Raw genomic sequence first — 60948 nt, 5'->3', positions numbered from 1 at the left:
GATGATGATAGTTTATTTGATGCATTCCCTTATTATGATGTTTAGCATATGATTAGATGATGTGATTTGGTTAGTTGGAGTATCTATTTGCTTATTGGATTAGCATGTTAGATTTCTTATTCTTATGATGTTGTTACACTTTAGTACTGATGTCCTTATAAGATAGCTCCGACTATCTAGATGGTAGTTTGGGATGTTCCACATGGAGGATTGCTAGGGCCTTTGAGGTCTCATGATTCTATTATGGTTGGGAGGAACCATACACTTAGTTTTTTATTTCAATACATTATGATGTTTCTTTCTATTCATTTCCTTCACTTCTATATTTAGATGGTTAGATGTAGCTTCCATCTTTCAATTATATTATTCGAATGTCTACACCTCAATTGTGGATCCGATACTCCCCAGTTTGGAGGAACTATTTTTTCTATCTTTTTATTCCTTGTTTTCTTGGTTTTCTATTATGGATCCTCGCGTGAGATTTTACTTCCTCGTGTGAGATTGTGGAAGTTTCACATGGTTCTCTAAAATTCCTCACGTGGATTATTGCACTTCCTTATGTGAACCTCAACACTAGTGCAATACTTTTTGGTTGTTGGACCCAATACTTCCTCATGTGAAAGGGCATTTCCTCACATGGCTTGTTGTACTTTCTCTTGTCAAGAGGTACTTCCTTGCGCAAGATTGTTAGTTGTAAGTTCTCTGACACAAAAAATAGGGGGCATCTTTGTTGTTTTCTAGAGAATGCAATTTGGACTTTTGAGTACCCTTTAGGAATTCTCATGGTTCCATGCTTTGACAAATAAGAGATTTTGAGTTCTGATGTCGTTCTTTAGTTTTGTTGTGTCAGGTAGGTAGTGGCATTTGGAGATCTGTTGGTTGCTAGGATTGTTGGTGAAGTCTTATGTTGCGATCTTTGTGATCCCTATATGATGTTTTCATGTACATTCATACTTGTAATTTTTTTTTTAATCTTGGCTTGTATCGAATTCTTGTTCCAAGGATCTCCGAGCGGGGCATTACAATTCCCATTCATTAGCAAAAGGGCTCAAATTTCTTACTTTAACCTATGCTGAACTTGCTGAGACTTCCTCAATTTCTACCTGGGCAATCAATCTTCCTTCTTCCTCTGTCATCTTTAAATTAGTGATAGTTATAGCTAATTCACAGTGAACTTATTTTCTCTACAACTTCAAGTACTTTGAGAACTGTGATACAACTCATGTCATAACACCCTTAAAATCTTATTTGAGTTAGACATGGCATTAATTGCATTAAATCCACATGCATGAAATCTTTCAATTTCTCTTAAAAAGCACCTTCATTCATATTTTATGGTGTTTGTATTGTTTTGTCATCATTTGCACTCCGTTAGGATACTACCAATATGTCACTATATTCTCTTTATTTTGGAATTGTGATGTTGTGCTCAACAATTTTCTTGTCCTCTCACCACTTTGTGACTTAATATTACTATTTAGGCCTTAATCATATGAAGCAATGATCATCCCATTATAAACCTCATTGCAACATTGTAATAGTTGAAAATCTAAACCCCTTTATTGTCAGGATGTTGCACCTTACTTTACTTTCATGCTTATCATAACCTCTTGCATTACATTCCTAACTATAAACTTTGACTTGCGAAGTTGTGCCATGGTCTAATTTACCCTTTTATCTCTGCATTGCAATCTCAAACATCTAGTTTGTGTTAACCATGGAGATGTTGCAAAAACCACCAACCTGTTGCATTGCAGTATCACAACTGTTATGCCCACCTCTGATCTAACCGTGGAGATGTTGCAATGTGAGAACAAAAGATTATGTGCAACATCACAAATCAAATGAGCCATTGTAACATAACCCTGAGATACTGTGATCACAGTCAGGCCAAGTCAATTGCACCATCACAAGTTCTATAAAAGGTACCTTCTAAAAGAGGCTGATGATCCTATGCCATGAAAGAGCATCACAACTTAAAATTATGTGAACCCTAGATGTCTTGCAAAGGTACAAACACATAGAATGAAGACTTAAAACAAGGGTTAGAAAAATAAAATATTAAGAAATAAAAGAAAACAAAAGAAAACCTAGGGTTTTGGCTTAGGAAAAAATATCAATTTTTTTAAAAAAAAAAATCTTTCCCTAAGAATTAAAACAGGCACAACTTGAGATATATCAAAAATTATTTAGCCTATCAAAATAGGGCTAACAAATTATAGATGATCAACACACCATGGCTTAGTTTGGGAATTCTTCACATGCTTATGAAGGGGTTTATGCTTCTAGAGGATCTTAGAGTAACAAGGTTATAACTAAGGTTATGACATGATGTAATATCCCCTTTTTCCATCTTTTATTTTTTGTGAACTTATTTTGCATATATTTCTGAATGCAAAATTGATGGCGGGGAATCATCATGCCCTATCTTGCTTCTCTTATGCAATAATAAAATAATTTGTAATGATTTATTTCTCCCTCATCGTCTATGTATTTGTATTAGCTAGACCAAGTTCAAATAAATGTATATGACCTTTCATTTAGTTGCTTAAATAGTTGTTAATCAAAATATGATAATATTATTGTTTTATAAAAAATAGATTTCTATATCTATATTAAGATGATGAATAATGAATGTGCATATATATAATATGTTTAATGATATAAATATTTAATAAAAAACTATATTCATTATTTATTATAACTTTTTAAGGGTGTATTTATTATAATAATTTCTAATTAGTATAATTGTATATTGTAACGCCCCACTTGGGAACTCAAAAGAAATAAAACTAATATGTTACAAAGTTTACTGAACTATTTTTAAAAAAAAGTTTAAACAACATCAAAATAACAATAATGTGGAAGCAATATACATGTACACATCAAGAACATATAAGCAATTACAAATAATGTTTCCATTCCTCAAGGGTTCCTTCATGTTGAGTCACATTTAAGAAGTTTATAATAATTAGTTTAAGTCTCAAGTACAAAGTCTCTTGATCATAAAGAAATAACATATACATTATCACATAAGCAAATACATAAGTACAACTAATAATATGAAAGAACATCTAATGAATAACATTAATTGCACATGTCACAAGATATGTGAAAATAGATATAAGTACATCAATATATAATACAATATCTTGTAGGATCTCAAAACACAAGATACATTGATACATCAAATGAATAGAAATCTCCATGATAAGAATAAGAATGATGATGGTATAGCTATATCAGTGAGCATCTAGTGGCTAGCAATGTAAGGGGGACTGAAATGGTAAGAAGACACTACCTCTCAACTGTGTGGTCACCTACTCAAGCTCCTATTCCCATCGTGTAGGAGAGATAATGTATGATCCACACACATATAATCAAATCATAAAATAATCCTAAACAAGGAATCCTAATAGCCAAATCTACCTCAAGGGTAACACAAACTACTCAAGAAGAAGAGATAATCAAAATTAAAAGGACACTCATTTGAATACCAACACCACATACCAAATCAACATCAGATACCAAGTATAAAACAAATACCAAAACTAAAAAGATACAACCACCTTTAAATCAATATGAAGTGTTACAAGAACAATAACCAACAGATAACAACGGTCATCAATAAGTAATCCACCAATCACTAACTCCAACAATAAAAACACCACCAATGAATAACTGATTATTCATTAATAAAAGTCAAGTGTCAACAATAAATGATATCCAATTAATGAGTAACAACTCACAATAAATACACCATCAAAAGTAATATCTAACAAGTACACTACTAGAGGCAAATATAAAAAAATATAAAGGAGACTTAGGCTACATACTATGGATTGTCATCACATGAGCCAAATCTAAGGTTACCTTAGCAGTCTCTCAGGACCCCAACCCCCTAGTGACTCTATGTGGAACTAGAATACCCTCTTGTGAAGACGAGGAGACTAGTCATACCTCTCAAAGTATTATCTCACTCTCATCCTTAGTCTATACAAGCACTCAAGGCATGGACGACGAAAAATCTCTAACTTATATTTTTAATGTATCTCAAGGAAAGGGCCAGGCAAGATATTTTAATTATTATGTTATCACTTGTTACACAACTTGCAATGAGTTACCCTGATAGCCACTTTGGGTCTTGACCCCCATTACAAGCCACTCTCATAGACATGCATCTAGACTACCTTCCCAAAAATCACAAACCCCAATTGTGTCCCATACCATAAAAATAATATTAATTAAATTTAGTTCCTTAACAACCAACCCAAAAATAACATTGGTTCTCAAAATCCAAGTTCTCATAAATGCTCAATAATATAAAGCTCATAAAACACAAATTTTAATTCAAATCATAAAATTCATCATGACATCCAGTCAAATAATCATAAAAGAAATCTCAAAAAAATGTTTTTAATTCACATCCTAACTTGGCCATATAAACAATCCACCAAGAAAAGCCATCACAAAAAATAAGCATCACAAGAATATAAATAGAATAATAGAAAACACATAATTTTCAGCCACACGATTTAATTCCATCAATTTCTCTTGTTTAGTCTGGGTCACAAGGATGTGTTTAGAAATAAAGTAAGAATATACATATTAATATAAATTATTATGCTAATATACTTATTTAAATCAATAAGTATATATATGTCAAATCTCTTTGTGCATATAAAATATCATACAACATTATCATGTTCTTAGTTTAGATAATCTTAAATCATAAATTATTTAATTAATAACATAAGTGTATATTATTAGATTAAATATTAATATCAATTTCATTTCTAAAATATTAATTTGACTTATACTAAGTCCAATATTAATATTTACTTTTCCTTTAATTCATGATGTAACTAGACATAACTCAAACTTGAAATTATAATTATAATTAAGTTATTTAAAATTTCTCTCATAATATTAAATATTCATAACAAGAAGATTATAGAGTGAACTCCACTACAACTTCCCTTAAAATATAACTAAATCATAATTATACATTTATTAATTTTTCACTTGCATTAATAAATATAAAATCATTTATATGCAACTAATAGTTTAACTAAACTTAAAGATTCTTTAATACCAACATCCACTTTATAACTAAATGAGTAGTATTAAATTAAAATTTGAAATTAATAAATAATCAATTTTTTAAATTAATTTTTAAATTTTTTTAAGAATTAATAAGTAATTCTAAAAAAAGTTCTTTTAATAATAAATATAATTTTTTTTTTGAAATTAATAAATAATCATTAAAAAAGTTTTTTAAAATATTAAAATAAATCTGAAAATTGAATTATATTATTATAAGATAAAAAATACACAATTAATCACTATTTCACATTCCTTTGATCTCTCAAATCATGCAACCATAATATGCTTAGTTTTCTATTTTTTAGTATAAATGGTTTCACATGCATGTATAAGTTTAGCTATAACATGTTTTCCTCTCAAATAATCTTTTATTTTTCTAATAATTTTGCAACTAGATTATTTTAATTATAAGAAGAATATTCATCTATATTTAGAAAATTCATGATAATTACATAGTTCTAAAGACAAATTTAAAGTTAAAATCCTAATTGTTCAATATATTATTTTCTTCCAATTTTCTATAATCGATTTTTTCTTATATTAGAAAGAGTTTTTAAAAGAATACAATCATTAATCATTTTCTACAATTTTTCTTTTTCCATAGTCAAGTTTTCTTGATTAATAAGTTTCCCTTTTCAAAATCTACAAAACAATTATCCATCCATAATTAATAGAATAATTTAATAAGTATTATGCAAGCACTTAGGAAGACATGAAGTAGACAGATCTTTCAATAAAATTTCACAATGGGTTTTCAAACCCTACCTCAAAACCACAACTAAAATTTGAAACAATCTGTGAACGCATGCAAATCCAAATCCTCTGAAACTTTTAACAATACTTTTGATCTAATTCTAAATTTTGCTCCACAAAACCTATGTGCGTAGAAATGAGCTCAAATCTCTTAATAAAGAGTTTAACTCTACCTAGGGTTTCTGATTTTTGAACATGAAAAGACCTATCTTAAAATAAACTTTTTATTATTTAATCCTTCACTTAAAGAACTTTTTAATTAAAATATTCTTTTATATTTTCTTTTCCTCCACTTTATTAATTAGTGTAAGCATTAATTAAAGCCTATTTTATTATTTAAATTATTAATAATAATAATTAAAGCTCATTATTTAAATGTAACTCTAATTTAATTATTATTAGTTAAATAATTATAATAAAACAATATTAAATTTTTAATCTTTTAATATTTTAATTCTATTTTTATCCAACTTCTTAAATTAGACTTTAAAATTAAATCTTTTAAACTGGAGTACATATTTAATTAATTTCTAATTTCTCTTTAACCAATTTTCTAAATTTAGACTTTTAAATTAGAACATTTATTTAATTAGTTTTTAATTAATTAAATATTCTCATATTCTCATATTTTCCTTTTATTCAAATAACATTTAATAGTTCTCAATATTATATGATTAACCCAAATATTAAAATTAAATTATTTACCAAATAAATCACATAGTCAAATCCACATAAAAACAACATTGCCAAAACATACCAAAACTCAAAATCAAACAACACAGACAAAGATAAACTCATGGGTTTAAAAAGGGTGAAAAGTCAAATACATGTCCTCCTTCTCAGTACAAGTAATTAGGCTATGGCTGGGATTGAACCTAAACATTATCTCCCCATTCTTACCATTGAGTTATTGTGATAACGCATGCTCATCCTAGCAATTTAGAGAAGTCGATGCCCTATACCTACATCCGACATAAAAGATGAGCATGTACATGCATAAAAAATATATCTAAACTAAATAGACAATGACAGGAAGTGGTACATCGTGTGGATCCTGACTAATAGGTGACTACGACTCCCTCCCTTAATCACATCAAATACATTAGATAGAAAAATAAAATAGACACATGCAGCATACACATACAAGCATGGGGTAAGTACCATAACAATCACAAGTCAAACATCAAATGCTCAGATAAAATAATGCATTGTTATGAATACGAAATAATCATCATTAAAGCATCATCTGACATTGCTATGAAAGAAATCACATTTATTAATTACGAATCATTAAAGCATCATTAATGCATCGATAACCATAATCATTAAACAACACATGAAATATAGTCAACTAAGTAATCATCATTGATATATCTCTAGTCCAAGTCATGAGATAATATCCTTGAAACTAAGACATCCATGAAATAGGCATAAAAGAGTTTGGTAAATATAACCAAAAAAACAAACTATGGGTGGGCATTACATATATCATATATTTGATTGATAAATTATGAGATTATCAATTTATCATCGATATTTATTTGTAATCATACTCCTCTAATCTATATTTCATATCTAATTTTTGATTATATTATTATTTATTTAATTATATATTTTAATATCACATCTAATATTACTATATAAATAATAATTATATATTTTAATTTATAATTTAATATTACTATATTTATTTATTGAATTTGACCCTTTAGATAGAGAACATCACACACATGTCTATATAATGACATGTTATATATTATCATATATAACATGTATTATAATTTATATTATAATTTTAATATTATTATAATATTTATATGAACATAAGGTGAGGACATCACAATCCTTCTCTCTTGAATTTTCTTGCCCTCAAGAAAAGATTATTCATTCGCAACCTTTCTGATAGATCTAACATAGACAACATATATTTAGTTGCAACGAGACCTAAATAATTTATGAAATATACATATTAATGCATGAAAACACAAAGTAGACACATTAATGCATGAAAATATGAAGAAAACACATGAAAACATGAAGCAGACACATGAATGCATGAAATCACAAAGAAGACACAATGTAGACACATAATACATGATTTCTTGATTAATGCCTTACTAGAGTCAAGAAGATGATTTACTTCTTCGATAAGATCCCACAACCACAAGTTATCATTAGTATGTACGTGTATATATAAGTTTCAAGAAAATGTGAATTATGATAAATTACTCCATGCCAACCTTAAAGAAGGAGTTGATGTTATCCAAAATGCCTAGATGCCAAATATACAATAGATTCCTTGAAAGTTTACAGGTCCAATCCTACATCTTGAAAGATCCCGGGTCGCTGACCCCTATCCTATCTTGGGATAATGATCCAATTGCTTGGACATAGACAAGCCTCTCCTTGGTAATTTCAATGCCTTCTCTTATTGGCCGTATAGGGAGTAACATTAATTCTTATATATTCGGTCATATTATTATTTCAAATTAGTGAAGGATAGAGTGGATGTTATTATCTGAATTTAGGATCAAAATAGATGCTATCCAAGTTGCCTAGATGCTAAATGTGCAAATGGATTCCCTCAAATTTTATAAGTCCAAGCCCATGTCTTGAAAGATCGCATATTGCTTACCCCTACCCTATCTTGGGATAAATATCCAATTGCTTGGACCTAGACAAGCCCCTCCTTGGTAACATCATAGCCTTCCAATCACAATTCAAATAGTGATGATTAAAGGTCATAAGATCAACTGTATTCTTTATAATATGAAAAGTACTTATAATAGTTTATATTAGAATAAATTCTCTTTTCAATAACTATTTGTAATAATAAACAAAGATTTATCTTGTGATATTGCTATCAGGATTTAACTGTGTGATTTTGAGTCAAACTCATTGACTCATGTTTCATGAGTAGTGATTCAACATGAATCCATCTCTCATGAGAATAAATGTAACACTTAGCACTCATTGGATCTAGGTGATGCTCACAGGGGTGAAGCACCGAGACTTCCTGGGAAGTCACTCGTCCCAGTACTACTCCAGCCTGAGAGCACTTAACTACAAAGTTTCCTCTATGGTTAAACCCAAAGCTTGCAACACCATTTTCAAAACCTTCACCAAGTGTTGTGCCTTATGAGCCATTCATTAGAAAGTCCCTTAAGCTTATCAATTGATAAGTAGGAGATAATTTCCGCAGCAAGTCAAATTGTGATATTGATATCAAGATTTAACTATGTGATTTTGAGTCAAACTCATTGACCCATGTTTCATGAGTAGTGATTCAACAGGAATCCATCTCTCATGAGAATAAATGGAACACTTAGCACTCATTAGATCTAGGTGATGCTCATAGAGGTGAAACACTGGGACTTCTCGAGAGGTTAGCCATCTCGACACTACTCCAGCTTGAGCGCACTTAACTACAGAGTTTCCTCCATGGTCAAAATCACACAGTTAAATCCTAATAGCAATATTAAAATTTGACTTGCTATGGAAATTATCTCCTACTTATCAATTGATGAGCGTAAGGGGCTTTCTAATGAATAGTTCATAAGGAACAACACTTGGTAAAGGTTTTACAAATGGGGTTGCAAGCTTTGGGTTTAACCATGAAGGAAACTCTGTAGTTAAGCATGCTCAGGTTGGAGTAGTATTGGGATGGGTGACCTCCCAGGAAGTCCTAGTGCTTCACCCTTGTGAGCATCACCTAGATCCAATGAGTGATAAGTATTCCATTTATTCTCATGAGAGATGGATTCATGTTGAATGATTAATCATGAAACATGGGTCAATGAGTTTGACTCAAAATCACATAATTAAATCCTGATAGCAATATCACAATTTAACTTGCTATGGAAATTATCTCCTACTTATTAATTGATGAGCTTAAGGGGCTTTCTAATGAATGGTTCATAAGGCACAACACTTGGTGAAGTTTTGCAAATGGGGTTGCAAGCTTTGGGTTTAAGCATGGAGGAAACTCTGTAGTTAAGCGCGCTTAGGCTGGAGTAGTATTGGGATGGGTGACCTCTCGGGAAGTCTCAGTGCTTCACCCATGTAAGCATCACCTAGATCTAATGAGTGCTAAGTGTTCCATTTAGTCTCATGAGAGATGGATTCATGTTGAATCACTACTCATGAAACATGAGTCAATGAGTTTGACTCAAAATCACACAGTTAAATCCTCATACAAATATCACAATTTGACTTGCTGTGGAAATTATCTCCTACTTATCAAGATTTATCTTATTCTTTAATATCCCCTAAACTTTATAATTATATTATATAAATAAATATGGAAATTTATATTATAAAAATTTATTCCCCATCTCAATAACAATTTATTATATTTATATATTTATTCCCTTATAAACTTCTATTGTATTTTAATAAATATCAACAATCATATAATGGTATGATTTAGATACCTTATCACTTATTTGAGGAGAGTATTACATTTCTATTTTACCTTCCATAGAGGACAATGCCACTTGGACATTTAATCCAGTATTGATTACCTTCGTTTCTTTATATTAAACGTCCCATGCTCTTTGTGGTGGTGAGTGGGACCCTCTTTGCCCACGTAGCACACACATTGACCAATAAGGTGTTCTTCCACATTTCACTCCATGGATTGCTATTTGCCTGATCTACTTGCCACGTTCTCCTATTCGATGATGTGGGATATCTTAGTTTATATTCTATATTGCCTATTTATTCCCTTAGGGTTTGTTTACTTGTTGGAATTGGACTAGAATTGGGATTGTGATAATCTAGTTTTGTTAAATTCATTGTTTGGGTCAAAAATAATAAAGTGGAAAGAGAATTGTAGAATTTTATTTTTACCCCCAAATGAGGTTACCACACTTCCACTCAAATAGGTGGATTGAGAATTCAATCCAAGGTTTAAATTCTTGAGGATCAGAATAAAATTAAAATGAAATGATTTTTGAAATCCACTACCTTTTTTTACTAAATATGCTTTAACAATCGATATGTTACCACATCGCAAACATCCTTTTTTCACCATTTTTAAGAATTACTAGTTTGGTTTGACTCTCAAGATTTTTCTAGAAGGTAATGAGGAAAATCATTTTTATTTACATTGTTTATTGGTTTCAAACAATACTCGTGTTTAATCCCATTGTATCTCCCCTTTACAGATCTTTGACATTTTTTGCTCTCGCCCTAATTTCTCCTGTCTTCATTTCTGCACATTTTTGGAAAATATTTCTTCATACTTTGCATAGATTTGTGGTGGAGATGTTTGTGGAAAATGTGGCTTATTCTTCCTTTTTAAAGATAAATATGAATTGAGATTTTTTCTTGTGAAAAACTCGTAAAGCTCCATAGTAAGCGGCTGAAACAACTCACAGTAGGTTCATTTCATTTTCACTGTGTTTTAGTCTTTCTTGTTTTGGACATTTCTCACCATTACTATGTGCATGTTTTTAATTCATGCATTTTATGAAGTAAATTAGATTAGTATTCAATAACTTGAAAAACTTACATATTTTTTTAATTTAAATATTTTTTAAAACAATTACAAAATGATATAAAATATAAATTTAATGAATAGAAAAATAAATTTTAATTGAAAAAAAAGTAATAAATTTAAAATCTTAATTTTTTTAAAAAAATTCAAAACAAAGCTAATTTCAATTCCAATTTTATGAACCAAGGGTCCGTTTGGATCGTCGATTTGAGTAGGAATTGGAATTCAAAATTTTCAAAATTTTCTAATTTATTTTTTGGGTCTACAAAATGGGAATTGAAATTTAGAGAAATGTGGATTCGGTATCCCCATTTGACCCCTAAAACAAGAATTCCATCTCCCCCCAAAATACTTGTTATTTGGAATTCCCATTTTTTGAAACATGAAGATTTCAACTAAAGTGAAATTTAATTAGGTTTGACATCCAGATGCCCATTTGTGGCACCTATTTTTGCAGAAATGTTTGAAATTTAGTTTTTTTTTTTTTTTTAAAAATAGGGGGAAAAATTTTCGTTATTGTTACACCTACTCATATGTTTGGATTAAATAAAATAACTAATACCACACATATCTAATTTCTTTTAACTTTTTTTTTTGCAATAAACATGGACATTTTCGATATCTATGGAGTTGGAAGCACCATGAACAAGTCCTTGAACAAATTGAAGATACAAATCACATTTCTTAACTTTTATATTCATTTTTTGAGCCATATATTCATATTTTGAACCATACAGGCTTGGAATAACAAATTCTAAATATCAAATATTTTTGGATTTGAACCAAACAATCCTAAAATAAATTCCAAAAACTATAATATGGATTTCAAGTCTTAGAATCCCAAATCCAAGATTTTAAATTCCAATTCCTAAATCATATTCCAAAAACCAAATGGGCAAATGCAAAAGTTTTATCTTCTCACTCATCTTCCAGGTTAACTAAACATGACAAACTATTTTCTCAAAACTAGATTTAGAAATAAAAAACCTGATTTTGACAAAACCCAATTTTGCTAATTTCACAAACCAAACAGATTGTACTAACATATGCAATATTAATATGATGGGAAAGGTGAGTGTTGATTGGTGCTCCATTATGTAGTGAGTGCATTCTTTGTTACATTTTATACCAATGAGATTTAAAAAAAAATCAAATATCAATGGGAAATTAGTTACCTCATATATAGTTGTGCCTTATTTTCTATCCTCCATGGAAATACATATATTCTTTCTATTCCTCAGCTTAGTTTTGCATACAACTCATCTTCCCTGAATGTTGTTCTCTGTGCCTTGTCACTTTAGACTACTTAATCCAAGCCGTATTATGTAGATTGAGATTACATGTTTACTATAATAGTGTGATTCCCTTCTATCGCCTCTTGTTTGTAATGCCATTCAAAGGAAAGTTATAATATTGGTTTTCCTATTCTTTTCCCATTGAGTGGGTGGCATACTATCAAGGTTCATGTGGATATGAAGGATGCATTTGCAACTTACAAGGAGATAATGAAGCTGCTCATCCTTTCTGAATATAGAGATCATTTTATTATCTTGGTTATGATGGTGTTAAATATTGTGCAACTAATCTTTAGCTTATCACTCATAGTAATGAAACAATAATTTCTTTCATGATCATATTTTGAAAGTTTGCAACACATCCATTTGGTCTCACATAAAAATTTAGGCATTGGTCTTGAGCGAGGTCTATATATATGATCTTAGGTTCCGTTTGGCTACAAGAATAGGAATATAGGAATAGGAATAAGTATTCTGGATTTGTTAACCTCAGAATAGAAAATGAGCATGCTTATTCCTATTCTCTGTTTGGTTCACAAGAATTTTGATGGGAATATGTTTATTGCATGTTTGGTTGTGTAAAACTGGAATATGAATAAGATTATTTCTTATATTTTTTTTTATTCAATATTTTTTTCCAAGTTAATTATTGGGATTTTTTTGTTAAAAAAAATTACACATAATCATGAACCATATTAAGATAGTCATTAAGCTAGTATAATTTTTTTTAATACGTTTGATTTAAATATATGTTTAACTCAAAAAAAACATTATTTTATATATTCTTATGACATTACAAAAACTTTGCCAAATATCTATATACAAAACACATAAATTTGTAGCAAGGTTCGATCTTTATTAATTGTCATATAAGGTTCCAACATACAAGGCCAATAATTATGCATAGAAGACCAATAATTACACATATAAGGCATATAAGGCAGCATAAAAAGATTATTTCAGCCACTCGTGCCTTACACATTTTGCACTCATTTCCTTCATCATGTATTTCAGCTTTGGCTGAAGCAAAGCCAACTCTAGCTACCTCTTGTGCTTTACACATTTTGCACTCATTTTTTCCATCATGTATTTCAGCTTTGGCCATTGAAGCAATATCAACTCTAGCCACATCTTGTTCCTTCCTCATCATGCACTCATTTCCTTCATCATGTGCAATTATAGAGCAGATAGAATCAATCCATTTGAAATGTCCACAGCTATGGTTCCAATAAAATATAAGATCTACATTAGTTCATACTCAAGACATTACATGTCATTAATTTGAAACATACTATATATAACATATCATTAATAACCTTATTTGTATCGAGGCAACACCAAAATCGACACCCAGGATTTTTCATCATGTGCGACACTTTTAAAAGGAATGACCCAACACCACATGGGCAATTATGAATTCACACATCTCTCAAAGCCATAAATCATGTATCAATAAATAATGCACCATGAAAACTTATTAGAATGACATGTAACAATATTATATTCATGTAACAAACTATGGCTTTAGATTAATAGCTAAAATGAGATTCACAAACACAACATTGTTGAACAACACAAATATCCAATCATATAGTAATTATGCCAACATTTGCAGACTACTCTTCCTTATTTAAAATATTAAAATATACATATTTCACAATTACATAGAATCAAGTATGGATCGGATAAATAGAGTTCTATGAAATTCACATTAAAAAGTACGAAAAAGTTAAAGTAAAACCATGACATTCAAAATCCAATTGTTTTGGAGCACCCTTCTAAACACATGCTTAAGATGAAAGACTACATGACTCATCTTTCCTCAATATGATAATTATGTGATGATTAACTCACAATATAACATGTTCCAAACTAAAATTTACATATCAAAAAATGCATGGAAACTCAAATAAATATAACTGGTCTGATAAAATTGTTCAGAAATTTTAACAAAACAATAATTTCAAATCATTTTATCACTTAAAGAAACAAATTTCCAAGTTTCTCATGATTACATCCTCACTCATTCCTTCTATATTTAGATTTGAACAAGCAACAATAGTGCAAGAAGAATAAACTCAAAACATAAATAAGACAAAGAAGCATCTAACAATATAACATGAAACTAGAAATATAATAATTCAAATAGATTGCTAAGAATAAAAACATAAAATGTAAAGATGAGAAAATCTTGCTTGAACATGAAAAAGCATTACCAAACTATGCTAGCTAAATAAAATAACAAACTACTTCGACTGCATATCTTGTCAAACTTTAGCCTCAGGTAAGAGAGAATGAACATTTAAGAAATTTTGGATGTGTGTGCAAGGTAAAACAACATATAGACAAATAGCTATGTTCAATATAGTTGTTACACTAAATTGGCATGAGCCTTGAATTAGAGACAAAAAATATACAATCTACACATAGATAACATTGAAGAAATAAAATGACTTGTGAGAGAAATATGAAAGCATGCTAAGACCTTAATCAGATATGCATATGTAGATCTAGATAGAGATTTACTTGTAGACCACGTCATTGAAAGGATATAGACAATGAATTTTCCAAATATAGGTGTGGTGAATCATTTAAGAAAATATGTTTCTAGAAACATTGAAAGTTTTTTATTCTTAGCATTGAAGTGGAGTGGTTAGCAAAAGGAAAAAAGAAAGAATATTTGATCATTGTACATATAAAGACAAGAAAAGTAGGGGAAAACTTTGTGTATTAATTCTATTTGCATAGTTAAAGCTACAAAAAATTTGTGTATTAATTCTATTTGAATAGTTACAGCTACAACAACTTTCTCAAATAGACACGTACCCTCTCAAAAAGACACATTAAATATGAAAAAGATGTGAAATATAAATAGATATAAAAACAAATTACAATATCATATATAGAACAATAGTTCAATAGAAATGTATGACACCGTACTTCAACTTGAAAGAGTTTGCTTTAGAAATGAAACTAAAATAATTGGTGGCTACAAGGTAGTGTTGCTTCTGTTTTTTTGGAATATGCCATACATATGTTCAACATCTAGATAAATTGAATAAATATCTCTGCTGCTAGTACTAGTTCTGTTAAAGAGTTTGACAAAAGGGTATTTTGAACTATTATGTTGAGAATATGAGTATTTGGCAAGTGTTGTTTCTATTAATGGTCTTTTCAAAGGTTGAATCTATGAAGCCATTTGATTTTGTAGTTTGACACAATTATTACTATATCAAAATGACATGAAACATAAATAGATTTCAAAAAGCAATTATGATATCCTATTTGGATTAGCAGTTCAATAGAAAATTATGACACTGTCCTTTAGCTTGAAACAAAAATAAACACTAACATTAAAATGTTTACTTCGAATAAATAAATATTGACATTTAAGTGGTGTTTCTATTAATGGTCTTTTCAAAGGTCAAATCTATGAAGCCATTCGATTTTGCAATTTATCACAGTAGTTTGACACAACTATTACAATATCAAAGTGACATGAAACATAAATAGATTTTAAAAAACAATTATGATATCCTATTTGGATCAACAGTTCAATAGAAAAGTATGATACCATCCTTCAACTTGAAACAAAAATAAATACTAACATTTAATTTTTTTTTCAAATAAAACCATCACAATCCTCCAAACTTATATCTAATATAATCTTCCCTCACTAAGTCATCCATCTCTAAGGACCAAATAGCTCTTGTTGGTTCCTTCATAAAATTATCAGATGCCAAAGTCATAGTCTCATGACTAAGTCTGGGGATGGCTTTCAAGGCAACAAACACATTTGCAACATCTTTCTTAGTATCCTCTTTATCAAATTTGATGGTGTGCGACTTATTGATTCCATCTTGTATCATATGGATGCTTTTAGATATTACATCCAAAGAAATGGCCATGCTTTCCTTCCTCCTCTTTGACCTCCTTGTCATTGGTGTGGAAGGATTGCTTCTAGTGGACTGATTTGACTGAAGGAAATCTTCATCTAAATCATCAACAACATTTAGAGGTGTATTAAAATCCTCATCACCATCCAAATCAATAGCCTCATCAAAAAGGTTACCATCTTCAACATCTTGCATCGTTGAAGCTGCATTTCCTTTTGCCATATCATTCCCCACAATGGTAGCTAGATCATTAAAATAGGTGAATGACTGCCTCCTATACACTTTTACAATCCTGAATTTGTTTCTCTACATGTTGGAAAAATTAAATAATTAGATATTGATTTGAAATTAGAATTGGACATGACTTTAAAGAGGACATTACCTTCAAAATTTCATCCCATACACTATCCTTAACATCCATGCATTGAGTTGTCTCGTTCTAAGCAAACCCACTTGTATTTCACAATTCTTTCATTACTATATACACCAAATTCCACATTTTCAACTTGGTTTTAAAGTTATCTCTTCCAAGATTCAACTTTAACTCTTTATTGAATCTCCTCTCTATCGTTGTCCATGCTTCTTTCTAAAAACCTCCTTCACCTTTTCATCCTATAGTAAAATCTAGAAGTTTCCACTCCATCTCTCTAGTCCATACTACTTTTGGACTTCTAGAAGAACTAGCAATGGGGGTAGCATACGAACTTCCTCATGTATGCTTGCCAATAGATTAGTGAAAGAAATTTTCACCTTTGAGATAAGCAACTGTTATATTGCTGTCAAACTTGCAATAAGTAATGAGTTGTTAGTAATAATGAGTTTTTAGAGTGTGTGGAGACCCACTGACATAATATATAGATGGACAATGAAAAATGTACAAATTGAACATTTTAATAGATGTAGAGAAGAATTATAAAATAATACATGTACAAGCCATGCATTTAGTCTACTAGGAGTTTACATTGGAAATAAAAAGTCACAATTAGTTAAAAATTGAAATCTTTCTTTAATTCAATTAATAAAATTCAACTAACAGCTTCAAGGTTGGGCTATTGTAATAATAATTATTATCATTCTCAATTTTTGTATTTTCCTTTCAGCTACTTGTTCTAAAATAGTGGGTACAAAACAACCTGGAGTTCTTACTTTACATAGGTTCGAAAGACTTCTAAAACAAAGCATAACAATAATTCTGATCTACAATTCATAAATCACAGTTTTAAATCACTCAATCAACAATTTTAAACCATAACAAAATTCTGATTTGCAATTCATAAATCACAGTTTTAAATCACCCAATCAACAATTTTAAAGTACAACAATAATTATGATTTTTAATTCATAAATCATAGTTTTAAATCACTCAATCAATAGTTTTAAAGCATAACAATAATTCTAATTTTACAATTCATAATTCATAATACAATGTTAAGGAATCAATAGTCTATATGAAGTGTCAATTTAAGTATTGTAGCTATTCAAAAGTGAGGAAAAAAGTGTAAATGTTGGTAAAAAGAACAACTAATGTTGGGATCTATAGTCCTCCCACATCCTTCATGCTATTTCATCTCAAAAATTTCCCCAATCATCTCTATCTCATTGAGTCATCCCATAAGTTTCAAGAGTTGGCACATTTATCCCATCATGATCATCATCCTCTTCAATTTCCATACAAGGTGGAACACCATCCTCTATCATAATGAAATTGTGCAGTATGTAACATGCTAACATGATCTTTATTTGAGTCATAATATTGTAGGATGTCACATGCCTCAAGAAAGGAAAATGTTGCTTCAAAATACCAAACATGTGCTCAATCACATTCCTCAGAGAGGAGTGTCGGTGGTTAAATAGCTCATGCGCACTATTGATTGGGTTTGCTCTTGAAAACTCTTTTAGGTGGTATTGCGTACATCGATAAGGGTCAAGAAATCTAGAAACATTTGGATAGCCGACATCAACTAAATAGAGTTTTTCTATACAAAGGAAAAATAATATTATAGATTGAAAATAACATAAAAACTATGGTTGACAATAATGACTATTAGAGTACATATTAGTTGATATTATTATCAGATTTTTGCTTTGAGTTTTCTTCTTTTTCATAAGATGGGAATGACTCCTTGAAAGCCTTGTCATCTGAGTTCTTATTATGTCCATCCACAACAATGTCACCATCATTAATTAAGTCTTGAACTTTGTGATGTAGGTTAATGCAATTGATAGTTTTGTGACCTTTGTTTTGATGGTATTCACAAAATGTGGTTTTGTACCACAATGGGGGTCATGGTTGTGGATCATAAGGACAAGAGTTATCCAATGGAGAAATGAACTTATTTTGTAGCAAGCTCTTATAGACTAATTTCAGTGGTTGACCATGAAGAGGTGTATATTCTCATTTTTGGTGTGTAACCCAAGATGAGTTCTTTGGCTTGTTTCTAAATGTCTTTTTCTAGAAGGAGGTTTATTAATGTTCTTAGATGCTTTGAGATTGTCTGAAAGATCAAAAGTTTTCTTAGCAAGTTTAGGAGTAATGTTGTCAACAAATCCATCATGTACCACCTCTTAGTTCTTGTTCAAATACTTAGATTTGTCCTTATTAGAGGTCAATCCTTGTTTTTTTTTTTTTCCTTTTGAAGGGTTATTTCATCCTTTTTGACCATGAATTCTTCTATTTGGATAGCTTGTGTAACCATGTCTTTAAAGGTGGGTGGACCTTGAAGTTGAACTTTATACCCAAAATTAGGTAAAATATTATTAGTGAAGATGTCAAGTTTTTCCATTTTAGGAATCTCTTATGAATATTTGGTGTAAATTTGTCTCCATCTCTAAAGGAATGTGAGGAAAGGTTTCACAACTTTATGTTTAAGGTTACACAAGTCTTGTATGTTAACTAGACGTTGTATGTTGTGGGAGTACTCTTGAGAAAACAAGTTAGCAATCTCATCGAATATTTTGATACCAATAGGCAATCATAAAAACCATTCCATGGCCTAACCACCAAGACTTCATGGGAATAGATGCATGAGATATGTCTAATTATGCATAAATTCCATGGACAAGGCATCAAATTCCCACAAATGATCTTGGGGATTAGAATTTTTGAAGTATTTATTGTACTTGAGTAACTCAACTCCTCTTAGAAAAGGAGGCATGTCTATACTCTTATTAAAAGGAAATGGAAAAAGAGTGTCTAGGGTGTATGTTATGGTAGGTTTCTCCTTATCACACATCATTTGGGCTAACTATTCTTGCATGATCTTCATTTGTTTTTGCAACTTAGACGAGTTTCCTCTTCAAATGTAATGATTGTTTTGACATTAAAGTGATGACATAGCTTAGCTCCCTCTTGAACAAGTTTAAGAAAGTATTTCTCTTTCTCTTTGTTAAGCAAGATTTCCATGACTTTCTAGAAGTGTTTATCCTTATGACATATCTTGACATGTTTGGGAAATATTTCTTTGTCTTCCTCATTCTCATTAGTAAAAGGTTCTTTACATCGTTAATTCCTTTGTTGATCTTGTTCTCCACTATGTTCTCCATTTTATGGGTCTTGATCAACCATTTTAGGAATGTGATAAGTTTTAGTGTATGTTGGTTGAAAAGGTCATTTGAATAAGAAGTCATCTGTATTGTTTGGAGATGTATGACCTTTGATAGTTTCAGGATCCTCCTGATACAAGGGATTCCTAGTTTGTTGTAAGGTTATGGAAAACATTCTCTAAACATGAGGTGATCTAATAGGTGAAGGAGATCGTGAAGACTCCTCATTAGATGTACTAGATACAAACAATTTATAAGTTGAGAAGTGGCCTCTGCCACAATTATAATCCCTAGTTCTACCTCATCTAGGTCTATGGGGACAAAATAAATTTCCACTTCTTGTTGTCATAGTCATAGACAACGACAAAAAGAAAAATCTTAGACAAGGACCACACTAGAATGTAGCCTCAAAGTGAGATAAGAGTGTTGTGCACTTAGGTACAAGTCATTTGAGTAATGGCTAGAACAACCAAGAGTTATGACTATCATGACACAAATTATGACAAACACAAAAGGACAGAATAAGGTAATTAAGTGAAGAGGCTAGTTCATACATAGATTGCAAGTTGTCAACTTAAGCAAGAAGTCCTTGTTTGCAAATAGAAGAAGTGATAAAATGTTGCAAACATAGATAAGAATTGGAGTGTAGAATAACTTTGACATAAATAGTTTGATTTTTTTAGGACAAGATCCCACACAAGGATTCATAGAGAATCATGTGAGAAAGCACAGTGAACTAGGTGAAGTTTTAGAACAAAAATTTTGAACTAGTTTTCTTGTGCGAGGACTTACATAGAGCCGCATGAGGATTTGAAAATTTGAAAAAAAGACAATTTTTTTGCATCAATATTTAGTATTTAGAAAAATCTCATGTGGAGATTCACAAAGACTCATACAAGGACTTGCATAAAGCTGCACGAGGAAGTGCTGACAGGGAGTTTTCTCAGACAAAAATTCATAGAACTAGGTGCAAGAAAAGGACTAAACCAATAGTTTTTGACTAAAGTCAAAGAGATTTTCAATGGTTTTGATAGTTCTGAATAGTAAACTAATTATGTTGACAAGTTTTAAATAGATATCAACATAATTTTCAATTTTTTGACATCATTTTGGTTTTCAAATAGATAGTTGTTCTCAAACATAGGAAGCAAGTAGTAGTCGTAAACAATCCAACTGAGGGAAAACCAACTAAGAGGGATGGAGGAGCCTTGAACTTTAGTTTGTTTGATGGATTTGGACAAGTTTAAAGACTAAAAAAATATACACTTTATCCCAAAAACCAAAAATGGTCTGGAGGAAGCAAAACCTTTTTCTCACAACATATGTGCATGCATTCACCTTACACAACTGTGTCACCCCACTAGAGGACACCTATATTTTTGGTGTATTCCAAGGACTCAATAACATATACACTAAATGAGAACCCTTGTGGTAGGGGTACATGCCTATGGTGAGTATCTATAGGAGATATTCTTCCCCCTCCTTGCACAAAGATTATGCCTCCTTTTAGAGGCGAATTGGGTAGCAACTAACTAATAGGTTTTTACTTGGCTTCCATTCATATTAACCCCTGGTGGCTTCACAAATCAAGTTGAGGCCATCAGCCCACACTAGCATCTAAAAGTGCATACACTTGACTAGTAAGACTGGGGTTGGTGTTGACCAGTGCAATAAACAGAGCCTCTTCTTGATATGAAATATGAAAATGAAGAAGAGAAAATTAGTATGGCTTTGGAGTCATTTTATCAATGAATATTATTTATTATATAGTGAGTTGGAATCTCTAGCGAAAGAAGTGTGCTCACTTGGGTCATTTTTGGAGGTTGGATCACTCTGAAAGGCCCTCAAAAGGTTGACTTTGACTGGTGGTTCAGATCTAAGGGTCTAAGTTTCTAATTTCTAGCAAGGGGAAAGAGCATACTCCTCTACCTTTTCACCTTACCCAAACCCACAAAACATATTAATCATTGAGTTAGCTTATCGATCCTAACTTGTCCTTTCTCAGGATTTTGATTTCCTAAAAGGAAGTCATCATCCCTTCATAGAGATGACTCTATAGGAGAACCACTAAATTTATTGCCTCCCTTAGGTACCATCTTTCAATGGTGTCTAGGTTTCTAATTTACTCTTGGGTATCACTTCCAAGTAGTAAAGAGCATACTCCCCTATTCCTTTTTCTAGAACCCTAAGAAGTTCACAAGCCCTATTAAACTATGTGTAAGAAAGAAGTAAAGAAAACACAACATTTTAGTGGGTTTGAATTGATTCTTTGACATGAGTGTATTTGAAAACATCCTGCAATCAAATGATCAGTATTGTTTCAAGGGTTGGTAATAAGGTTTCTTCAAAAAGTGTCCTATAAACCACTATTAAGCTACCAAAAATTAGAAATTGAAAGTGAAAATACTTTAGAAATAACCATTAGTTAAATCATGATGATAAAAAATGAATCTAAAAACTATATTTTGCAATTATTGATGTCGAATCTTATACGAAATCCTCCACAAGCCCACACAAGAAAATCATGTGTACCACGCAAAAAATTGCACAATTATACACTTCTTCGTGTGAGGAAGTACAATACAAGGAGAAAAATCTCAATTTCTTCGTGTGAGAATGAGAATTTTACTTGATTTCTTAGACCCACGGTGGGCGCCAAAAAATCTATGCAGGAATAATGGGCCTCAATCTTCACACACAATTCAACATGATCATTATCTAAGAGATCATCCTAGAATAAACATGAAATTGTTCATTCGAGATGTGTTAACCTCATAATGGTTTTTGACAATTGAGTGCCAACACACTTAATTACATTCTACATTGGAGCCAAGTACATCATGTATGCCAAGCCACAACATGAGCCGATTCAGAAAAGACATCAGGTGCCGAGCAGCTTTCAGGTGCTGAGTGAAGATCAGGTGCTGAGTGAGTACAGGTGCCGAGCATGATCCAAGTACCAAGCATCATTCAGGTGCCAAATCTTAAAGGATGCCGAGCAAGATAGGAGCATGTACAGAAGTCGAGTTATAGAAGGTGTTGAGCATCAGGAAGCAGTAAGTGCCAAGTAACACAAAATCAACATATGAGTTTGAAACTTCACAAACTCAGATGTAAAACATTTTCATAGTCGACATAAGACAAATCTTGAAGGATCTAAGTGATAAGATCAAATCATTTATATTTCCTATGCAATCTACATGCAGCCAATGAGAAAAATGGAGAAGGCATGCAACAAATAAGCGATGTGCAAGGAATAAGCAAATATCAGAGATTAAATATGGATCGTAGATCCATACCTAACCCTAAGTCTTCGAGTGTCTTTATAAGGAAGATGAAATCAGATCAAGAAAAGATAGAGAGGCGAATGAAAAAAAAAAGGTGTGAAGAAAACTATTTCACAGAAAAGAGTATCAGATCTCAAAGAGGATCAAGATCAAATAAGAGCAGATCAAGTGCCTGTTTTCAGCAATCGAAGGATTGTAAGCCATCAAGTTTATCATACCTAATACTCTTTAGCCATTGTATTAGAAAGTAAATCCTATGATGATAGGTTAGCTTAGCAGCTATTTTGTAAATCCTTTCAATAGGTGATTAAATCCTTTAACATGGTAACACTTCATGTAAAGTGTTTAAAATCCTTTAACTAGGTCACTATTGATACAGTGTAAAGCCTTTGACAAGGCAGGTCTTTAATAGGGTAGACCATCAGAAGTGGTTAAACATTATTACTGCAGTGATTTTGTGGGTATCATCCCCACCCCAGTTTTACCTTCTTATTTTTGGAGGGTTTATGAGTTACCAAATCTTAAGTGTTATGTGGTGATGCATATTTGTTTCTTATGATTGCTTAAAGTTTATATGCATGCATGCTCATTTCAAAAATATGTTATTAAGGATTTGAAACAGTTAAAAAGGCTAGTACTTCTGATTCACACACCCCCCCCCCCCCCCCCCCCTCAGAAGCATTCTTTCCAATAAGATAATCTAACAAGATGTCCAATGGTTTGATTAGTTGCCTTCTAGCTAGATTGATTATGCTATTGCTCTTAGAACGAGAAGCTAGCAACCCAACATCTAGAATGAAGGATTTAACTTATATGAGAATGCACACTAGTACAAAAACAACAATATGTGACTAAAAAAACCACTAAAAATTGTATACATTTGACTAAAATTAGTCAAATGACTAATAGTAGTTAATATCCAGTCATTTATAACACTACTAAATATATGACTAAGCGATTTTAGTCATTGATTTTGATCTGTGACTAAAATATTTAGATCAAAATCAGTGACTAAAATCACTTAGTCGTATATTTACTAGTGTTATAAATGACTGGATATTAACTACTATTAGTCACTTAACTGATTTTTAGTAGTACATTTTAGTCATAGATCAAATCAATGACTAAAATTGCTTAGTAGTATATTTAGTAGTGTTATAAATGACTGGATATTAACTACTATTAGTCACTTGACTGATTTAAGTCACCATTTTTGATCATTGATTTAATCACACCTTTAGTCATACAATTAATAGTATATTTAATCACATATTTAGTAGTAATTTGAAAGTTGATTTAGTCATATATTTAGTTTTATATGTAGTGATCTATTTGGTCACATAATTAGTATATTTAGTAGCATATTTAGTTATAATAGGGCATGATGGAATCAAACCACCATCCTCCTACTTTAAAAGCAAGTGCTCTTTCATTGAGCTAATACCCTTTGAAGAATAATCATACAATGTGTATAACATTGTATGAGTACATTTCATAGCATATTTAGTAGTATATTTAGCTATAATAGGCTATGTATAGCATTACGAGTTCCAGAGTTAGATGACTTGAAGTTATTTTCAATCCTATCTTTCATTATATCAAGTATTGCAAGGAGTACATTAGAATCGATGCCTTTCTTAGATCGTTTAGCTTGCAATATCTGTGTAGTCAAGTGCTTGCATTTAGGTACAAGCATTGCTCTTCCACTTATGATTTTAAGTATTGCCTTAAATTTTGATGTAACATCACCAAGGTCATGCATCAAACATGTAGTTGCAACTGTAGATTCTGCATCCACCCTTTGACCATACAGTTACACAAATAAATGCTTATTTTTTAAGGAAAGAATAGATGAAAAGAAATTGATTATAAAGTATTTTTCATTTCAAAATAAAATGGTGACTACTATAGCCACATGACATTGCGCACAGATAAGGCACAAAAGAGTTTATTTTCAGGAGTAATAGTAGCCAAAAGGAAGTAAGTGAAAATGTATCAAGAACACTAAAACAATAATTACTTATATAGAAAATTCAAAATTTTCCTTGAAGCCACATCAACGAGCACAAATAAGCATGCAAAGTCATGTTCCATAGGCATGAATTATATTTCTATTGTTAAAATAAATTATCTTTAAAAATTGGACAACTAATTCCATCCACATTCTTTGGAGGTGGCAACTTGTAAGATTCCATGTCAGAGAGGCTAAAGAGGTTTTATACATTATTGAAAACTTAGTTGCTCTATTTTGTTGGTTAACACAAAGGTCCAAGTAAAAATTCATATAAAAATTTTAAGTACCAAATTACTGTTATATTTTACTACTATGGTCCACACGGAACATCATATAAAAGGAAACTCATAGTTGATAATTAAGGTTGAACAAGTTACTGAGGTTGTTGTAGTTGAGGCTGATGTTGTTGTTGGGTCTGCTGAAGTTATGGTTGTTGTTGTGCATTGGACTACTGGATCTAAGGCTATTTTTGTTGTTGGGGTTGCAACATTTGAGGCTTTTTTTGTTGATGGGGTTGTTGTAGTTCTAGCCGAGGATGTTGTAGTTTCTTTTGTTGCTCAAATTTTTTCAGCATGACTACTAGTTAAAACATAACATAAATTGGAAACCATAAGAAACTATATCATATTTTTTTTTCCAAATGATAGTATTTTAACCTAAAAGAGTGGCCTCTACTGAGCAAGTTGCATAATCTAAATGTCTAACATTAATCACAAAGTTTCAAGTGAAGCTAACGAGATTAAATAAAAGAATATTGCTTAAAACCTTACTTTTTCCTATCACACTATTATAATAATACTTGTATGCCTATGGAGAAGTAAGTCCTATCTAGACACAAATCAACGGTGTAGAACTAGGGGCACTAACTGGTTCAACAATTGTAGTAGTCTTGGTTTCAGTAGACACAGAAAGTGCACTGGCAGAGCTAGTTGTTGCAATTCCTTGTGGCTGTGCTGAGAATGTCCATGGCTTTATCAAAAACATATAACAATGTTAATATTATACCACATTAATAGTCCTAAATAAATCAACAACTAAGTCATAGATGCATTACTGACTTGTTGTAGTCTAGCTTATTGTGTTGGAGCCACTGGAGAATAACCTTAAAAAATGAAAATTGTGAATAAGTATTCTTAAGATATTTCACATTCACTCAACTAGTTTGAGTCAATACATTTATTAACAATGTTTATCCTCAACTTTCTTTTGCTGAGGGTGCATCAAGAGTGGTTGCTATTGGGATTGAGTTGAGGCTTGCGCTAAAGGTGCTAGTACCAGAGGCGACTGGGTCTGCTATTGAAATGAAAGGTGTTGTTGGGGTTGAATATTGTTCTGCATAAAAGGAACCTATTGTTTTAATAGTTGACTAGAGGGCTACTGTTGTGATAGTTGTTGCACTAGCTATTGTTGTGATAGTTGTTGCACTAGTTGCTATTGTGATAGTTGTTGAGCTTGGGGATGTATGTTAGATAATGACATGTTAGGAGGAATCTGCTGAAGAGAGAAAACAACATTTGGATAGATTAGAGACTGAGAAATAGGCAACTGACTATATGTTGATGGGTTTTATGAAGTTGGTACATGGCCAAATGGGGTTTGTTGAACATGTTGTTGTGAAGATTGCAAATGTTGACTATACTATTGCAAAGATTGTTGGGCCTGCAATTGTGAATGAAATTGTGTGGGTTGTTGGGCATGTGGTTGTGAGTGTTGTTGCACTTGTTGATAATCCTTAATAAAAAACATCTTAAATATATAATGAAGGTGTATTGTAGGCATGGTATATCTTCAGTACAATTCTTTCTCAAAGGTAAGAGCTACTAGCTATGGTACATCTCCCTTGTATTGATAATTGTTGGAAGTAAAAATAGAATCTTAAATTAACAATTTTATTTTAATATATGCTAAAGTAAGTGTACTCCATCAATAAGGTATACCAAAACAATTTTCCAAGACAACTTACTGAGTTACATGTGAGAGACTTCCACAAAAAAAATCCTACACTACAGTTTTTGCTTGAGGAATTTTTGAGTGACTAAGATATTGTTCTAGTAAAGAGAGAAGTAATGTTAGAAATTCATGACTATCCTGTTGGACTCCATTATCTAGTTCCAATGTTCTTGTAAATGCAACTGATTCTACTGCAACCTTCTTGCCTGAATGCAATTGTGAAAATAGTCATGAAAGTTGGCATAAAATTGGTTGTTCTTGCAAAAGTTCACACTTGGCAGAAAAGAAACCATTTTTGAATGTTGTATTCATGTAAAGGAATTGAAGTATGCTATTAGCATAACATGTTGCAACCCAATTTGTTAGACCCGAAGGAAACTCCAAACTAGAATGTAATGAATTATGTGGGTCTACACCAAGTGCTATTATGGTGTTTGCCACTTTTTGCCATAGCCCTTGTTTTCAGTCTCCATTGGGTGGTGGCATCAATCCACAAAAGCAAGTTGGTGAATCTTTGGAGTTGACTTGGCAACCTTGGTAGATAGGTTTCCCAACATGATAAAATTGTATAATATCATATTTAGTTATTTGACCAGTTGAATTAATTTTCCTGCACACCTAACTCTATTAAGATCAACATTTAATGATATTGAATTTTTCAAAAATGACCATTGCTCAACTTTTGTAAGATAAGACTCAAAAGCTTGACAAGAAAAATTAAGTACACAAAATGTGAAATTTAAGAAAAAAGTTCAAATTTCAATGATACTACATATTACATTCAATACCCACTAGAGTTTTTACAAGAAGTTTGACATCTAGTATAACACACTTGTACTGTATCAATGCGGCAACTTGAAAAACATAATAACAAGGGCACACATCAAAGTTCACACTAAAATCCAAAAGTTACTTGAGACATTAGAAAAAAAGATGACACACCTTAATATTTGGTAGTAGGTATCCTCAACATTTCCTTGTCATTTCCTTTTGCTCTTGCCTCGTGTATTTGTCCAACTCATTTTACACCTACTAATGTTTGTATAGTAAAAAAATTCAAAGTACCTTCAATTTAAAATCATCAAAAGTTTAGAATGATTATTTCCATATATGTATAAAAGAATCAATAAAGAAATGACCAAATTTTATGTACTATAAGAAAAATCTGTCCTCTTTAGATCAAATTCAGGTATTGATAGCTCCTGAGGTAGGGTCAAAACTATACTAATATGCAAACTAAAAATAAAATTTGAAGTCAGGAAAAATTAACTTAATGCTATTTCACTTGTGCTTCACTAAATCTCAAAAAAGCATTTGAATATTACTTAAAAATCTCAGTACACTATTACTACAACTATCTTGACATAAAAATGAAATACATTTCATTTTCCTTACAGTTACACTCTAGCATTCAGACTAAGGTATCAAAATCTACTTTATAAAAATATTACCACTCTCTTCATTTCAAAAAGTGATCCTTAACTAGACGGCAAGGAGCCTTCAACATAGGCAAAAAATTAAAGAAATCTTTTGCACTTGATGACAATGAATTGGTAGGATGCATGCTAGTTATTGAATGTGGTTGGCACAAAAATCAACGAGATTCAAATTGAAGCCATGAATAGAACCCATGTAAAGATTTAATGATGGTAAAGAAACATTTCAATGTAAAGTCAATAGATATCCCATGTAACACATTCCAAGAGATGAGAACAAGATGGCATACAAAAAATTGAAAATTGAAAAAAGGCCAAGATTAAAGGATTGACTCACCTCCTCCTTTGACACTAGTATATGCTGATAAAAGGAAAATGCAAAGTAGACATCTTGTGCATCATCCCACAAAGCATCAACCTCACATTGACCTAGTAATGGTCAAATCAATAACTATTTCTTATAAATCTCAAATATTTCAAATTAACATCATTCTCTATGAAGAGTGTACTGGAGTTTCTCCATTAAATTTGCTACCCAAATAGAGAAAGAATGGATGATACTAAAGAAAATAATTTTAAGAATGTCAAAATGGAGCTAACTTGGTGAGAAAGAAAAATATCTTCCATCTATCATAATTATAAGTGTAAGTGTTTGTCGAGTGTTCAGAAGAAAGCAATGAAAAAATTATTCACGCTTCAAACCTTAAATGTGCATCCTCCTCAGTAAAGAGAACTTGTAAATAAGTTGGATGAATAATGAGAGGACTCCATTTCTTCTAAGACATGGTAAATAATCTTAACTTTTGGCTGAAAAAATGAGAAAAAAGAGAACAAAGGTGTTTCTATCACTCTCCCTGCAAGGGCAATGATAATATTAAAGTAACAATATGACTCTATGAACTTTAGAAGGAAATGATGTAGATTAGCATATGCTAAGGAAAACATCACCGAAAACACTGCAAAAATTGGCTTGTTGACTATGATTTCCTTCAAATAAACTAGAAGAAAAAGGTGTTCATTAGAGACCAATGATATTTTAGATACTTCAAAAAAATCCAATGAGACTAGATTTGTATCCAAGTACTTGACAACATATATGTACTCAAATATACTGAAAACTCAATTGAAAAAAAAACATTAAAAATGTCACTGTAAAACATAGAGTATCACTTTCTAACAAACAACTTTACCGCTCTAACAACAAGTAACAAATTACAGGTATCAACAATCCAATAAAAACATAAAAATGCCATAATCCTTGGAATAAGAAAATTTCAAGCTCCTTAAAGGATTCTATGACACCATTTTGAGGCACTTATCACCATAATTTTCAAGCCTCAAGCCCAGATAAAGTAAAGTTTTCCAATTATTAAAATACCAGCCAAAGTAATATGCAGGCTACCTCAACATGGAACCTCTAGTCAACAACCTGACATACCATTCCCAAGTAATCTTTCTTGTGTTGTATTGTAATATAATTTGATGCATTTTATTGACATCAGAAACTATTGCCTATGAATTAAAGTAATGTTTTGAAATGTTGTAACAAATATAGAATAAACACATTTAAAAGCACTATATTAGATAATGGAAAGGTTTTCTCTACTAATTGACCTAATTTTTTTTTGTCTAATATCAACTAGCATTCCTTGCAAAACAGCTCTGAATAGTGTAACAAATGATGGAACATTGGCAAGATGTGATACAGGCTTCATTGCCATAGTTCTCAACCCAGTACATGCTTGCAATGTTCCAACACAGTAAAGTCCATTAACTCATAAATTTGTACAAGTCTTAATTTCTCATTTTTCTTGTAAGGAATATTTTGAAAAAGGAAACTAAATACCAAGTAACTATATATAATAAATAAGAGCTAGGCTTGATTATACCTGTGAATTTTCTTCAGTGTCTACAGAAAAGGACATAATTATTACTTGTAAAAGAAAATCAAGGACATATTGTTGGGACTCACTAGCTTCTATTAAAGTTTATAGGAGGAGGAAGAGTTTTAAACTTTCACAAACAAATGATGCTAGCTCACTTGTCATTAATTTTTGCAGCTATAAGCAAAATATGTCAGAACACCATCACACGTTGAAGTAATAATGAGTTCAAAGAGAATATATTATTAGGTCACTTGATAAAAAAAGTATATCTTAATTATGAATATAGAAATATATGTATTCCTACACAAATACCTATGTTGAATTTTGAATTAGTGAGAAAACATCACTAGCAAGCTCTCCCATGATAAGAAGAGCTACTGTGTAGTTGTTACTCATGGGATTCTCCATGACAACTGTTTGTAGGATTGTTCTCAATGCATGAATCTAGCCATCTGAACCTAAAAAAATTAAAATACAATAATGCTTGTCAACTTTTCTGCTTAATTATTTTATGTTTTTTGAAAATGCAGATCAATGCAAAACATACCTACACATTAGAATCTAGAAGGGTTTTACAAAGAAAATGGATGCAAGGTTTCTGTACAACACTCCAAATATTTTCTTTAATTTTAGGGTCATCTAAAGAATTATTTACAAGTAGAACTGATCTTGTAAAATTTATCATTATTCTAAGCAAAAGCATTAATTTCTCAAAGAGGTCCTTGGATGCTTCACTAGTTTCTTGTCTATGAAGTATTTCAAAGTGTTGTTCACAATCTTGTGCAATGGTTTGCATCAAAGATCCTAAAAGAATTTCTATTTGGTTCTTGCTCTTTTCATCCAAGTAGCTTTTGTCTGTAGTCACATGTGTTAAAAAAACTAGGAAAAGAACATTAGAAAGGAGAAAAAATGAATTCCATCCCAATACCTGTTTAGAGATAGATTACCATTTTTTTATTTAACCATAGAACTCATACTTTCCAACAAATTGCAAGGTTTAATATGCTAGAATTCTAGTTTCTTATAGATGTAAACAATATGAACATTACAATTTTAGAAGATTTATTCATTGGAAGGTAGAAATAAGCATTCTTGCATTGAAGACTTTGCTATGTTCTGAATGATAGGCATAAGTTTTTAACATTAGAGTACCTAAAAAAAATACTCATGCAAGAAAATAATATTTATAAGAAGAAATGTCACAAACTAGTAAATTGTGTTGTCAATTGAGCTACACTGTCTCCTATAAATGCAACAACCATGGACATGGATGGTCCAATTGGAGATGGAAGAACATATCCATAGCTTGCATAAAAAAGGGTTAATGTCATTTGTGTTTGTATTTTTGGACCCGAGTAAGCAGGTCAAGCTTAAAATGTATTCTAAATTTAATATCATGAAAATTACTAAGACTTCTTTGAAATGTTTCATGTGATTTCAAGTCTAAAGGATAACATCTACATGTTTACTTAGTTTACAAGTGTCCTCGCTATATATGGACATTTGATCACCCTTTTGTAACTCAAAGAAACAAAGCAACTTTCAAAGTAAAGCTTCTTAAAAAGTTTTTCTCCAAATTTCAAGGTTCTACATTTAGACTTTAAAGTGACAGATTAACTATTTAAATAAAAAATATACAAAAGATGCATAATTAATAGAAATAATGAGCAAAATAAGTGATAACAAACCTTAGAGCTTAGTTGGCAAATAAGTTTGTTAGACACATGTAATGATGAGGCAATTAAATCAATGTATCTTGGAAAATTGGATTCATCACTACAATAAAATAATTAGGTCAATATCAAGACTTACCATTACTTCAAATTAATTCATAGGCACTTGCAGCAAAAAACTACAAATAAGATAAAGAAACAGGATTTTGTTGAAATAATTAGATCATAATACATACATCATTCAGCAATTGTATACATCGATTAGCCAAAATATCGCAACATATTAATTTATGCAAAATATCTTGGGTTGATGTGAAAGGAAAAAACATGAAGCACATGAATAAAACCTTTTCACCAAGTAATGATACCTTCGAAATAGTTTATGCATGCAATGCATACATAGCTCACTTATTGTAAAAATAAAGCTTTCATCCATGAAGTATTTATTTGGAGAAAATTCAATAACTTGTTACATTTAAAATAAATGAGATATTGAATTTCAAGGTCTAAAACAAAGATAACAATTAATAATGAGATATTGCATTTCAAGGTCTAAAACAAAGATCCCTTGAGCTGTATTGCATTGACATTTGAATGAGAATCAGAGAGATAGAAATGGAAAAATGAATTGAATAAATTATTTGTGAAAATAAAAGCTAAATTAGAATTAATTATGAATTTTATATCTTAAAAAGAAGAATGTTGGTACAAAAGGGGATATGAAACTAAGAAGTTCAGACTCGACTCGAACTCGGCAAGCCAGTCTCGATTCATGACTCAAAAAAATGAAAAGGCCCTTGAAAATATACTTTTATAATTATATATCGTATTTCATGACTCTCATAGAGTCATGGAACTCTAATATATGTGCAACAACAAATAAATTTATACACCACTATGCTAATATCAAAGCAACATAGCAAAATATATTGCCACACATACCAATGTCTTAGTCTAATTGACATTACTAAATTCCAAAATACACCACCATATCAATGTTTCAGCTCAAAAACAATCATGTGAGCATAAATAATCAACCATCAAAAAAATCATCATCATTTTGTTGTTGCAAATTAGAAGCACAAAAAGTTAAAATATTCCTCTTCAATGTCTTTGGGGAGTTGTCCACCTTTGCAACCACGAAGGAACAACTCAGAAACAAGCTTAGAGCATGCTATAATCACCTGTCAACACTCCTTGAGGAATGACAACCAAACAAGAAAGTTTAGCAATGGAGGCAAGAAGTTTTTCTTTTCATTTACAAATGCACAAATGACATATACAACAACCTTTTTGGTCTTTTTAGTGGTCACTTTTAGGGTTGGAGGATCAAATAGACCTAAGTTGGCAAAAAAAAAAACTTTATAAAGATGTCAATGACAATGACATTTTCAATAAAATTTTCCCCAAATTTGTTTCAAAAACTTCTGTCCAAACCAAAATTCTTACAAGGTCCTTGTGAGATAATTTGGAGTGAATTTTCCTAATTGTGGTATAATTTTGAGTGAATTCAACCCAAGTCCAACTTGGTAATCAACCAAATCTTGAATTCCACGTTCCAAGAGTGAATGTGTTAACTTAGAGGATAACTCCCCAATTGACCTTGATGAGATTGATCCAGACTCTAAGTGGATTGCTGCACTTACTAATGATGATTATTATGTTATTGAGCATGATCATTTGGAAGTTGTGGAAGAAGCGAGCCTTTCAACTCATATTGTTAGAGGAGTTAGGGAACACACTTTTCAAGAAGAAGTGTCATCACGACCTCACATCTCCCAGCATGTAACTAGCTAAATTTAATTTTAAATGTAACAAGTTATTGAATTTTCTCTAGATGGATGAATTAGTTATGAATTTTATATCTTAAAAAGGAGAATGTTGGCACAAAAGGGGATATGTCTACAATGGATCAAGTTTGACCTTATTTTTTGACTTGATGAGGTGATAATTTTTTTTACCTGATGTTCCTATTGAACCCACTGTGCATGCTTCTAAATCTCCCAAAGGAGTGGTCACTTGTAAGGGCTATAAGGGTGAGCAGAAGGAGGTGTTGAAAGCTGATAGTGAAGAGGATAAGTTTAATGTAGTCTGTGTCTCAGTTGAACCCACTTCAACTTATGTGGAGTGCCTGAAACAAGTCGTGTCTTGAAGGGGACAAAAATGCAGCCTCAAGGAGGAGAAGTTGATGAATGCCAACTCTAAAGAATACAAGATTGATGTGATTAATGTTCTAGATGAACCTACTATTAATCAAAGAGGACAAAAGGGTGGCAAGAAGGGAGAGTTATTTGTAACTAATAGTACTAAGGAGGCCAAGAACACTATAACTGATGTTCCTATTGAAACCACTATGAATGTTTCTAAATCTCCCAAAGGAGTGGTCACTCACACAGGTCATAAGGGTGAGTATAAGGAGGATTTGAAAACTAGAAATGAAGAGGATAAATTTAATGCCTTTTGTGTCTTGAATAAACCCATGTCAACTTCTTTGCAATGCCTAAAACAAGTTGTCACTTGAAGGGGACATAAGAGTAGTCACAATGAGGAGAAGGTAGTCAATGCTAGCTTCAAGGATGTTTTTGATGTACCTACTATTAATCAAAGAGGACAATGTGGTGGAAAGAAGAAAGAGTCAGTTGTTACTAAAGGTTCTCAAGAGATCAAAAACATTGGAACTAATGTTCCTGTTGAAGTCACTGTTAATGTTTCCAAATCTAGCAAACAAGTAGTTACTCAAAAGGGTTGTAAGGGTGATCACAAGAAGGGAGAGTTATTAAAAGCTAATTCTGAACTGACTATGAATTCTTCTAAGAGCCTGGAACAAGCAGTAACTCAAAGGGGTGTAAAATATAGTGAATTATTGGTAAATGATACTATCAAGGAGTCCAAGAATGACACAACTGAAATTTCTATTGAAGATAATGCGAGTGCTTTTGAGTCTCCCAAGAGACTATTACATGAGAAGGTATTGGATGTTGAAGAGAGAAAGGCCAACGCAGTTAGTATCCTAGTAAGATGATTAGGGTTATGATTATATATAGGGTTAGCGACATATATAGTGTTAGTCTTAGGGGTAGGGGTAGAGTTAGGGTTAGAGATAGGCACTAATTTATGCAACCTTCTCAATCATAAAAAAATCCATGGCTCTCAGTTGCTTCTCACGAGTGAAGATTGTTCAAACCTCACAAACAAAAGAGGGTCATATATACTCCCTAGAAATCAACTATATACTAATGTTTCTCTACCTTGTAGTTCTTTTGGGTTTCCAAGTTGGTTCTTCTATTGGCGACACCTATGGTAAGAATATCCAAGAATCCTACCTTGGGGATTACTATCTGATTGGCAATAATGGCTGCTGAAGTAGCAAGAACAAACATTGGCCAATATATAGGTTTTGGTATTGAATTGTAGAATTTACGACTAATATCATCAAGGTTCTTGATCAAATAAGTTGCTTGCCCTGCGTATATCAACATCAAAGTAGGGTAGACAATAGTAGAGAAAGAAATGTTCAATACAAAACTCTAATTTTGTCATTAACAAAAACCAAATATTAAATTCAAATTGTAATAGTTTGTTATGAGATTTCTGAATTTAATTATGGAAGTTTATTTATCATGAACATTTTGGATGACACTATGATAGTGTACAAAAGATCAAAAGGAGAACAATTACATGATCCATCATTAGGATGGAAGAGATCAAAAGAAGAATATAATTTTTTGATCTCTTGTATCGTGACGATGGATCATGTAGCATGATTTGAAAAATTAATGATAAAAAATCTTACACAATCAATCTAGAAATCTTCAGATGGTTTGTAGAAATCTGATAACTTTGTAATAGTTTGATCTACTCAAATTAGTGGAACATGAATAGAAGGCCTATTGAAGTGCCCCAAGTCATCAAACATAGCCTCAAAACCTGGTTTAAATTATGAAACAATAGATTTCTATTAGCTTCTCTTTGTAATTGTTTCTAATTTCAAGAACTTTGCAACTATATATGAATTCTATGAAGATTATTGAGCTACACAAGTTTTCCAAGACTATATTAAATGAAAATTAGGCTCAAACCTGTTATTGCTAAGATAGTTCCTCCCAACAACACTCATCCATGTTTGACATTTTTTTTAAAGAAATAAACTATGTAATAAGGGCTGACTACCTTGAATATTGCCGGGTAATATTAAATAATGTTGTATACTCCAATGAGGGCAGTGGTCACAAACTAGACAATTATTATAGGGCAGAAAAGAAAACTAACTTTACCAGTACAAAATCTTTGAAGAAGAAAGAGTAGCAGAAGAATGGCAACTAACACACCCACAACAACACTTGCATTAAATTTTGCATTTATGATGAGAAATATTTGTGACCAATGTACTATTATATGGATTTTCACTCCCTACAAAACTATGAAATGCAATTAATGTACATGCATAATGGTTTTTTTGAATCTTACCATCCAATAGATTAGAGTTCTGTGCTTGAATTCCTTGGACAATTGACAAAATTGGTCAAAATATATTAAAAAAGGAAAGCTTAGAACCAAATCAACCCATGGAATGGATCGAGATCTTCCATAACAAATTAAATGGAACACAAGGAAATTAGTCACAAGAAGCCTAGAAGTTGTTGAAGTAATAATTTCTCCCAAGATAAGTATGTTAGTGACACAACAATCAGACTAAATGTGATTAAAAAATATGACTAAGTTGGCCAAATCTCTTTTCCATCAACTAACTAACTCAAATTTGATTTCAAAATCCAATCTTTATCTTTATCCTCACGTCAGTACCTTGTCTACCAATAGCAGGGACATTAGCACCCCTATAAACTTATATCTTAGTTGTAGTATCTCTTTACATGTAGAGTTTTGCATATTTAACCATTTTCTTGAATAGATTCTTGCAAAGTTTTGCATATTTAACAATTTTTTGATATGAATTGGTATGACTAGGGGGTCTAATGATCGTGAGGATTTCATGATAGATACCCCTTAATTACAAATTTTGAGAAGTTTCACATAATGATAATACATGTATTAATAATTGATAACACATGTACTAATAGTTGATCATTGTACTAATAGTTGATCATTTCTTTGTGATTGGTCCAATTTGTGTTAAAAGTACTATTTTTTTTGGTGAGCCGCTATTGGGAGGGAACATAATGGGTATCGAGAAAGGTTTAAAATGACACATTTGGACAACTTTTCACTCCATGGCCTCTATATAGAAATTTGAAAATGCTTGAAACCTTAGCTTTAAGCTCTTGAATTGCTTATGAATGTACACCAAAAAATTAGCTACAATTGTACACTGAAAATTGGCATAATTCTACTTATAATTTAGAAGATTAGATATGCAAAATTAGCTCAATGGCTACTGGATCTCTTCCCCAACAGTTGTAATAGTCCTCTCAACCTCTTTGAAATTATGGTTTAATGATCTGAATACTAACTGATCTATTTTTTCCTTTCCTTTTCTAAATAAGTAGTTCACAAAAAGACTACTCACTGTTTTCTAGGCTTTTTTTATGATTAATTGCCTCATGTTAGTATTAGTAATAGTAAGTGGCCCCATGAAATTATAATTTTTGTGATCTCTCTATCTTTTTCTAAAGAATAAGAACAAATGATGTTGAAGATATTAAGAATTGAAGGAACTATTTCAAAACTTGAGATTGCAGGAGTGAGCGCTCCATCACCTATCACCATGCAAGTGCCAAACATCACAACAATAAGAAAAATTCTCTATGCCATTTCACTCTTCTCAAGCATTTCCTTTATCTTGTAGTTGATATTCCTCAAACCATTTTTTTTCCCAAAGTATTTCAAGTTTGAATCTGATGCTAAGTGATGGAATCGATTGCTAGCTTGTTGACCCACATTCACATGTTGACATAACAATGAATACAGAGCAAATGTACCCCCTCAACAAAAGAGGAATTGGAATTGCACTCATAAAAAAAAAAATTCACCTATTGTGAATACCATCATCAAAATATATTCAAATATATATTTAATGATAATAGTTATATTTATGCTTTGGATGAGATGGGTAAGATTGTGTGAGTTTATCAGTATCAATATTTTCATTCATCTTGATGATAAATCATTTATTCAAAATACTGATAGTAATAAACTCGTACACAATCTTACCCAAAAGCATGATGGAATACATATTTCTTACCTTCTCTGTGGTCATCTACTATGAGTGTTATAGACCAATATATGATGCTAAGATATCCCAAAATATCTACTTCTCCTAGATTTGGAATATCAATAGAAGAAAAAGTGTAAAGGGGAGAATTTCCAACATCTCCATATATGATTCCAAGATTTTCATATGCAAGCCACAAAGTTCACCACTTTCCAACATCCTGCATTCACCATGCCTCACAAAAACAAACATATTTCATTATCACTTCTATAGTGCTATTGACCATGTCTCAAAAAGAAAAAAATGAAAAAACTAAATAACCCTTAATATATACAAAATATACTTGATATATATGTTTTGATGGAATCACAAGTTGAAGAATATTTGATATGTATGTTTCATGAACTAAAGTGTGAAGAGAAGCAATTTAGCTTCCTTCTGAAGTTCTCAATTGCTATTACTCAACTTATTTATATACTCATATAGAACCATATAGATCCATATTTAGATTGTCTGATATCATAAACTATTTAGACAAAATTAGTTTCTTTTCTTCTAAGTTCCAAAGTAGGGGAAGAGCCCAAACATAAAATCATCTACATAAAATAAAGGAGCAGCTCACCTTGGGCTTAGGAAGACTAAACAAATAAGACTGTAAAATTGTTCTTTTTGGAACAAATGAAATCTTTGGCACTTCACTATTCTTATCATTTTCATCACCTTCACCTTCACCGGTTTTCACTATTTTGGACATCTCTATTTTGTCATCATTTTGGAACTCTAGACCATCCATCTCTACAATCAGGATTTATACCCAAATACTCACTTGTTTTTGAAAAATATGAATTGAATCTGCATAAAAAAACATCTCAAAAATCATCACGAATTGAATTTGCATAAAAAAGCATCAAAACAATCATCTATAGATAAGGTGTCTAGAACCTTATGAATCGTGAGGGTACTGCATTGGCAATGAGTTAATTTCTATGGAAGCTTATAAGGAGATGGTGTTGATAAATATCTTGGAGGTGCAAGGTGATGGAGGTGTTGTGTGGTGAGGTGTAAGGGAGTGGTATGTGATTTTGTGAAGGTATAGGTAGAGAGAACTGGAATAGGTGAAAGTGGCACAAGGAATAGACCATTCACCTTGTCTCTAACCTTAGAGAATCGAAGGGGATAGCATATGTTATGCTTAGGTAGGCTTAGAAGAAGCCTCACCTAGTTTGAGATTTTTTTTTTTGTATTAAGAAACAAGTATCATCTTCACCATCCTTACATCAAAAACTTAACTCGGTTGGTAAAACCTTGCCCACCTTTTTATTCATTCAGCATGGGAGTCCAAAGAAATTGTCATTCAACATAAGTACATGACTCAAATCTTGCAGGAATTGCACTAAGAGTTAACTGTTGAAAGCTGGGGACAAGAGGTAGAAGGAGTTGGCATTCAACATAATGGTCGATTGTCATTCAACATAATGGGTCATCATCTAGCATAATGGTCATGGGAGTTGGAAGGAATTGCTAGCCCTGATCCATCTATCAAACCTTTGTTAGGCTTGGAGTGCTCAGAGGCCTTATGCTAGACCCAATGTTACTTTGACTAGTGGGACAATTTTGCTAAAGAATTTTAGGCCTTTTCCCTAAGCCACAAAGATTGACTAATACAAGATATCAACAGTCTAGAAAGGTGCAAGCCAAGATAAGACAATATAATCATTTGTTTCCATATTAAAGCTCAAATATAGTCTAATCAATATAGACTAGAGTTAATCATGGCCTCTTTGTCTATCTTATTGATATCATATAGATCATCATGATGGAAAATTGTATTAGGAATGACTAACCTTATTTTGTTCAACTATAGTTTGCATTGAATTTGATTTTCAAGCTACTTCACACTGATTGTGGATGTTTAAAACAATCCCTTTCATTTTCACCCTTTCACAATCTTCATGGCATTAGAATTGTAGAGTGTGGGTAAGGAAAGATCATAGCATATTTGAGAAAAAAAATGTCTATTTTATTTTATGATACAATTCTAAAAAAGAAGTAAAATATTTTATCACTTACAATAATTATTAAACCCACTATTTAGATATATAATAATGTTAAAGAAAAAAAGAATCTTAAAGGCAATTGGCTCAATTTGTAATCAAATCATCACACAAGTAGTTACTTCAACTAAATTATTAGAAACCATGTATCTTGAACTCTCCAAATCGAAAAAAAATTCACAAGTTACATTTCCTCTCTTTGGACACTATGCCACCTAGGCCTTGGAGACTTTTAGTTACTACTTGTAAACAACTCTATAATAATGGGATATGCATCAAACTGGTACAAGGCACTTTGACCATCTCCCATATAATCTTGAGTCTTATTTATTAGGTTTTGAGTCTTGATAAGATTAGGAATTAGTTGTTTCATATCAGTTATTAGGTGTTCACATTAAGGTCATGTTGACCAATTTTCACATTTTAAGTATTATGTGTCATAATGATTAAAAAGTGGGAAAATGCCATTCAAAGGCATAAATGGAATATATGATAGTGTTAAGGTGTTGTAAGGAGATTATAGACATTTTAAGGTGCCTACAAAAGTATATTAGAACTTAAAATGCAAAATGTGGAAAAAGTGTAAAAATTGCCAAGAAATGTTGTCAACATTTTCTTTGCAAAATTGACAAAGTATAGAAGGTGAATAGTCATGCATATTGTTTGAACTTCTTAGGGAGGTAAAGAGCCATGCTATGCTATAAAGAAATATAATATCATATTGAGAGATATATGGAGCAAGGAGTTGAAATGTGGAGAAGGGAAAGGAATGGATAGTGTTTGGTATTAAATAAGAAATCATTTTTTTTGGGAAATTTTGTAGACATACTGGTATTCAAATCTCAGTCCTCATATCTCCTTTCCTTATTTCATGGTTGAGATGGTCTTTGAGATTCCATATATATAGTAAGGAAGGCTAGACTCAATACTAATGCAACATGTATATCCACCATCACCGGTTGTACAGATTATTCTATATATTCAAAGCTTGAACAATAGACTGCTTACATCCTCATATTAATTAATCCCAATATCAGCATTCTTCCATTTTGTAAAGGTTGGGAGAGAATTAAAGACTTCTTTTGGTTTCTCTAAATGATCATCTTAAGAGTTGGAACCTTTCTTTTGTTTCCATTCTACCTAAACAATATGGGTTATTGATAAGGCTGTCTACATTTATTGGATAAACAACAGAACACTATAATTTTGGGACTAATTGTCCATAGCAACTGCATATGACCTCGGTATAAATATTGGTAAAGATTTGGAAGCTCATTCTTGTGGTTTAATTGCCAACTTATCAAGTTGACTCACCACCTTTGTATAAGAAGATGTCCTGAATCAATAGTGTTGTTGTATGTAAAAGAGTGGCGATTCATCATTCTATAAAACCATGGTAGCTTGTTTGGAGGAGCACGTATGTTGAAAATCCATTGGAGTGCAGAAGAATCATTTTGAAGAATGAGACCAAAGAGATATGAGAATTTGGAGAGGCATTTATAATATATAGTAGGGAACTCACATAATGGCATGACTTTGACATTTTAAATGATCTCTTCAATCATTGGGAGTCAGACATCAACAATTTGGGAAGACCTTGATGAGGTAAATAAGTATGTAAGTTCTTTTGGTAGAGTTAATTGAGGTTTTTATGAGTCATAGTTTGAGTGAGAAATGTATGCTTGATGGCATAGGCCTAAGTATTTGAATTATATGCTTAGATAAGCAAGTTGGAATCTCAAATTTTGGAGTTGGAAAAAAAAAGTGTAGTAAAAGGTATTGGAGTTTACTTTTAGTATTGATAAATGAGTTCTTAACCTACATTCCAAGGTAGGCTATGAGATAGAGTAGTTTGTATGGATGTTTTGAAGTCCCTAAGGTGTTTAGAACCTTATGAATCATGAAGGTACTATATTGGCAATGAGTTAATTCCTTCGGAAGCTTATAGGGAGATGGTGTTGATAAAGATCCTAGAGGTGCGAGGTGATGGAGTTGTTGTGTGGTGAGGTATAAGGGAGTGGTATGTGATTTTGTGAAGGTATAGGTAGAGAGAACTAGAATAGGTGAAAGTGGCACAAGGAATAGGCCATTCACCTTGTCTCTAACCTTAGAGAATCAAAGGGGATAACATATTTTATTCTTAGGTAGGCTTGGAAGAAGCCTTGCCTATTTTGAGAGTTTTTTTTTGGTATTAAAAAACAAGTATCATCTCCACCATCCTTGCATCACAAACTCAACCAGGCTGGTAAAACCTTGCTCACCTTTTCATTCATTCAGCATGGGAGTCCAAAGAAATTCCCATTCAACATAAGTGCATGGCTCAAATCTTGTAGGAATTGCACTAAGAGTTAACTGCTAAAAGCTAGGGACAAGAGGTAGAAGGAGTTGGCATTTAGCATAATAGTCAATTGTCATTCAACATAATGGGTCATCATTCGACATAATGGTCATGAGAGTTGGAAGGAATTTCTGGCCCCGATCCATCTATCATACCTTTGTTGGGCTTGGGGTGCTTAGAGGCCTTGTACTAGACCCAATGTTAATCTGCCTAGTGGGACAATCTTGCCAAATAATTTTAGGCCTTTTCCCTAATCCACAAAGATTGACTAGTACATGATATCAATAGTCCAGAAAGGTGCAAGCCAAGATAAGATAGTATGATTATTTGTTTCCACATTAAAGCTCAGATATAGTCTAATCAATATAGATTGGAGTTAATCATGGCCTCTTTGTCTATCTTATTGATATCGTATAGATAATCATGATGGACAATTGTATTAGGCATGACTAACCTTGTTTTTTTTAACTATAGTTTTCATTGAGTTTGATTTTCAAGCTACTTCACACTGATTGTGGATGTTTAAACAATCCCTTTCATTTTCACCCTTTCACAATCTTCATGGCATTAGAATTGTAGAGTGTAGGTAAGGAAAGATCATAGCATATTTGAGAAAAAAAGGTCTATTTTATTTTATGATACAATTCTAAACAAGAAGTAAATTATTTTATCGCTTACAATAATTATTAAAGATAGAATCTTATGAATCATTAATGATAGAAGAGTCAATATGTTTAACTCAGAGACTCTACAGTTGAATATGTGGAACAACTTTATGATTATTGTGCATAAATAGTTGTAGTGTTGAAATAGACCACTATTGAAATGAACTATTTTCTCTTATCTTATCTTAACTTATCTTATGAATGATTGACATAATGCCTTAAAGAAATGATCTCATGCATCAAGCTACTAAAGGAAATGACAAAAGAGGTAGCCTGGCCAAGAAATATAAATGCCTTCTAGAAACTGATCAATTATGAATTAACTTATTAGAAAGAAAGAGAGATTGGACTATAAGTGACATGGCAGTTTACTAGAACTAGAAGGGCCAAAGGGTGGGGTGCAAATAGAAACCCAACCAAATGTACATCAAACAATAAAAAAGAGCCATTGGCTACATGGGAGGACGAAGGAGATTGAGTGACTAAACATATATAGCCATGCAAGGTAATAAGGAAGGGTTTTGTGAGAATAAAAAAGGTTTTCACATATAGAGAGGACAACATCAGGCATGTGAAAGTGCAAATCAGTCTAATTTCCTAGGTCAGAGGGTAGGGAGGAAAGAAAGAATGAGTAACAAGATAGAGGTACAAAGTGTGGAATTTACAGTTGTGATTTATGTGAAGACAGATGCATATTGGAATTTGCAAAGTTTAAAATCTATCTAGGAAGATACTGTGTATAGAGAGAAAGGCCAATGAAAGGCTATTACTATAATTTACTATTACAAATTTGACACAAATGTAGGTTTGATCATTGCATAAAAACTTGAGCACTTATTTGTAAGAAATATTTGCATCTATTTTTGGTGTTTTAAGTTTTCAATTTATATGCTGAGGGAGTACATCTTGCATCAAATAGTATCAGTTTCAATGGTCTGTGTGAGGAAAAATCACCAAGCAGGAGTTAGTCTACACCAAGACTTAACAATAAATAGTGGAGTCATGTAAATAGATCACCAACCATAAGCCAATTTGCATATAGAGGTAAGAAGTAGTTGTGGAGGGTGTGCAAATTGTTGATTGATTAAGAGCTTGAAGCCATGAAAATAGTGAATTGGTGAGAGTCTCGAGAGATTGGTGCAGGTGTGAAGGAGTCCTGGAATGGTGAGAGCTAGAGAGACTTCAAACCATTGATGGAGAAAATGAAGAAGCCTAAGTTTGTAATTGGTTGAGTTTTGATGATCCCTATGTTGGAGAAGGCGAAAAAGAAGAGATGGATGACTACATTGAGAAGGAAGCATAGAAATTGCAACAAGAACTACAAGATGCCTACAGGAGATAAGGTGGGAATTAAGAAAGGGAAAATTTAAAGAAGTAGAGAAATGTCCTTTGGGGACTGTGGATACAACAAATGAGCATAAGGATGAGATAGAGTGTCCAATAATGCATAGACGTCTAGTATTTGATGAGAAATCTAACAAACAGAAAAATTTGCTTGAGGAAGAAATTGAGAGGATCAAAAAATATTTTAGTACAATTTAGAAATCTATAACAATGGTGACTGAAGAGGATGAATATGTGACTATAGTGGAATGTAAAAATACTAGGGCTGATAAAGATGAGAATAAAGAGGATGTTGGGGCTGAAAAAGTGAAAGAGGTTAAATGTGAAAATGTTGAGTTCAGTTTGCCTTTGTTTACAAGGTTGAAAATAAGAGACAAACTTGCATATTAGTGTTGAGGATGTTGCATGGCATTGGTGGAGGTGGTCTATTTAGGATGGTTAATATTCCATGAAGTAGAGGAGAGTAGAGAGAATTTGGAGGAGAAGAAAGAGCTATTGGTGGAGGTTGGAATACAGTGAGCACAAGTCAACAAGGAAGAAGAGAAGAGGGCACACTTAGTGGAGGAGGTTGGCAACAACCCAAGCTAAGTGTTGGAAGAGGTTAAGGAAGAGGGATTTTGACATACCTAAAGTAATAATGGGATCTTTTAGGCTGTTTACAATCTAGGAGTGTACTTTGACTCTTACCCTCATTTTTGTAAGCCTATGCTCATGAATTTTCTTACCACTGGATCAAACCAGTTAAAATGGGTCATGTAAATCATAAAGTAACATTAAAGCATAAGGATGTTGATGTAATTTGAGCAAAAAAAAGTCCCATGCATTCTTTGTATGGTAGATTTAATTGAACTACTTTCCAATTCTAGATCTTAAAGGAATCTATCCATCTTAGGGCATGGAAAATGTTGCATATTTTTCCCTATTTATTATCAATGGAAGACATTTAAATCCCCATATGTTTCATAGAGAAAACTCTACCATAAATTGTACATACCATTCTTGCAAGAAGCTTAAAAACTTTATCATAACTTTGGTTCTACAATAAAACATCTTGCAAGTGCTTTATCCCTTGCTTCTTCCATAGAATCTTCTGCTGCAACACATGGTAGCTTTTTCCACTAACACTCTTGCTAAAATTATCATTATTTCCACTCAAATTACCATCACTATTATTATCTTGCCTCTGCAAATTCCTCATAGAATGCTCCAAATCCGTGAGAGCCTCCAATTCCTGGTACAGATTAGATGTGGTAGCAATATACCTCTCCATTTTCATAATGCTAGCATCCACATCCTTGCTTAAGAATTCTAGATCCCTAAAGTCAATATTCCCACCAAGTGAATTTTAGTAAAAAAAAGGTGAAGCCTTCCCTCATTTTTGAGTTGCTTAACCATTGTTTGTGCACTACCAAATGCATCGGCCAACCCCTCATATTGAGAAACCAGACAACTCACGGATTTGTTGCTTGAGAGCTCATTTGATTGTTCCAGTATATTTTTCCATCCATGGTGGTGTCATTGCAAACCCCATCTTGCGATGTTTCATTTTCTTGTTCCCAATCTAACAAAACATGGATGAAATTTTTGGGGATATATTTCCTACAAAATATTAGAGTACATGTTTTAATTTTTGCATTAAGTTTGCTTCACAAAAAACATGTTTTAATTTTTACATTAAGTTTGCTTCACATTATATTACCATTTTAATATCTTATTTTCTTATTTAAACTTTGAAATTCTATGTGAGAAAATGTGCTTGCCTTAAAATTTAATTAAATGGTGTTTTATTTTAATGTTATTTTTAATTCTTATATAGATTATATTATTTTTTATTTAAAATTTTGAGTTTTAAAAGAATAAAAAATGCGTCTTTAAATTTTGTTGTTTGATGTATAAGTTCTCGATCTTATTTTTATCAACATTTATTTCATGGTCCTAGTTGCTATTTGTAAGTTATACATTGACTAAGATAATCTTCCATTATGATAAATAAAAAATGAGATAGTGGGTCTCCTTGCATAGCACTAAAAAATCAACTAGGGTACCATAATGAGAATGGAAAAACAAGCCCCGGATAGACAAGAAAAGATCTGCTTACACAATTTATCTTAAAAGAGAAAAATTTAAGAACCTTGATAACAAATAATCACTTAGCTCTATTATAAGTATTTATTAAATAGTTTTTGTAATGCCGCACCAAGGGATCCAAAAGAAATAACCTAAAGTTTACTAAGTTTGCCAATATTTAAAAAAATAAATTAAAAAATAAATAAATAAATAAATAAATATAAATATATAAATATATAAATAAATAAATAAATAAATAAATAAATAAATAAATAAATAAATAAATATATATATAATTTTTAATTTTATAAAACTATTTCAAGGCAATTCCCCCCCCCCCCCCCCCCCATAAAATATAAAATATAAAATAATTTTTTTTATAAATGATTACAATTACAATTTTAGTTTGATAGGAGAAATACAAACAACCAATCGAATCTCCAAATCTAGAATTTCCATTTTCAAATTCAAACCCTTCCCAAATTAAATTCTAATTTCTTTCATCTACAAAATGAGGGTTCTAATTGAGTTTTTTGATCTCTACACACACACAAAAATCAACATGCATACCTGATATTCATCATATTGAAATATTCGTTACAAGAATTCTTTAGAAAACATTCAAGAGACACGATGAAGACAAGAAAGAAATAGCATAATAAATTTTAGTGAATAATCACAAGCGTCTATCTAGACACTGATGCTAATCACTATGCCCAAGAAAATTGTAGGGAAGTCCCTCCTCTTAGAACCTTCTCCTTTCAAAAATTCATTCCTTCTCCAAAATTCGCGGTCCCTTGAAAATGAACCCCCAAATTGTGTTATGGAGTTCTCTCCTAAAATCGGGGCGCTAATTGTGCATTCACTCAAGATAACTCTCTACTCACCAAACTTCAACTCTTTATTAACTTTTCCTTTATCTTATCTTTTTCTTTTCCATGCACATTTATTGAATTATTGAATAACTTTATTTAATTTTTATTTGACTTCTCTTTTAATTAATTTATTGAATTTAATCTCATGCATGTATCATGCAATCATAAAACTTTTAATAAATTAATTTCTTTTCCACTTCTTTAATTTATTTAGAAATGTATAATTGATACAATATTCATTAACTTAAATAATAATATTATTTAGCATTTATTTAAAAATGAACTCTAAATATATTATTATTAAATTACATAAATATTATTATGTTCTAAAATTATTCTTATAACTTTCATCTTTAAATTTAATTATTTTTATTTAATTAATTTCTTAATTAATTAAATATTAAAATATCATAATAATTTTCTATTAAATTAAATCATTAATTTAATAATTTAATTTGACTTAATTAATAGAAAAATCACCAAAGACTCATAAAAAGAAAAACAAAAACCCATCATAGAAAAACACATACAAGATCAAACTAAAGGGTTATAATCACGAATTAACATCATTCAACATATTTGGAAGCTAAACAACTCGGATACTTGTCCTAATTTTCTAGGACAAATGGCTTTAAAGGTTAGGATTTGGATTTGAGAATTTATCTCCCCTCTCTTACCATTGAGATAATGTGATAGGGTATGCTCATCCTAGCAATTTAGGGAAGTCGATACCTGGTACTTGCAATCTACATAAAATCCACGTATGTACAAACACAATATTCTAAACTAAATAGGCAATGGTAGGAAGTGGTGCATTGTGTAGATCCTGACTAGTAGGTGACTACGACTCCCTTCCTTAACCACATCAGAAATGCCATACATAAAGAAAACATACACACACACCATACACATGCAGTATGGGGTAATTATCCATAAGAAAACTGTAAGAATTTGCGTGAGGGAAAAATTCAACTAGGAACTAAGAACTCAAACACAAGCACAACTGTAGACCAGAAAGAGAGAGTATGATCATAATGATGATATATTCAATATGCCATGTTCAGAGTACACTAGGAGTGCCTATATATAAAGATTAATCTAAATGAGATATGCAAATTAATCTATATGTAATGCATATATTAAGCTAAGGATAAAAAGAGCATATTATTCTAACTGGATGCATTTTAAAGCTAGAATGATATTGTAATGTAAAAAAAATGACAAATTATGAATGTATGAGAAAATGAGTATTTTAGCATAAGTTTGATACAAAATCAATTCAACCTCCATAATGAGGAATTGTTGTCTTCTTAAATATAATTCTAGAATCGATCAACAGTCTAGATCAATTTGGATGGACAATCAAGATTGGATTGAGATTTAGTTAGAATGGAAACTTCCTTGTGCAGATGGAGTTAACTGATTCACTTCTAAGTGTCATGGAGAGTTGACTGATCCTCTTCTGAGTGTGAGAAAGAGTTAACTGAATTAATCCCATTTCCAATTCTAGTTCACTCAGGGTTTCCATTTCTAAACTAAAGAGAGAATTTGGAGAGTACATTTAATTTGATAAAATTGAATATGACCTCATAAATGCAAAATCTTAATTAATTGAATAATTAAACTCAATAAATTAAAATTAGGATATATCTTGTTAAATCAAATAAATTTAATTTCCTTGTACATTAGCGGAAAAGGTAATTTTAATTTAATTAAAGTATGAAAATTTATAATTAAATTAAACTTAATTAATAGGTTTAAATATCTAATTTGAATCAATACTTAGGAATTAAATAATGAGTGTAATTAATACAAATAAGGGTTTTCTTCATTTGACACTTAGATCAAGTAGTGATTATTAGAATCGGAATTGCATAGTAAAATAGGACTTAGGATTGATCAAATAGACCAGAATTGGTTTACCATGGCAATGTGCCAATTTTGGGGTATTACATGTACCTCCCATATTAAGGGAATAAAATATAAATGTGGGTATTACTCTTCATTACGTCATGGTACTAGAAAGGAGAACTATCTCCAAATTCACAAAAGTCAAAGACTTGCTAAACATGTTTACAACATGAGATGGATTCCTTCATTTGTTAAAACCAAATAGAAAATGGGTGGAAAATATCTTCTCTTTTTAGGATTATAGATGGTTTGATGCACAAAGTTATTACTAACCATATTTTGGGACAAAGAAAAAAAGAATAATTCAAAGAAGGAGAAAGATGATGATTAGATCCAAGGGATAGATAAAGATTTTTTTTTTTTTTGAGTTAAATGATTATGTTGTCAATTTGCGATGTATCTCAAGGAATAGGAGAGTATTAGCTATGGAAGTGATATAAAGGAAGCAAGGATCCAAGGGCATTTGTATCTTTTTAGTGTTTTCTATGTCCTTCAAGGTTCATGATTCTAACAACACTTTGGTTTATTATATTTTATTGACTACACTACTAGTACAGTTTCAATTTTTTTTTGGATATGTACTCAAATTATTATAGTTGTATCTTTTTTATGTTACTTTACTTCTATAATTTTCACACTTTAAAAGATAGGAATACAACTAGTGATAACGTTTGTGAGAGTGGATTATATTGCAATATCACATTGTGGAGTTTTGGTGTGGAGTTTTGGTGTAGGGTTTTAATGCTATAATGGTATAAAGTTTGTTTTTTTAATGCTAAATTTATTTATTTTTAGGGATAGAGACCTTCTTCTTTTTTACTTAATAAAAATGCAACAACAAAAAGATAAATATATGGACTTTTGGAGTTAAGGCAATTTTGACAAACACTTGGTGTACAAGGTCTGATTTATCCTTTAATGTTTTGGATTCTTGTGTCGAAGAAAAAATGAAAATATAATTAAAAAAAATGAAAATACAATGAAACATAAATATGAAAAACCTACTAACTTAAGGAAAGACTGTTGTATTGCATCTATTTAGGAATGAAACAATTTTTATAGTCATAACAACAACCCTAAATTAGACTAACACAAACTAAGGACAATGTCATTGCATCATATAAATAATATCTAAAATAGAACTATGTAATTGAAAGTTGAAGTAAGTTTTTATAAAGTTGGAAGAGCCAAATCCTAGACTATTATGAAATATGAAATAAACTAAGAAAGGTTACAACCTGATCTTCCTTCTCCATTGTTAAGGATCACTATAGAGATCTAGATCACAGAAGCATAGAAAGAGAAAAAATATATATTCACTTCTAAATCCTTAAAAATGAATGAAATGTCCCTTTTCTGATTTTGTATGATATTTCCAACCTTTAATCAGATCTTCAAGATCAAACAACTCATATCACAAAGATCCTCCAAATTTCTCAAGAAACCCCAAATCGGGTATGCCAGAAATTGTGCCAAAAGCTTCACAGCTTCACCAATTATTAATAAATCTAAAAGTGGAAATTTTTATAGAAGTTTCAGCAGCATAACAGCCTACAAAATGACATGTCTAGATCTGTATAACCTTTACACAACAGTTCTCAAATGTAGGACAAAAACTATGCTCATCGGGCTCCCGAAATAAACACAAAAATGCCCGGAAACACCACACAACACTAATAAACTATCTTAGAAGTTTAATCACGTCCCAATACATATATTTAGCTCTATTTTAATAGCTTAAAGTCTGAAATACAGCAGCAACCAAAACTGATATGAAATGCTCAACTGAAAACACCAAACTCATGCAAAAAACACACCCAAAAACCCACAAATCTACACTGTTCAGCACAAAGGCAAACTCTGTATGAGCATGCACATGGAATGGCTTCAAAATCCCATCCTTAGCCTTCCTAGAAACCTACAAACTCCCGTTCTTGGGTCTCCCTGGAAACCTGCAAACTCCCGTTCTTGGGTCTCCTTCTCCACAAGTTTGGCAGCCTCTGAAGAATAACAAAGAATGAGCAAAAATCAAGTTCTCCTCCTTGCCCAAAATGCCTCCAAACCCCTTAGAAGAGGCCATAACCATAACTCACATCCAAGAGAGGTTAATGAAACATATTTTAATAATAATTTCATTTATTAGTCCAACGGTTTCCAAAGATTAACCCCCCTTTTTCTGAAACTTCACTTTCTTGGGCCTGCCTATCTTAGCAAAGATTATTATTTTTTTATTATTTGAAAAGGGGACATGACAAGTCCTCCCCTCCCCAAACATTTCTTGTCCTCAAGCAATGGCTAAACAATAAACCAATCAATCCACCTGGATCCCAAATATAGTCATGAACTATACTACTACCAATTAACACAGGCTCCTGCAATATCCTCTGCAATATGACCAAGAGGAATCCATAATCAAACTGAAAATTATAGCTCAACCAAACTCCAAAATCACCACCACCATAGTCAAAAACCCATGAGACACAAACTCTTAGAACATCAGAACCCAAGTAAAGTGGACAAATCAAACTGCCAACACAATAAATACCATCAACGCATCCCACTGGCCTATACGAAATGTACAATCCAACTCTGCAACAATGGTGAATGCTCTCATATGAAACTATACCAAGTATGGAGAATCCACACACTGTACAACTCCTACAATCAACACAACTCTGTAGATCATCAGCCACTGTCTCATAACCATAACTCCCATGCACCTCTGATGGTGAAAAGCCATCACAAGATGAACAACAAGAAATGGAACCCAAACCAAATTTTCCTACCATCAAATCCTCAACACAAGGATCAATTGCTAACTGATGTACATACCCTACTGAAGCATCACTCCAAAACTCCTTCTCTAAGTCATGTATTATCAAGCTATCAACTGCAGGACCTATCACCATGTCGTGCCCATCACAACTCTCATCCCGAGGCATCAAACTATTCCATAATTGATGATAAGCACTAGGAACCAAAGTACATCTCTGTATCATAATCTCATTAACATGGTCATCAAAGGTAAATTGATGAGCGTACCTCACAGTGTAATGCCGATAGAATGCACCAATCTCAGTCAGTGGCTCAGACTGTAATCCAGATGAAACTAACTGCAATTGATCATTAACCATGTTGGAATTGACTACTATCTCTGAAGATATCACCAAGGGAGTAGTATTACTAGTAGGAACCATGCCAACTGTCGACTCACCAACATCACACATGCTCTTTGATACATCTATAGTCTCTGTGCCATCAGTACTAGAGGCCACCACCATGTCAGGCATACAATAATCTGCTATAAAACCCAACTCAACTGAACCTAACTCTAGTGGGAATGAACCTGATATGCCAATGTTAGTATCAAGGATGGATGCATCCCCATCTCCACTGTCTCTGAAAATCTCGGCCATGGACATCCTCGGATCACCAAACACCATAGCTTGTGACTGTATAGAATCAGGTAAAGACTGTAGCCACTCTAACTCCATGGTCGCCTTAGCCAAATGAAATTGTGACTCCTTGAAAGCCAACTGTGTACTCTCAAGAATCTCAAAAGTCACCTCAAGTTGCTCAGTAAGTTCACTCACCTCATCTTCCTTGGCCAACAATGTATCGTATGCTGTACTGCCCCACTCCATAAGATAATCTCTGTCAGCTACCAACTGCATATAATTCTGTCTCAAAATTTGAATAGCCTCCCATAAAGAGTGGATCTCTGTCAAGGAAAGATAACTGCCTTCCTGCTCATCACTAGTAGGAGAACCCCATCCATAAACTGCTAACAACTGACAAGCAGCATCAAAATGCTGGCAAGCGATAGCAATGTCTCGATCACTAACTCTTAACTGATTAGGCACATGATGGCACTAGCTTGACTGTCTCCTACAAACCTCCTCTGATGCACTGTCTAAAGGAGTATCCTCAAAGTCACTAGTCTCTAGAGTATTACAATCCATACCCTGTGAATTAAATCTAAAGCTCATATCAACATACGAAGTATCAAAAACATTAGCACTGCTGTCCAACTCCTCTGTACCCAAGGAAACTAAGTCTTCAAAACTGCCCACTACATCCTCCTGGATGTCATCAATGCCAATATGATCCTGGGACTCATCTGTACACACTGCCAAATATGAAATATCATCAAAACATTCCAGCAAGTATGGTCGACTAGATATATGAACAAAGCCCAACACCGGTGTATAAAAACTAATACAAACATCAGATAAGCTCCTGGCACAAGAAAAGACAACACTGTGCAATCTGCTAATCAAATCCATGGTAGCACCCAAACAATCACTGCTACCAAAAAGTGTTAATGATTTACAGTCAACTGAACCCCAAATGCCAATATAAGAATCTTGAGTCCATATCTGTAAACTAGAATTAGGTGGTAACTCAAGCAAAATCCTGACTTGAGTAATATGACCAATACCAACTAACTCCACATACTTGTCATGATGAGATAATGTAGTGACAATACTATCTTCACACACCTTCAGCTGGTGGGATAAATCATGTGAAGTACTACTAGCCTCAACCTCATGTGACGAAGCATCTAACTGTTCCTGGTGCTCTCTCTCAGAAAAGTCATGAATGCTCAATGTCTGCTCATCTACACCAGGTATCTCACCATCATGCACAACAACATCCTCATAATCATCATCCTTGAGGTCAAATCTATCTATCACTCTTTGACTAAAATCATCAAATGTAGTTACCTGATCATGACCTTGAGTAGTCATTCCATGATACCACCAATCATATGCTGCATCTTCCAAGTGTAGACTTGCAATTTGAACAACATCACTCTCCTTCATGGGATTAAGTGTGAAGAAGGTCTGTAATTTTTGTAGCCATGCTCTAGCTGAAATTTTATTTGTTCCATCAAAACAAGGTGCTATAAACTTGCTTATTTTATTTTTGAGCTCTCTTCCACTTATGTCATGCTCCCTTATGTACTCTTTCTTGGGCATCAAAGTGTTCATCATATCCACATATTCTCTAAAAGGAACTGAACTACGAAAGTCATCATCTAAGCCATTATAAGTAGCTCTTAATGTAATCAAGTTACCTGTAACCTCTTTCATAGGATTAATGGCTGGATTTGGTACTGGTGGCTCATCTACAGGCAAGAAAATAGTTTTGGTTGATTTAGATGGTGTGGATTTCAGATTTCTTGGCTCCTTTGAAGTGCTCCCTTTCTCATTAATAGATGCAACTCCTTGTAGCTTTTCTGTCAATATTCACAAAGCCTCTCTAGTTTCTGCCAAACTATCCACTTTTTGCTTTTGAGTATTTTGGATGTCTTGGAAGAATTTCTTTGCCATCTCATCTGGATCAGCCATACTTTTCCCTTCCTTGGATTTTGTACTTTTACTTTCAACTGGAGGTTTGATCAAAATTTCTTTATTCTTTTCTCACTGCAAATATCTTTTTTCTCTTTCACTTAGTTGCATGCAACCATAAATTTTGACATGTAGCTGATTAGAAGCAACATGCAACCACCAAATTCACCAAGAACTAACATGCATATGATTAGAATTAGAATGCAACCATAAATTTTGACATGCAAGATTTGGGTACTTATCAAAATTGACATGCAAGATCTGGGTAGTTGTCAAAACTAACATGCAAGATCTGGGTAGTTGTCAAAACTAACATGCAAGATCTGGGTAGTTGTCAAAACTGACATGCAAACTTCTACAACCACCAAATTCACCAAGAACTAACATGAAAATGATTAGAAGTAGAATGTAACCATAAATTTTAACATGCAGCTGATTAGAAGAAACATGCAACCATAAATTATGACATGCAAAATCTGGGTAGTTGTCAAAACTGACATGCAAGATCTGGGTAGTTGTCAAAACTGACCTGCAACTTCTACAAACCCTCAGGCTGGCAAGATCATGGCTCTGATACCACTGAAATGTCCCTTTTCTGATTTTGTATGATATTTCCAACCTTTAATCAGATCTTCAAGATCAAACAACTCATATCACAAAGATCCTCCAAATTTTTCAAGAAACCCCAAATCGGGTATGCCAGAAATTGTGCCAAAAGCTTCACAGCTTCACCAATTATTAATAAATCTGAAAGTGGATATTTTTATAGAAATTTCAGCAGCATAACAGCCTACAAAATTACATTTCCAGATCTTTATAACCTTTACACAATAGTTCTCAAATGTAGGACAAAAACTATGCTCATCGGGCTCCCAAAATTAACACAAAAATGCCCGAAAACACCACACAACACTAATAAACTATCTTAAAAGTTTAATCACGTCCCAATAAATATATTCAGCTCTATTTTAACAGCTTAAAGTCTGAAATACAGCAGCAACCAAAACTGATATGAAATGCTCAACTGAAAACACCAAACTCATGCAAAAAACACACCAAAAAACCCACAAATCTACACTGTTCAGCACAAAGGCAAACTCTATATGAGCATGCACATGGAATGGCTTCAAACTCCTATCCTTAGCCTTCTTGGAAACTTGCAAACTCCCATTCTTGGGTCTCCCTGGAAACCTGCAAACTCCCATTCTTCGGTCTCCTTCTCCACAGGTTTGGCAGCCTCTGAAGAATAACAAAGAATGAGCAAAAATCAAGTTCTCCTCCCTGCCCAAAATGCCTCCAAACCCCTTAAAAGAGGCCATAACCATAACTCACGTCCAAGAGAGGTTAATGAAACATATTTTAATAATAATTTCATTTATTAGTCCAACGGTTTCCAAAGATTAACCCCCCTTTTTCCGAAACTTCACTTTCTTGGGCTTGCCTGTCTTAGCAAAGATTATTATTTTTTTATTATTTGAAAAGGGGACATGAAAAGCATAGAAAGAGAAAAAATATATATTCACTTCTAAATCCTTAAAAATGAATGAATTAAAAAAATAGGGCATATTTGAGACCTTAGATTGACACAATTTTAGAAATGGACATGTTCGTAGAAAGAAATTATAAAGTTAGTGTATACAGATGAGGGTATGAAATGGATGATTTTGTAATACTTCATATAGACACTCGCCATTCCATATGGAAATATTGAGATAAAATTAATCCATGGGAATTTCACAACCAACAAAACCCTTCCATTTCATTTTACCTTTCTTCCTTCTCCATTGTTAAAGATTTTTGTAGACCTAGATCATAAGGGCACAACATCAAACAAAAAATATATTCACTATTGAATCCTAAATAAATGAATGTTCATATTATTGGAAATTTTTCTAACATATATAGTGGATGTTGAAATTTATGGAAACATATCTTTATTATACAGAAGGTAGACCTTGAGGAATAAGTTAAGTATTTATACTTAGAAAATTGTCTAAGTATCACTCACTTTATCTCGAAGAATAGATAGAGTTTTGATCAATACAATTCAAAGAAGTCATAATGACATGTGAATATTTAATGAAAGATAATACAAAATGTGATGAATCTACAATCAAGATCATAAGTCAGCACATATAGTATAGCAATATTTACGGACAATTTACTAGTTATGACACTATATAGACATAACAAAGCATAACAAAGAATTGGGTATTTTTGGGTTAAGGAATTATTTTATTTAAAAAATAGTTACTTAAATAATTAGGGATGAAATCATAGATGTTATCCCTAAGTCAATGAAAGATAATAATGCATTTTTTAAAAGTATAATAATGCATGGAGTTTGACTAAGCAATAATATTAAAGGTATAAAGGAAAGATTGGGAATGTGAAGTTGTGTGGTGTAAATGTGATATCAAAATGATGATATATGTTCAAAGGAATGAAAAATGAAATAAAGTTTTGTGTTGAGAAACAAAGGAAATATCAGATATTGAAGATATCAAAAATAGTACAAAAGAGGTTTTTGTATCTATCTCTTTGCATTAAGGATCTACATTGTATATTATATGTTTTGGCAGTAGGCTTATCTTGCATATATTTTGTATTTATATATAACAAATACTAACAAGGTTGAGGCTTCTAACAAGGTCTACGCCCTCTAATAGGTTCAATATCTTTCGCAATATACTTTTGGTTAGTGAATCATTTTGTGGGTACCATCCCCACTATGGTTGCCCCTTGGCTAGGATTTCCCTAGTTAACATAATTTAGTGTTTGAGTTCTCTTATTGCATGGTTATGTTTAGTGTTTAGAATAATTAGTTTAATTTCATATGTACATTATAAGGTTGTTAATAATATTCATTTTTAGGCTAAAGTTTGTAAAATACTGATCCACAATTCCCCCCCCACTCCCCACTGCTCCCCCTCCCTCCGCCCTGCCATCCCCCCCTCCTCTTAGTATTTCCTAATTCTAACAATTGGTATTGGAGAATAGTTACTTAGAAGAGGCTTAACATCTTGAGTAAGATCCCTATGGATATGGAATAGTTATAGAAGAACTTAGAAGAAGCTCTTGAGTAGATTGATATTCTCACTGAAGAAAGAGAAACTTTGAAAGAAAGATATGAAGATGCTAAAGACTACATTGGAATGCTGAAAGACACAATTGATCATATCAAGTTCAAGAAAGAACCTAAAGATCAAATCAAGGATAATGATGAATTTTCAAGATTTAAGAAAGAAAATGAGTTCTTGAAGCATGAACCAATGATTACTGATATGAAATTGAGCATGAAGAAAGATGATAGAAAAGTTGAGCTAGATCTAAAATAAGAGAATGTAGATTGTAGATCCAACCTTACAAAAGTTACATCTAAACTTGAATCTACCAAGTTGTAGTATAGAGAACTTGAGAAATACAATATCATTATGAAAGGAGAGTTAACCCAGACTAAGAATTAACTAGAGAAGTTGTATTCCTATAGTGACAAGATTGATGAACAAATAAATTTTCAAAGACCTTTTTATGATATAACCCAAATCCTTCAAAGAATATATCAAAAATTGACACAACATAGATGTTTTAGAATGCCATAATTCTTCATTAATTTTTTACAACTCTACTCTACCTCTACAATGAAAGAAAACAACTACTTATTACAATTCTAAAAATTACCATATTTGGCCAATTTTTGGGAAAAATAGATATTTCCATTTTTGGTAATTTTAAAACTCATCCTACGAATCCCAATTTTTCTCAAGAAAAGCCCCCAACTAAGGCAAGATGAATTTCTGACTAATAAATGAAATCAAAAGTATGATTTTAGATTTATTACAAAAATAACTTTCCTAAAAAACTAAAAAAACACAAAAAGCCAATTTTAGAGATCAAGAAGATATTTTAGGCTCCCAGAAAAATGTCACAATGGCCACCTATTGAGCTTAGCTCCATTAGAAATCCAAATAACTCTACCTCATGCAATTGCCTATAAAATTTTAGCCAAAACCCACATCTGAGTCAACAACCTTGACCCTAGGATGCCCCTGCATCAAACTAGTCTTAGATATTTCATTAGAGAAAAATCAGCTAAGAAATCTAAAGCTAGAAATGAACCTAGTCCTAAAATTCATTAACCTATGCAAGAAAAAGAAGATCTGAACAAGATTGAGTCAAATAAATTAGTTGATATGCCTAAGGAGATTGAACAAGTTGATCAACCTAAACAAGTTGATGAACCAAAGCAATCTGATAAAATTGAGTCACCTAAAGAAGTGATAAATGAATTCAAAAGAAGATGTTATGCATGTAATGAAGTTGTTCATATGAAAAGGGACCGTAGAGGTAAACCATTTAAACATGTTACTGATTTTTATTGTTATAATTATCATGGTTTTGGTCATAGAGAAGTAAATTGTAAGAAACCTAAGTTTGATAACAACAATAGAAATAGTAGAATTTTTAGAGGTAATAACCCTATGGGAATAATATCTAAAGAAGGAAACAATGGAGCAAGGAATAAAATTGTGTGTTACATATGTAAAAAATTAGGAAATATAGCCAGAAAATATAGAGCACCTTTAAACTGGTTTGGACCCATATTTGGAAATAATGCACCAATATGCTAGTTGTGTAATAGCTTTGGTCATATAGCAAGATTCTATAGAATGGATATAAGCAACATCAATAGGAATCCATACTTCAAAATAAATATGAACAGGAATGACAGAAGAACATATAGTGGCAATAAGAGATAGAAAGAAAGCATAAAGGAACATGTAGTAGAATTCAAAGAGGTATTTGTCAAAGTTAAAGATCAATCCGGTTCATATGTGGTGTTTGAATAATATTCATTTGAAGCACCTGAAGGAAGATTGAAGTGAATAATTATATTTGATTCATCCTATTTAAATTAAGTAATTTATATAATAGATCAAATATTAGAGAGGTAAGAGTTCTTATCTTGATTTTTCACCCAACCAATTTTTTTTTGTGATATCCTTGTGAAAATTAGGAAGAGAGTATGTTTCAATTATTTAGGGTTTCTGAGAATGTATCACTCCTTGTGAAAAAACCCTAGAAAATAATGTGTTTCATTTTTTGTTAAATTTCTTATAATTTGACATGCAAAGTACAATATAGGGATACATCAAAAACTTTGGCTACACATTCATTTTTATATCCTTTAATCTATTGATCATTTTTCATATATAATAAGTCATGTCTCTAAAGTGATTTTAATTTGCGATGTCATGATATTGCTTTTATCACTCCCATCACTCCATTATGATCTTTAACTATTTTTGCAGCCATGAAGTTGCAAAGTGGTCATCAACATACTCATCACAACATCACACAGTTAATTTTGACCTTCAATTTTGGGTTGAGAAGAGGAAAATTATATGAGATCACAAGTTTGTGGCTAGTATTGACTTCAAATGTTTCAATTAGTGATGATGTGAAGGGTAACCACATCAGTCAAGGTCTAGGCTATCACAACATTGCTGGAAATTAAGAGTAACTTGAGGTTATAGTTGAAAAGTGGCCAAAGTTTATAATTAGGACTCCATAGGGTTAAAGGACGAGTTAAAGTCTTAAGCTGTGAGGTTGTGAACAAGGTGAAAATTAACCTCAAAATGGTTACCAAAAAACATTGTGGGTGGCAAAGCAGATAATATTTTTCATCTTGTCAAAGTGCAAAAAGTAATCAAGATAGTTAAAGTTTAAATGCTATTGTATCATCACATGTGGTTAAACTTGACTTGAGGTCAAGGTAGAGAAGTAGTAAAAGCTCATTATCATAGCTTTTCAAAGCTTAGTTATGAGTTA

General features: G+C 32.1%; 1 pseudogene; it reads right to left on the bottom strand.

The window, feature by feature from the left end:
• Positions 1-16289: 16289 nt before the first annotated feature.
• LOC149573264 (potassium transporter 6-like) lies at positions 16290-39301 on the bottom strand (annotated as a pseudogene).
• Between the last annotated feature and the right edge of the window lie 21647 nt (positions 39302-60948).

This window comes from Cupressus sempervirens, chromosome 2, assembly GCF_028749045.1.
Source record: "Cupressus sempervirens isolate cs-2001-9-10 chromosome 2, ASM2874904v1, whole genome shotgun sequence".
NCBI lineage: Eukaryota > Viridiplantae > Streptophyta > Pinopsida > Cupressales > Cupressaceae > Cupressus > Cupressus sempervirens.
This window is presented reverse-complemented; position numbering and strand designations above follow the sequence as displayed.